The sequence below is a fragment of the Xiphias gladius genome, chromosome 21, assembly GCF_016859285.1.
Source record: "Xiphias gladius isolate SHS-SW01 ecotype Sanya breed wild chromosome 21, ASM1685928v1, whole genome shotgun sequence".
Taxonomy (NCBI): domain Eukaryota; kingdom Metazoa; phylum Chordata; class Actinopteri; order Istiophoriformes; family Xiphiidae; genus Xiphias; species Xiphias gladius.
The window spans coordinates 23,444,983-23,515,125 of NC_053420.1; the positions used below are offsets into that span (position 1 = coordinate 23,444,983).

Consider the following 70,143-nt stretch of genomic DNA (forward strand, 5'->3'; position numbering starts at 1 on the left):
ACTTCTGTTCATTGATTTCTCAGCCACAGGGTAAGTCCAAGAAACTATAGACACCAAAGTGACATATTATCACCTTATAGAGTTGTTGTAGCAAACGTGTTAGTAAATAGTTGCCTATTCAAGCATCCAACAGACACAGAGCAAAATTAACATTCATTTGAAGTCGTGTTTCTGGCCACTTGATGAATTTAAGTCTGATATTCACTCTCAACTCTTGAGTCAAATTTCCCGGCTCTTTAGCTGCTAAATGGTCCACTAAGTTCAACAGGTAGTCAATAACTTTGACTGCCTTTTTTTTAGTGCAGAGCTGGTAGTGTACAGCGAGTTTATCAGAGCTTTTCCCTAAAAACAGCTTCTAGCTCTGTCTTGAAAAAAGACTGATGAGAGCGATGAGGCTGAACCAAAACAGTTGTGGGCCATTAAATCAAAACAATGACCTGAAAGGCACTAAAACACTCCGTAGACCTGAGGGGAACTGAGGAGTCGGGTGATAATGCTCTGTTGGTTTTTCGCTATGAGACACCTGCCACATTACACATAGTTATTTGATCCATTGTTAATAGAAAATATTGATTGGAGCAGCTTTAAAACAACAATCTGCTGCTCTGATAGAAGCTTACAGGAACATTAAGTGGAAATTTCCTGGGTGAACCTGATTTAGATTCACATAAGCATTTTAAGTAGCTGATTGCCATTAAGTAGATTCTTTACACAACATACTTCCATTCTCATCAACAACATCTCATTCAGCATCAACATCTCATGTAATTTAATTGACATTCAATTAACATACTCACCGAAATGTTGCACATTATGAGGAAAACAGCAATGTTCTTCAGGATTTGCCTCTTTACATTTGGAGGCTCCATTATTTTGTTCCCCACAGGCAGTGGCACCTCTGATGGTTTCCTCGGACATCTGTACACCTGACCGCTCTCCTCATGCTCGTGCTCCATGGTGACGCAGGCCCTGTCTGGAGTCTCATAGGCTCGGTTGATGATGCCATTGTACGGTGGGGCTAAAGAGGAAGTCACCGAGAAGATTTCTGGAGCAGAGGGTAGTTCCGGGTCCTCCCTTCCTCCATCTTCCTGCTGGCGGTAAAGAGACTCTATGATAAAGAGGTTCTGCATGTACTTCTCCAAAACAATAAGCAGAGAGTAGATGAAGTTAGTCCAGAGGAAAGGAGGACTGCTGTTGGCACTTAACACCGCCACTATGCTGCACCAGGACATAAGCCAGGAGCCAACAGAGGATCCAAACAGCAGCTCTGTGTCCAGCTGTCTTGACGGGTTCTTGGAGGTGTCCAGTGGCATGTGGTCCACTCGGTATATGAGTAGACCTGAAGCACCGGCAAAGCACATGAACACCAGCATGACAATGCCGTAAATGTAGAACATAATAATGGCTGACTGACGTGTTTGAAGGGACTCCACATGCGTGATGTAGACTACCAAGATCCCGATAGTGCTGGCCAGGGCAAGTAGACCCAGAATAGGGCCTAGAGACAGGCCCTGGGTTTTGGTAGCCAGCCTTTTCCGGTTCGAAGAAAGGTCAATGGTCCGTCCAATGTTCTTCCACATGACGAAGAGCATGGCAGAGACAAAGATGTGGTACTCGATGTTGAAGGGATAGAGATAGTATAGGCTGCTAGTGAACATCGAGCAAGTGCTGGTGGTGCAGTTACAGAGAGGCTCTGAGTGCACTGCAAAACAAATAAAAACAGATGCAAATGCATGAGAGCTATGAAAAATACAAAAAAAAACATATCTATGCTGCCCTACATTAACACTGTTTTTCTGTCTTGAAGGACAATATTAACAAAACCATATCCATCTGTCAGGACATAATACTGTTCTGACAGAGTGAGAAACCAAAAGCATAAACATTCGTGTAAACATACATATAAAAATAGAATAAATTAATAGTAAATATTTAATAGACTGGTTTAGTTTATCTAAATCTAAATGAAAATGATGTCAGCACTTCATTATGCAGAGGTCAAAGAGTAATATACTGCCCTTTACAAAAAGGCAGTGCTGGCCAAGCTGAATGAATGAAAAAAGTGACTTACATTTGTGTATAATTTCATTTTTTGCAGATTTTAAACTGTCAAATATAAATGCTATGAAAGCATTGAGGCAAAATTATAACTGGTAAACCTTTGCTCTAATCCAGTCCAATCTTAAATGTTTCAAGAAAACCATTTTGAAATGCGGATTAGGTGTGACATCCTTATACACAATCTCTTCTGAAAATTAACTTACTACAGCGAACATTAGAGCAAGCATCAGATGCAGACACTTATATCCACTAACGTAGTGTTTCCCAACTTTTTTGGCTTGTTACAAAGCAGTGTCTCCTGGGAAACCCTTGTTAATACATACTGTATAACTACTAGTTGTGACCAGTTCAACCAAAAAGTGATTTTTTTGCTTGCCTTATCTGAATATTTTAAAAAGAAAAAAAAGAAAAAAAAAAAACAAGATTAGAAGGTGGTCTGAAAAAATAAACATAAATATGTGTAGTAGTTATGGTGGTTCCGACCCCCATGTTGGACACCACTGCTCTACACCACTCCAATAATTTGGATCACCACAGCAATGAAGCACTACATTTTTAAGGTCACACTAAAATCAAAGCAAAGGATGGCCCTTCAAGCCCCTTCTTGTAAGAATGTTTTTTGGTATTTATTGTATGTCTCTCCACTACTGGGCACCCAGGATCCCCCTTTTATCTGCTTCTTGGTTAACTTTGTTTTAAATGTTTTTAGATTTGTGATGAAACCTAAATTTGACACAACTACAAAGCCCAGTATTTTTTTTTTTAGTACAGTGCAACTTTAAAGTTTCAATCGTGTTTTGTTTTTTAATAAAGTTATAGACCATCTTTTGCAACAAAAAACTCCGCAATAACTTTCTATCTAAGCCCTTGATGGTCAGTATTGATTAGCCCTATATTACTGGATTGAATTTGAAATTTCACTCATTAGCTGAACTCATGAGCATCTTAGACGTTGATGACCAAACACTTTTTGTACTTACGCACTCCTTGTAAAGCCCACCCCAAGATACGATAGTAATGCTGTTGCCCTCAAGGGATCTTCTCAACTAAACCCTGCCATGTGCCCCCCCTCACCCACCTCTACCCTTCACCTCCCAAAAGCCACTACTATGGTCCTGCACCCTTTAATTAAAACAGGAACAACAGTCAGGGTGCAGCCAGCCTCACAGTCAGCCGGATATGAGGGGGAGCAGCCGAACCCCCCAACCCTAGGCTTAGATGTATCAGTTACTGTAATTGCAGCACCCTTGGGAGTAAGCAGCCTGGGGACAAAGCCGTCTGAGGTCAAGTGGGGGGTTGCCAAGGAGGGTGGTGGTGGCTGAAGTGTGGGGAAAGGGCCGGGGAGGGGGCCTCAGCGTTAGCAACACTGTGTGTCTCTACTGAAACCTAATAGAGAGACGTTCGACACAAACAAGACTGAGTGGGCCTGCTGGGCTAACCTCCCTTCCCCTCACAAACCCTCCTCTCCTTACTTTTTCTTTCATCCATTGAAGTGAGATCTCAAGTGGACTATTGTACTTTTCTTCTAGGTACAAGCCAGCAATCGACCCCTTGGCCCCTTACCGATGGAGAGGTTTCCGTAGCCCAGGGCCGAGAGTCTTCTCATATGGTTGTTCAAGAAGTGCTCGGCCTCTGACATCACACCGTTGCACCACAGGAGGAGGTTGGTAAACACTGCATGGATTACACCGAATCTGAGGAGACATTTGAAAACAAGGTTGATGACCCATCATCTGTTAGCATGTGGCAGTGTTGTGATACACTTTTGTCTTGATGTGCATGCATGTCGATTTCAGATTTAGCTCTTTCTTTAGTCGCTGGTGACATGTTTCATGACTCTGATATGATGAGATTTATGGGTATAACAAAAATGGATATGACAAGAACTAAAGTGTTGTTAAATTACAATATCACATATTTCACAAACCTCTCAAATGTTTCAAAGCTCTTGATGACATCCTTGATGTGAAACCAAAGAAAATGCACCTAAACACCAAAAAAAACCAAAAACAAGACACAGAACCTTAATTTAACTGACAAGACATAACACATTTCTTTAACAGCAAAGTCAACTTAAGAAGTATTTAGTTCCCTTTACCAGAAGGATTTCCCTTGTCATATGCAGTTACACTCACATAACATGGACAATGATAGGATTATATTGTTGCAGCAACTCTGTGCTTGCCTCAACAACAAAGAGCACATTATTCAAAGACCTACCTGGTTAAGTGGTGCACAGAAAAAAAAAAGACACGGTGTCTAACACTGCTGAAAGATTATCGCTGTATTGAAATTAAAGTGGGGCGGTAAACTTGCCTGTGCTATGGTGTGAGTTGCATGGATGACAGGATATACCCCGAGCACAGCCGACACACAAGACTGATAGCCAACATAATACCCGATTCGGAAAGCGTCCATAATGAGTGAAAGGAGCGCGAGGAGAGTCAAACCACCTACCGAGAAAAGAAAGATACCAAGTTATTATTAGCACGGATGACCAAAAAAATTCAAGGTTTCTTTTGGCTATAGGGAGAATTTTCAAGTTTTCCTTCATTTGTCAAACCACAAACACTCAGAGCTAGTTAGGATTCTGAATGATGCATACTGAACAGCACTTCTCTAATCTCCAAACACGGGGACAAGAATCAAACTCATTTGCCATGTTGCGCATCGACTGCTGTAAATCCCGCGCGTAATCGTGCAAACTCACCTCTTATCCAGCATGTGGTGGCGTGGACATCTTTCTCGGTCCGCGTGTTCTTCTGTCTGTCCCGCACCAGGATGTACCACATCATCCAGATCAGCTGGAGGATCATGAGGCAGGTGACGAAGGACAGCAGGTGCTCTTCCTTGACAAAGGGGTCGTGGTGCGCGATGGCCAGCATCAGCGCCGCCCCGATCAGAAGCAGATTGGTCCCGTACTGACCGCTGAGGATCTCCGCGTTCTTCCTCGGATAGTCCCCTGACAGGTTGAGTTTCAATTTGGTGAAAATCTTCTTGTCGTGCTCGGAGCTGGACGACGAGGAGGAGCTGTGACAGTACTTGTTCAGACACATAATATCCAGGCCGCTGTGTTCCACCATGGTGGGAGACATGTATAAAACAAAAACAAACAAACAAACAAAAAAAAATCGCAGAACCGAGAGAAGAGGAAAGTCAAAGTCGCGCGCTATAAGTGCATTTGAGGGAGGCCAGGTGCACAACCTGTTGCTACAAGGTGGGGATTCAGACGGAGAGGTGCCGTGCCAAACATGCTCATTCAGTCTTCAAGGTCCGGCTCAGTGGCCACGCACAGTTTCAGTGTCCAGCCTCGCCGGGGATGGACTTGATAGATGCCACTGTCATCTTGAAATCCTGAAGCTGAACTATCTGGTCGTGTAGCAGTCCCGCCGAGTCACTGAAAATGGGGGGTTGCGTTTCAGTCTTTGGTGATCCCAGACCCCCGTCCTCTTGAACCCCCCATATGTTTCAGAGAAACCACGGGGCTCGCTGTGCCAACCATTCACCGCCTAAAGAAGCGAAAAAGCACTAAGCACGGAATGATCCACAATAACAGAAGAAGAAAAAAAAAGAAAAGAAAAAACTAGCTTCGTCCAAATCCACCTTTTCAGAGAAGCTGCCAGCCGGTCTTACCGAGTCTGCTGAAATCCCCTCAGGGTGGCTATCGAGTGTTAAGGCCCTAGATGAGAGGAAAAGGGAGATGAAATTTCACGAACCTGCGATTTTTACAGGCTGGACGCAAGTGACCTGTCCCGACTGAATGCGCGTCAAATCCAGGTGCCACCTCCTCAAATCCTTACGTCCAATGGTTGGGATGCGGTGGTCTGCTTGTGGCGGTGGTTTTGAAGAATCGGATTTCAGCTGGTCCACTTCACAATGGCTTTTTGTGAGGAGGGGAACACCGACGCCACTCGCGCAGAGAGCTCTTCTGGCTATGACCGTGTAACCCCTGGTTCAATATAAATAGCCTGGGACGGATGCACGCAATCAGCGTAACAATAGACTGACAGGTGATTTGTGTGATGGGAATTTTTTTTTGGGGGGGGCGGGGGGGTTATAGAGAGGCTTTTAATCATGCATTTACTTCAAAGACAAATATGGCTCATTTCAATTCAATCTAAAAAAGTAAAGCGCAATTAGTGAAACTGATGGGCTACATTTAGCATAGTGGCTCCACAAGAGCGCCTTTATTCTGCTTCAGGAGTCTTTTCAGTCCCCCAGGACTAAAAAAAAAAAAACAACAAACAAACAAACCCATTTTAAAAACCTTGACAGGCCGTCGAAGAAGGCGGTTGTTGGATGCTTGAAATAGGGCGATGGTCCTCACGCAGACCTTTGGGGGGTAAATCAGGCTAGATAAATGGATAAGATAAATGAATGGTAACTTGTGAAGCTCTTAATGTGAAGAACTTCTTACTCATATCGCTGCCCGCTACCGTCCGTTTCGAACAAACCTGCAGCTCACGCGAGGTCAAGTTATGTTCAAACGGCGCAAACAACAAACAGTCTGATCCCGTGTTTTTCAGACGTACTTCCCGAAGCAGGGTCTGGCGGGGTTTTGGCGAAGGCGGCCGTGTCGCCGTGTCGCCGGCAGGACTGACTCTCAAGGACAAGATCGATGGCGGCCAACGGCGCGCCAGTAAGCCAGGCGCACGAGCGCATCCGTGCCGCATGACGTTGCCGCACGCGCGCTCTTACAACTCAAAGCAGCGACTCGGTGTGTTTCCCCATCAGCAGCGCGTGGAGGGGAAACAACCGCGAAACGGGAGGACAAGTGACCTATCTTTCAACTTGTGCTCTTTTTTTTTGTTTGTTTGTTTTTTTTTCTCCCAAGCTTGGGCCCCCTCTGTCTCCCACTAGCCCAGGACGCCTTTCGCGAGCATCACGAGGGCAGGACACATGATCAAGTTATGCTCGTCTGCCGCCGAGTATCGACTTCTTGATCACCGGGAATCAGCGCGATAAAGAAAAGAGTAGTCCGAGATCTATTTGCTATCGGGCAGCTTTAACGGGCGACTGATTAAGTCTGAGCGTTTTTGATTGAATTTGGAAGCCTGTCATTAGCTCCCCGTTGTTCGCACATCGCCACATCAACCCCCTGCAAATAATCCAACTGAATTTGAGTAGAGGTTTAGGGCAAATCATTAACAGCCCGACTCATTGTCCTCTTTAAAAACAAAGGTTTGAATAAACTGGCGATCAATGTGCTATTTCCATTTTATGGTCGCCCCTTTACAGTTCAGAGCCCTGCTTTAATCAGATACGAGATTAAAATCCTGCATACTGATGCAGTACTGATAATAATCCAACAACATAGAACACGGGCCCCTTTAATAAAACAACTATATATGATAGTATTGTTATATTTAGTAAGAATATGAATACCTCATCCATCACTTAAGTCTACCATATGTTGAACACCAATTATCAACGCACTGGAGACGTAAGTCAAACTGAATAGAACATCGTAAGAAGCTGACCTTTATAATATATCCTAAATACATACTTCTGTTTGCTATGTGTACTGAGGATTAAACAAATAGATAAAAAACTCTGTCACAGAGAGGCCTTCAAAAATCCAGTAAAAAAGCTCTGCAAAGTTCAGACAGTAATAATATTATATTGAGCAAAGGCATTTGCCTCATTAGGATGTCCTTTACTACATACAGTTTCACTGTTTTATTGGTGCAATGTCATCCGGCGGCTGTAGTGAGTATTGTTGTTTTGCATTACTTCATATTGAGAGGTTCTTCTGCCATGTGTGTAAACGTGGGTGGACAAAAAATTTGAAACACAACCCAAACCTATAATTCACGAAGAGCTGTTGTATTGGATTGCGTTAGATTTGATAGGTGTATAAATTTGTAAGAGAGTCTTACTTAGGTTATATGTGGTGTTAACAGTATGTGTAATAGGTCAGAAAGGGAAAAAGAAGATTAAAATCAATTTTGAATTGTCCTCTTAGTCACTTATAAGCTTTCAATCAAGTTGGGCCAGGGTTCTGGATTTAGGAGAGATTTTAGTTGCAATCACAGTTCAAACTTTGTATCTTGCACTGTTGTAGTTATAAAGAACGTTTTTTTCCCCCACTGTTGTGCTTCGTCAATTAACAGCAACAATTTTACAGTTATTGAAATGAGTTATAAAAATTTATTAAATAAAAAAACATTTTACCGATATAAGCAGACATCTTTACATACTTCACTACAAACTGCTTAATAAAAATCAAATATTTTCAAACTTTGTTGGTTTTATTAATACAGTTATAAATATTGGAACACTTTTTCTTGAAGTTATCTCCACTGGTTTTACACTTTTTTTTGTACAGATAAGCACAATATGCAAGTTTTACAGAAGAGATTTTGATGTCAGAGTAGGAAAAGCGCAGGTAATAGATGCTTAAATTAATAATGGCTGAATTCCATTTAGCTGCTTCGGTTTCAGGGTCCCTGTATTGTGCACGTTGGCTCACTGGGACACCTGAATAGAACAGGGCCATAGTTAATGTTATTACTTACACCTGTGCCTTCTCTACTATGACAAGTCAACATGTCTGCTGTGAAAAAGGCCTGTTCTCAACATCTTTATTACAGGTGTGTTTCCTGTGTTTGCATCGGTTTCATTCAAGAGAGAAAGTGTGAGGTTTAGTGAAATGGAAGAGTACACTGGGGAAACAGGGTGACATGCGGAAACAATAGAGAAAAACTATAAAAACAAAACCCAACATTGTGGTCAACAATGCATCGTTCTGGAGCTGCAAAACAAAAGATTATGTAAAGTTGAGATTCTAGCATGACACCCAATTATGTAACATTTAATTTCTCTCCACATATATGGTCAACAATTTATGGCCAACTACAATGTTGTTCATTTAACAATAGACATTTTGTGGAGATTAAAAAACATCACGGCAGAGTTAAAAAAACAAAAAAAAACAAAAAACAAAACAAAACTCTCATCCTCACCTGTCACATTCATCCAAGCAAAGAGATGAACATGACCACACCCATGAACTGTGTGAAGAGGATGAGTGGAGTGAAGAAGGACCACACTGGCCACAGTGCTATGTTAAAGCTGAAAGAGAAGGACAAATATCACTTACATTTATGCACATTTATCGAATTTAATGAAAAAAAGAAAATGTTTGATAAGAAACTGCTGCAAACAGGTGCATCCTACACTGTCATGTTTTACACATAATGTGTAAAAGCATTATAGAAGCAGTGATCCGAAGCTTATTATGTATCCACTTGATAAGAAAGCGGAAATAACGGCTTCCCAGCAGGCCAGGAAGAATTAAACAGGAGAATGTGGGGAGCTATTCAATGACAGAGAATCTTTATTTACTAGTGCTAACACAGCAAAACTCAGAACCAGCAAGAACATACAAGACAAGCTTACACACTCAGGCTTACTCCACTCAAACATGTTCAAGCTCCGCACTCCTTGCACCCTAAGGCATTTGCATTTGACAGCGTTTCACTATCATCTAATCACTGACTCCAATTAACCATGTGAATGACACAAATTCACATGAAAATGGGCTCATGATTGACGGGCTCAAGGTAGATTAGCTAATCAAAGGACAAAGAAAGCTAAGTGGCCCACTGATTAAAGTATCGTTGGGACTTGAGATGTCAGTGATCAAATAAATAACACCAGCCAGGAATAAAATGTTATAAAAGGTCCCATATTGTGAAGATGTGTTTTTTATTAACTCGGAGGTGTAAATAAAACTTTGTGAAAATAGTAAGTTGCTTACTACTCCCATTCCTCTAGCTCCCCCACAACAAGATGACCCCCAGCTTTTACACTCCAGTAAGAATTTGATCTGGTTTCTATGTCGAAACAGGATAACCAATAGGCGGCCAGCAGCTGAGTCGTCTGTGGGGGGGTAAGACAGTGTAAACAAACTTGTCCTGGTATCTGTAAGTTAAGGACAGTTTTGCTAGCAGTTATGTTGAAGAGCATGGACTTTGCTGTTTGGGCCGTCTTGAGAGTTTTAGGTACCACTAGTGTTTTAGCTGCAGTGTGCAGGCTAACGGCTAACAGTAAAGTTGCGAAGTGTGTGAGTGAGTGGGCGGCGGTGTGGCCGCTGTTAGGGCAGACAGAGGCGTGCTGATCGGTGTAGAGCTTGGTGAACTGTGAATGTAACAGTACGTATATATTATGATCCACATTTTGTGTCTTACCGATCCTGCAGCCATGTTTACCACAGCCCTCTACCTAATATGATCCCAGGCCGCCTCGTGAGTAGATCTGTGCTTAGCCAATGAGAGTGTTTGCTGATGAATAGTGGGCGGTTACTTCCGCCTAGAAACAAAATCTGATTGTGTGTGGCTGGGACAGAAAGAGGACCTCAGAAAAGCGGGGGAAAAAAAAATCAAATCAGCGCTATTTTTTTGTTAACACCATCACAGAAGTCTTTAATACACACACATAAACAGTACAGATATAACTATAAGTGTTAAAATAAAGGACCTTTAATGCATTAGCTGACAGGGCAATTTCAATTCACATTTAGCCATTAATAGTCATGATTATTTCTAACTATTATGGCTAAGTAATCAAAAAGTTGGGATTCGTCTGTACATTTCTGCACAGTCCTGAGGTCTAATCAGGCAAACTAAGTGAAAACACCTATGTTGAATGTACAGGGGTATGTAAGGGCTATTAAACAACATTAAGAAATATTTATGATATTAACATTTAATGGCTGAATGGATGATTATGGACCAGGTTGCTAGTATTGTAGAACCAACTGGGAGTCAACACCAGCAAATTCCAGCAAAGAGCTACCTGCTACCTGTCCAGCAGGAAACAGCAGAGAGCCAAAGTAAAGTCACTGACATAAAAAGTCGAGCTTTTAGAAAGCCAAAGGCCCAAAGCTAGAAGGCAAACCAAAAGCTGTCTAAAAGGCTGGCGAATACACCACAGCGCTGCCCACATACTTTTGATCTAGGCCTATTTTTCCATTGTTTGGGCTAGGCACCTTAGTTCAATTCAATGAAATTCTTAATGTTACGGCATACGATGATATTTTAAAAAACAGTGTGCTTCCAACTTTGTGGAAACAGTTTGGGGTGTGCCCTTTTGGGTTTCAAACATGACAGCTAAAAGCCTGACGGGTATTCGATTTTTGAGGCTGATACCAATAACCCAAATTTGTCTCCCCTTTAATCATGTGCCCAAAAAAATTGAAAATGTTAAATTAGGCACGTTTGAAAAGGAGAGGGACAGTATGTCAGATGTTGTAACAGTTGGTATGGTTGAGCTGTTATTATGAAATTGAAAGGATTACAGCTTGTTGAAGCAGTTTGCAGTTTCACCTTTTTCTGCCTGTTTTACCTGCATGATGCAGCAATAAAGGCTGCAGTGGTGAGGGGAGGAATGGCGGGATACTCTTGGTCATAGTGCTGGATGCCTTTGAACCACTCCAGGTACACAATGCAGAACATGGCCAGAGACAGGCAGATCCCAAGGAGTACCAGACCGACATTGAACCACCAACTGGAAAAAAGGCGTTATAATAAGACTTATTGAAGCTATTCAAATACAAAAGACAGTCTCATTAACAATAGCACAAAAAGCTTCCCAGTGGTATCAGATACCAGTGGTTTCATCCGTATCATTTACCAAGGGTACCACTGAAAAAGAAAACAAAAAAATATATATCTTTGATGTTTTCCATGAGCAACCACCCTCCATAACAATAGAGGCTTTCCTAGAGCAAGGCTTACTGCGTGTACACTGTAGGTCATTTATAGAAAACAAAAAACTTGGTGTGTTATTACTGGAAACTGAAAATAAGTCACACTGGAATAATGATCTCATACTTATCTACATAACATTACCGGTTACCTATCGCACTTGATTTACTTTTGAGTGTTTATAATGTAAGAAATATAGAACGTGTGAATAAGATGTGTAGGGAATTTTTGTGTCTTCCCCATAGCTCAGTCACCTCTTAATATCATCGTTCTCCATGATGTTGCGGAGGAAATCCACGTAGTAGGTCACACCTATAGACGCCACGATCCAGAAAATGGAGTGTCTGTTAATGCGAGGGAGAGGTCTGGCATCTTTTTCCTCCTGATCTGAAAGGTAGTAGAAAAGGAAACAACTATGTCTAAAATTCTACGAATGGGAGTTTCAATCCCTGCATCCACTTTAAGAGCAGGATTCATTATATTAGGACTTTGAAAGTAGAGATCTAAGTACAGATTATAACAAACTGATTCACAGCAATCACACTTAATCCTTACCCAACAACTCACACGCCCACAAAAGCTATGCTACACTCAAAGTGTTTTACCATTAGGTCAGAAATATAAAGACATTTAACACAGTAGTGGTACCATTCAACAGTAGCACACTGCATAACTCAAAGTAAACTAAATTCTAAGAGGCACTGAAAGCGTTACAGTATGCTATACGATTTACTACCAAAAACGAGATTTGTCTTGTTTTAACAGAATGTGCCAAATCCCCAGCCCTTGGGTTTAAAGAGCTTTTGAGGTGAAACTGATAGTTTTGTTTGAGATAATCCTACTTCTCAGAGAGCTATTAATCTCTATAATTTACTGCTTGATTAAACCTATTGGAGCCTGTTGTTGGCTGCTGAAGTGCTTTAGCATACTGGTCTACTCCGTGCAGAGTTCACAATGAACCCCCTGCCCCAGGACAACAGTTCACCTACATCTTTAACCAAAGTTACGCCTAGTGGTCCTTCTTGCTCACAAGATACACTATAGCAAGTCGCCTTGCCAGAGGGACAACTGTGGGTACGTAAACTGGAATATTCACAGTCATTAATATGAAAGGGATGACCACATGACAAATGTTTGGTCTGTTGCTTGTATTAAAGTTATCAGTTTACACTGGCAAAGAGATCACCCTTGGACTGGGGACAGCGTAGGAGTACAGTTTCCCTGTACTATGTTGCTGAGCTGACACAGCGTTCGCTCACAGTCAAAACAATCAAGAATTGCTGGATTTGTGCCGCCGGGGGCCTCGAAGTTGGACAATTGTCCTCTGTACAAGCTGGCTACAAACCCCCCTTAGAATAAAAAAAAAAAAATGTTGCAGTCACAATTAGTACTGCATATACACTCAGCTACTAGTATTAGGTACACCAAGCTAAAACTATTGCAGTCTAAAATAACAGGCCTGCAGTAAACCATACTGTCACAAAGGCAGTTCAGTGTTTCTTGAAACTGTTTTAGAGAGGTGTTGATTCAGCTTAATGGTATTTTGGAGGCTGTAGTTTGTGGTGCTGTTGAACTGTATTACATTATACTGATAGGTGTTTCTTTTACTTTGTCCACCCCATTTATACCAATGAGGGTAGGCTAAATTACAGGAACACCACTCTGTATAAAATACAGATCAACAGCACTATAAAACACATCCTCCAAAATGGGCACAGTTGGATCAACACTTCTCTAAAACAGTTTCAAGAAAACTTGAGTACTTCAGACTTCATTGAAGTATGGTTTACTGCAGGACTGCTGTATTAGACTGCATTAGTTTTAGCTAAGTGTTCCTTATAAACTGCCAACTGAGTGTGTCTTTTCTAATATACTTTAAAGGGTCTTGTATCTAGCCATACCGGTAGTTTCGTGAAAGCAACACGTCAAGTTGCTTAAAGACTATGCCGACTACAGAATGGCCATTCAATAGATTTAACCAGAAAAAGTAAGCTACTTTTTTAACAGTAATGTTTGCTCAGGTTAGCTGCGCAAGCTGTGTTTATTTGACACTCTGCCACTAGCACTTAGCTACAGGAAGTATACCCCAACCATCAGAAATCTGGTTAAAGTTGGCTAGTTTTGTGAGCCAACATAATTTTCCTGAGGCTTACTCCTTTCATCTTCGTCACCCGCTGTCGTTGTTTGCATAAGAAACTCCGCATCTCTCTTAAATCTATTCCGCAACGTTGCCAGCTCGCTGTCGTTAAGCATTATGTTGACGCTATCATCAACTCGGATAAGCTCTGAAAGCTAACTACTGAGTGCTCAGAGTCGCTTTTTTATGACGCACTTGAAAGCGACAGTTGTAGTTTTTTGTTATAGAAATAACAGAATTTAGTAAATGGCAAGGTATGGCTACAGAAAAAGAATGGATACATATCAAGTAAGTGAACAAACACATTACACGTATAACATATTATTAATTGTATTAAGATTAAAGTTTAAAAACTATCACGAAGATAACTTAAAATTTTAGTGAGGTTGTGAGGTTGTAAAATGTGAATTGATGTTTTAAAGACACGTAAACTGGAATATTGTTGTTGTTATTTTAATCCTTTAAAGTAATCTACTTTTTGTTTTTGTTACCTGTGAAAATTAATAAACTAAACTAAATGTACATGGTCCACAGGGTCCCTTTTGAATATGGAAAAAAATGTTTAGTTTTCCTCCATTAACATGTAAGAATACAAAACTTGGCATAGAGCAGCAGGTTATTCAATATCAAACTTGTATAGAAGTATAGAACTAGAAAAGCAAACACTTTTATCATTACATTTACAGTATAACAAATTATTGCTACAACTATTATGCAGAAAACCATACCCTGATGAAGTCACTTGAGATAAACAACAAGGGTTAACCAGTAAGAGTGTTTTGTGTACATCTTCCTTAAGAACCATCTTGATACAAATAGCATTAGACAAACTGGACCACTGAGCTGGAAAAAAATACCCTCACAGGGTAACTGAGGATGTTTGCACAAAAAAAGTCTGACCAGGCACATTTGCTCCCATCCCTCATAAACTTTGCAGAATGCATAGTAGCTGGCTGTATTCCAAAGTTTATCTTGAATGTCTACCTTTACATAGTGCTGGCAAGAATCTGACACTGCTGATACCTTTGTCGTATTTCATTCTCAATTAAAAACTTTCAACGAGGCAAAGCCAGGGCATGTGCAGTGAAGAAGAGTGAATAATACTTTACTGCTGGCTGCTACCACTCTTCCGGTATGTCAGCAGCAAAACAGTCACAACTGCCCACTTTTGTGCCAGTTTATTAGGTATGTATCTGAAACTAATGTAGACTATTACAACAGTCCTGTAATAAATCCTACCATTGTGAAGGTTAGAATGTTCAGCTTTTGTTGAAACAGTGCTTTATTTTTGGAGCCTGTAATCTGTGGTGTTGTTGTTAAGTATTGAATTATACTAAGAGTTGTCACTAATATTTAACCATCCTTGCTTATATTAAAAGGGTAAATGGCCCTCGCTAGCATGTAGTCACCTTTAGGGAAACATGTGACTTCTGCCCACTATCAAGTAAAGGCAACTGGTTCATCAGTTACTTTGCATCCATGGACAGTTCTTGTTCCTGAGCAGATGCACCAGGTAAGAGATTTGCCTCACACTCTGTGGTGCCACCCTTGCAAGTTTGGTGCTTACTCTGAGGATAAGTACTTGGTCATGTTTACCATCCCCCTATCCCAGCACAAGAAGAACATTAAGGTGAGACTGTGTAACTTTTGCTGGATAGTCGCCACATGTGACAAATACAGGATAATGACAAATGCTAAAATGTAGTGTAATTATAAGACAAGCAGAAGAAGACTATAGAGCTAGCTAAATAATGTTGGTACAGTAATATCTATCTAAGGCTTGCTAACATTAGCCACTTTAAGCTGCCGATCATACCAGACACAGTAAGGGCAGTAACAGCAAAAGCCCTCAAGCAGGCTATTGCATTACGCAAGGGTGTGTTTTATCACTTCAGTGACAAATAAACAATAATTGTAAATAGTAACAAATAATGGAACAGTAGCACAAGTAGAGAAGGCTCATTAGGTCAGACAACTTACTAAATAATGTCAGATACACAGCAATATCAAACAAAAGTTTCCAAACATTAGCTAACGTTAGCTACTATAAGATAATGGTCATACCAGCTACCAAGGCTGAAGAAGAGAGAGAAAAAAAAGGGTGTGTTTCATATCCTATGAATTCAACTTTTCATTTGTGAGACAAATAGTGTTGTTTCTTCTTTCAGAAATTGCATAGTCTCACTTTGATGTCCGAAGTACCCATTTACTTGAACGTGTAATTGTTCAGATAGCTTTGGCTGCCATTAAGATCAGAGCTCAGTGATGAAACTGCCGCATGCAAAACATACTGGCCCCACAGTTCATCCTGCAACATTTAATGGCTGAAAGGAAATGTTGATCTGGCCATCCAGATTTGTTTTGCAACAGGAAATATGGGCTTACTTTCTGTTTTTCTGGTTATCCTCTGGGGTCTGGATTAAAACAAAAGCATTAAGCAATATTGAGTCCCACTGACTCCATTTTAATACTAGCAAACTTTAGTAAAAGCTTGACTAATACCCAAAGTATGCAATATACAATTACAGGTGAGCAGTGTGAATGTGAATCAGTGTTAAACCTGCTGGGATAAGCAGAGCTTCATAAAGATGGGCAGATTTCCTCCTGAAGCTCTTCCTGTGTGTGTGTGTGTGTGTGTGTGTGTGTGTGTGTGTGTGTACACAGGGTAAAGAGGCTGCTCATTCTAGCGGTGGAAAATCAGACAGCATTAAAACTTCACCTGAGGCTGACACCAAGCATCTTGCTTCTATGGAGCTTCTGTGTCCCTGGCCAAGTGAACCCCGTTCGGGGTGCCGAGGAATGTGCATTAGCTTCGTCCCGTGTGAGAGTCAAATTCACCTCAGGTGCACCTCTCCTGTTTCCCTTCCCCCACTCCAACATCCAATCCCACAGATAAAGTGCCATTTCCCAGTCTTACCGTGGGCTTGGAATGTAGGAGAGCAACCGTATATCACAATTGTCATTTTATACATTAAACAACACTGACACGTTCTGGGGTAATTTGTAAAACTCATGCTGACCAGGCCTACTGCAATCCAAGACAGGACACATAATTCAGTTATAAAATGATTTAATCTTCGAGATTATGTCATCTGTATAAAAACATCCAAAAGAGAATGGCAGACAACAATGGCTTTTAAATTTAAAAGTCTATGAACATACATTTCATGTCAGAGGGGTGAGATGAAAAAGTCTACTTTACAAGTCTAACTCTGTCTTTCAAAACTCTAAATTTGGGATTGTTGTTGATCTTCTTGTTGAATAGTGCTAGAACCTCCTCCTCCGTTTTAAAATTTCCATCACCAGTGAAAGAATAGTATGCTGCCACAACCTGTGAAAGAGGAACAAGCTCTTAAAATCATATCAAACCAAAGACAAGTCTCATTTTCAAAAAATACTTTTTAGAAGAACACGCTGAGTTTAGAAATCAGATGGGTTGCTATGCAAACAACAAACTATAGCCTCATGTACAAGGACTAATTACAATACCCCATGCCTCACCTTCTTCCTAATTTTCTTCAACGACAGTTCCTGGTCAGGTGAGTCTCTCAGTACTGCTTTGATATTCCCCTTCCAGTTGAATTTGCCTGTAAATTGATCAGAAGCAAAAAAAAAAAAAAAAAGCTTCTAGTATTGAGAATATCCTGCTGAGGGTCATTTTCTCATGGTCAACAAAAGAAACAACACTGACCCCTGGTGGCTTCATTATTTAAAACCGCCGTTTATCAAAGTAATGTACTAAACCGTGTTACCTTTGGAAGCAGTTTGATCCTCAGTCTCCTCTGACATGTCTACATCAGCAGCCTCTGCTGTTTTGTCAACTGGGAAAGGGAAAGTAAAAGTTATATAGGAAAGTAAATCCTGAAATACACTGGTCTACACGTTACCATCAAAAAATAAACAGATGGATGGAGAGGAGGACAATGGGTCTTATTTATAAAGAGTACACCATTAAATACATGAACATATGTGCATAATGTTCACAGGTGGACATTAGTTTGAGTGTTTCCTCAAAATCTTAATTATTTACCTACATTTTGAGGCTAAACAAACTTCACAAAGCTGCTGATATGCAAACATATGGCCATTACACATTGTGTAATGAGAAGCATGAAAATTTTATTTATATGTTACATTACTACTATTGACAACATACTAACAGATTAACTCCACATTGGCTGAGTATAAAAGGAACAAACCATGTGTGGACCTTTCAATAAATGTCTGACTTACTCTTCGTTTTCTTGCTTAATGTCTCATTTTCAGCACTGTGCCCATTCTGCTCTTCATCTCCGTCCTCTTCACAGCTGTGCTTTCTCTTTCTGTCCCTCTGTTTCTTTTTGCCTGCCTTGTCTTCCTCTGGCTCTTGTGAGAGTGTTTTTTCTGCACCTTTCTTAGCTTTTCCGTTCTTCTGCTGACGGGCCTCTTTACGCTCCCGTTTGTTCAGCTTCTTCTTCTCAACATCTGGCTGGCCATTCTGCTTTTCATTGCCATTAGTATGCACTTTGACTTCAGCCACTGTCTGTTCATCTTTTGTAGTCTGCTGGGGGACCTCCGGAGCCTGTAAGATTTTAGGTGGCGAAGGAAAATCAGTTTAGATATTGAAAACATTGCAAACTTTTTTTTTTCTTTCCTTGACAGTATTTGTTAAAACCAACCAGCAGAGGGTAAACCATATAAAAGGAGCATATTGCTGCCATGTCGTCTATTTGTGACATGTTTTCAATGTATTTTGGAGCCAATAGTTGCATTTCAATTGGATTTGACCGGTGAACTAAAGTAACTAATACCTTTGAGCAGACGAACTTACATTGTCAGCTGCAGCGAGGATGTTCCAGACTTCATCATGAAGACTGGTGTTGGCTATTTTAAGACTGTTTCTCATCCAGTTCTGACAAAGAGTCACAACATGAAAATAATTAGTTAAGACATGAAAGGTCGAGGTCCCACTACACACACACTCATGCTTTCAGGGAGATGCAGGTGATTACCAAACTGTCTGCTCAATAAAGAATAAAGTTATTGCTACAATTTGAAGACACACCAACCTGAAACTTGGCCTTCTTTCTAGGGACGTTATCATACGCACTGACTTGTATGAGAACATCCTTTAGCTTTGCACTGACCCCAGGTTTGTTCATGGCTTCGTGGATTCTCTTCAGTAGGAGAAATATCAAGTTAGTTAGAAACACTAAGAAAAAACACTTTCCTGGCTGACGCATTAAGAACGTTTTCAGAGACATGCGCATCATTTCTCTGCATTTCACCTGGATCCACTGCTGCTGCTTCACATCTCCTTTGTTTGCCTTAGCCTCGTAGCCTTTGCCTCCGTACTTCTGATCTTCACTGATACATTTATTGTGGTTCTTGTAGTCACCCCCCCTGTTCAACACGTACAGAGAAACACCATTGCACACATGCAAGTTCCTTTTGGGATTTAATTAAGTAGTCTTTCTATCCATTATCCATGTAGCACTGTGAGATTGGGGGCTAAGTGGTTGCATCTACCTTCAGTACACAGAAAAAGAGAAGACAGTAAACACTCGACCGTTACCAAAAGTCTTTTCCACAGTCGATGCAGGACAGCACCTGGCAGCCCCGGCACATGTTCACGTGTTTATCAACCTGAGCTTTTTTCAGTGATTCACCGCACGCGTTGCAGGTGAAAAACACCATTTTTGGACGAGACCTCTAAACCTGGATAACCTAAACTCAACCGAGTCTGCTGAAACGCAGTCTAACTGAAGCTATAGGCACCAGCGTTTAAAACGGAACAGGTATAATTCCCCTTGAGACAGCGAGACCCGACTGTCCACAGCGCTGCTATAAGCTAATGTTAGCCAAAGACAGGCAGGTAACGTTATCTAAAGCTAGCGAGTGTTAAAGTAAAACAGCTGCTGGGACAATAGCGGCAGGTTTGTCAAAAGGTATAAATGCGGTGAGTCGCGATGTTAGACTTGTTTTGCTTCAAAATAGCATTTGAAAGCAACGAAGCTCCTGCTCTTTTCCATCCGTTAAAACTTTTCAAAACACACGTGACCACATTGACAATCGGCAGCTACGTTATCAGTCTTCCGTGTGCAAAAGCAGCCGAAGAGGAGTTCCTACCCGAGTAGAGCCGAATATTGTCCAAACCTTTTTTTTTTTTTTTTTACATTGAAAAGCTACATACAGCGACTTTCAGCATGTAAAGCTACACAATCTTGTCACGTTAAAATATGTTATTCAATCACGCGACGACACGCGAGTCCCACAATGCTATTATCACGTTACCTGTTTCACGTTTATGCAGGCCGAAATTCGAGCCGCACCAGGATGTGATGCAGCGTTACCGCACTCAAAAAGTGACCCGTCATCCAAATAAAAGGTGGAAACCTTTAATGCAGGTCTGGACGTATCTTTATCACTAAGGTCGCTGAACTTAAGACATTTAGGACTCTCAGTTTCGGCCGAAATTGTTACTCTTTTGACGCAGGACCGATTCACACCAGTTATCGCGGTGGTTGGTTAGCATAGCCCTGTAGTTCGCTCGATGGTAATTTTTGTCCAATTTTTGCATGGGTGGTCTCGTAGCACTGACACACAGGATTCTGCGCGGTTGTTGAATTATATATATGAATATTACCACCTGAAAGATGTTCCCAGCACTCGCTTGAGTCATTTTTAATCGGGGTGCATTTCAAGGATTAGCTTCCCAGAGGGATAATAAATAACTTCTAAGTGAGTTGTCCTTTTTTTTGAATGTGTCCCCTTGGCCAGCTTCTTGATGGAGAAGTTGGAGGTGAGTGGTCCAGCAGCTGAGTGACCATGGACAGCCTGTCCAGCCACAGCTCCTACCTCCTGCAGCAGCTCCAGGAGCAGAGGATTCAGGGGCTGCTGTGTGACTGCATGCTGGTGGTCAAAGGTGTCTGCTTCAAAGCTCACAAAAATGTCCTGGCTGCTTTCAGCTCCTATTTCAGGTGCCTTTATGTCTTCATATATTTAATGTAGTGGCACATCAGTGAATGTGTTTGAATTTCCACTCGTTTCTCTTTGATCTTTCCAGGTCTTTGTTCCAAAATTCCCCTAGTCAGAAGAACGAAGTGTTCAACTTGGTTATCCAGGATGTCAGTGGTATCGGCCAAATATTGGACTACATGTACACCTCCCACCTGGACATCAACCAGGATAATGTGCAAGCTCTCCTGGACATCGCTCAGTGCCTGCAGGTTCCAAACGTGCAGAGCATGTGTAATGCTTTCCTCAAGCCTTGTCCTCCCCCAGTGGAAATCCCATCATTTTCTCTCCCAGGCATGCTGAGCTCTGAGCACGACTGCCTCTTGGGGAGCGGTCTTCCTCATGATGTTGACCTCCACTGTCCATCTGAAGCCCAGAGGCCGAGCCTCAGCAATGACGTGGACCAGACCAAAAGGGTGCCAGTTTCTGTGCCGAATAGCAGCTCAAACTGTGACACAGCTAGCAGCACTCAGGCACCTGTAGAAAAGCAGTTAGTCCATGGCTACAAGCTCCGTAACTTCTACAGCAAGCAGTACTTCAAACAAAGCGCAATTCAGACTAATAGTGCAGCTTCAAATCAAGGCCCGGGTCCTTTGGTGGTGGTGGAAGAGCAACAGTGTCAGCTCAGGGTCAGCCAGGGAGGCAGCAACACACCTGGATCCTCAGGAAAGACTGTTCAGCCCAATCCTCCCAGCACATCTGTGGCAGTGGAAAATAACTCTGTCTCCTCTTTAACACCTTCAGAAAATTTAAACAATCCTAACTCTGACCCAGCAGACTCCATGCTCAACAGGCCCGTGCGCCCAAAGAAGGCTGTGTACCTGAAAAAATACAACTACCTGAGGTCTCAGAAGGCTTTGGAGGAGATGTGTGCTGAATCTGTCAGTGAACCCATCCTCAGCTGTCCCAAGGAGAGTCATCAAGAAGAGTCTGTAGTCCAGTCTGAAACTCCAGAAGCTCCTGTTGAGAGCATTGCTGGGGGTGGAGAGAAGGTTCCTGAGACGGCGACAGATGCACAACTTCCCAGTCCTCCACCTGTGACCCAAGAGGAGCAAAATCTGAAGACGGTGCCAGAGCCACAGCAGCAGACAGGACACAAGCAGTATTGTTGTGATGTGTGTGGGAAGATTTTCAAACACCCTAGCAACCTAGAGCTGCACAAGCGCTCACATACCGGTATTTACAGTTTATAATTCCCTTATAAGCACCCAATGATAAACAATAATACATTTCAGATTTTAAAAAAAAAAAGGATTTTGTAGGATTAATTGCATGAATATTTTCAAACCCAAATCTGCCTTTCTTGTTGCAGGTGAGAAGCCCTTTCAGTGTAACATTTGTGGGAGAAACTTCTCACAGGTACGGTCTGGTGGAATATTCTGATTTGGCGCAGTTGCTCTTAGGTGGTCAGATTATATGGAGATATATAAGTGATTTTGTTTTACAGGCTGGAAATTTACAGACACATTTGCGGCGACATTCTGGAGAGAAACCGTACATCTGTGAGTTATGTGGTAAAAGGTTAAGTATCTCCTATTTATCCTTTGTCCTCATGTATATTTTCATTTTGGAATTATTTTGGTCCGTTTTCTGCTTATTGCATGTGTCTGTGGCTGCTGAACAGAATTAGTTCCTACAGTGCCCCCTTTATATAATATTAATCTGTGGTTTCCAGTTTTACAGCCTCAGGGGATGTCCACCGTCACAAAGTGGTCCACACAGGAGAGAAGCCACATCTGTGTGATATATGTGGTCGAGGTATGTGACATCTCTCAAAACAACACCTAATAATCTCCTTGTATTGTTGTTGTAATGATCTCATTTTTTTCAAAGAGAACCTCGTCAAACAATTAATATTAGCTTGCACAATTTACAGAGACCCATCTGGGAAATTGTGACACATTTTGTGTTTATGAGATTGGTGTCTTACTCACTGTACATGTTTATTGCTCAGGATTTAACAACTTGAGCAATCTCAAGGAGCACAAGAGGACTCACGCCACAGACAAGACGTTCACCTGTGATCAGTGTGGAAAATCCTTCAACACGCACAGAAAGCTTCTGAAGCACAAGGCTCGACACGCTGGAGAAAAACCACACAGCTGTGCCACCTGTGGTAAGGAGCAGTCTGTATCTAGTTTGAAAGTATTATTCATGTTAAGGTTTTTCAGATTCTACTGGAGACATATTTAATTTGAAAGAAATCATTCATATTTAGAAATAAAAAAAATCGAACTTGGTGCAAAAGAATCTACTTTCAGTGGCAGCAGCTTTAGATAAGCATGATGGACCTTCTGTTTGCCATGATTTATATATTTTTTTGTGTCCACACTTATACATGACAAAGCATAAGTGTACCAGTGCCTTGAGTTAATGTTTTTTAATTTGGCTTTCCAAGCAGTATGAATAACTGCTGGCCATCAGACATGAATTTGGGTTATTTAGTAATAACCTCTAGTAGGGTCAATCTTTTTTTGATTCTTAATGACTCAATTTCTCAGGAAAGGCTAATTGGCGCCACCTGATGTTGAATGGTATTGTTTTCCCTGCAAAGATGAACAAAACAGAAGGCATAAAGCTGTGTGAGAGCATGTTTTAAACTCATCCTGTAAGGTTCATCTCATAGTTTTTCCTAAAAACTTTACTTTCTAACTCTGTATGGACTGTAGCTAGTGTCTGCACAGTTTTTCACTTTCAGTTTTTTATCCTTAATTAACGCAGGGAAGTGCTTTATTGGCTCAGGGGACCTGCAGCGTCACATACGTTCTCACACCGGTGAGAAACCCTACATCTGTAACGCCTGCGGTAAGAGCTTCACCCGCTCTGCCATGTTGAGGAGACACAGCAACATGCACTGCAAGGGGGCCCCAGCCGACAGCCCAGTCACCGACAACTCCGAGCAGACTTGTAGCTCAGATGGAGCAGCCTCATTCCCCAAACCCGTCATCCACAGTAGACCTCCTGCCTCTAACAGTGAGCAGAATTTCTCCACTATGATGCCGCACACAGAGTTAGAGAAACCCTCACCACCTACTCCTTCACCACCACAGCCAACACCACATATAGATACACCTTCTCCCAGCATGCACCTCAGCCCAGCCTCCACCCCCACTCCCCTTCCGGAGCTGCGGTCCCTGGTACCACATCACCTCCTCTCCTCCAACCACCAGGAGAGAAGTGCAGCCCTGGCTGCTCCAGACCACATGAAGCTGGCCAAACCCCACCTGTCTCAGGAGGCTGTGTATGGTCCGTATGCGGAGAATGGGAATATGTCAGTGGAGGTGGGCAGAGGTCCGGTGGGGAGGCCCTACCCACCTCCCACAGACAATCACTGCAGTTCACTTACATCTTCTAGCAGGCCCAATAGTGGCTCCTACAGGTCCAGCGAGGGGCAGTTTATTTCTAGTGTAACTCTGTGGGGCCTGGCAATGAAAACTCTGCAAAATGACAATGACTTGGAGCAGTAAAAGGCTTCTTCAGATAAGCACAGTATAGCAAGTTCAGGGGATGCATACTTTTCACAGATGTCTACTTAGCGGATTTTGATTGTTTCTGCCTGGCTCTTGATCAGTTAAAACGAGCTTGTATCATACAATGGCAGCTATTATGATGAGGCAAACAAATATGAATTATTCCTAACTGGAAATGTTTTAGAGTTGCCATTACTCAAAATCAAAGTAAGCATTTCCTAGTTTTTCTTAAAAATTATGAAACGGTTCACTTGCTCATAGGGATGAAAACTTGACGTGACGTCAACAGCGGGTGTTTAGCCTTTGACAGCTGATGGAGGACTGCTATTGTGACATCACCGATGAGGGTCTGGCCTGAAGTGCAACATGCTTGAATATTACAGCCCATAAAGAGCAGCGCAGCCGCAATTTTTTGCCCTCTGTGATTCTGTGTGGATCTGCCCTTTAAGGTTCCAACTATAATCATCCAAGGATGCATCACAGCTAGCCAAGATGTTAGTGCACTTTTTCAGTGTGGATATTCAGCACTGCACTTTAAAATGTTAAAATGCAAACCTATTTTTAATTATCAGTCTCAAATGTTGATTAGTACTATATTCATATAAGAATAAATTATGTACATTCTATTTAATGTGTGTGTCATTGTTTTTTGATAGAAAACATTTTTAGATTTTCCACGTGCTCACGATGTAGTATAGGATATCTTAAATCCAAGATATTTTTAACTCAAATGTTTAAAGACTTAACTGTTTTGTGTGTTTAAAAAAAAAAAAAATTTAAAAATTCAAACACTCGCTGTGTCTTTAGCACATGAGGTAGAATTTACTCCTTTTTTGAATACTTAATCACTACAATAATGCATGAGATGAGAAGTAAGTGTCCATCATTACCTCAAAATCAAGGTGGGATTATCATACAGGTGATTATAGGCAGCTTTACTCACATAAATATACATTGAAATGAAAATAGATATTGATATATTGATTATTTTAAAACTAGGTGTATTTTATGTGTCGTGATGACAATTTTACATCAGCATATTTTCACTTTTGTGTTGATTAAAAAATAGTCATTCACCAGATTAACCACGTATTCAAGCGTTTGTAATTTTCATAATGAGTTCATAATGTTCACCGCATAATCTCTGTCTCAGGTAGGTTCCTCCAGGTGCCTTTTAATTTGTTACTTACGGTGCATTGTGGGCGCCATAAAACGGAGATGCTACTGTACATCAACATAAGGGCTGTGCTGAGCAACTAAAGTGTCATACTGGTAAAAAGACTACAGAGGGAGCTAGAAATCACATGCTGCAGTTCAAGGTGGACTTCGCAAAGAAAATTGTCAGAAAGCTTCAGATACTGTAATGTCACAGGTTTGATTGTGGTAGGTATTCTTCAAATCCAATGATGCAAAGTATCTCGTGCAGAACACAACATCTATCAATGACAACATTTATAGCAACACACATGGTTGCATGGTACGTAATGTCTGTCCCCTCTGGTCAAGTGCCTGAAAGTATGAGAATTGCTCTTGGGATGGATTTGGTCTTTACGGAGACTGAGTAAGTGTGATTCGCTTTCACCGCACATCCAGTGCACACGGTGCACCAGTTCACATTGTGCAACACCACTGCAGCATGCGAGACTAGTGAACAGTGCACTGAGTGGAACGCATTCACTAAAAGACAGGCAGTTGATAATTGGCCTTCATTGTCACATCATACCGGCCCTGACACCCCATGCCTGCTGGATTAGTTGCCTAGCAACACATTGGATAAGTCTGTTGTCATGGTGTTCATTCTCCTTCGTTTTCCTTTGCATCCGAACTCCAGCCACTGACGGACGAGCTGGGACTCAGGGCGGGAAAGTGTATCTGACCACAGACGCTTCACACTCTGAGAAGAGTGTCAAGTGTGTGTGTGTGGCAGATACAGTATGCGAAGGTCACTATGTACCTGCATTCCTGTGCTCCTTTTACAGTATATTACTCACTACACCTGCATATCAAATTTGTAGTTTTTTATTCGCACTCTTTTGTTTAACAGTTTTTGCTGGAAAGGTGTGAACGTTTCACACAGCATAGAGAAGTAATTCAAACCGCGGTGAACTTGAACACGCTCTCACTTTAAAACAGACACCAAAGTGTGAGAGCCTTGAGGAAAACCCTCCTGTCCTTCACAACATGGAGGAAGAATACTTCAGCACAGTAATGCCAACCCTGGTTCCCAGTCCTCATCATCGCAAATCTCCCAGTTCTCAATCGGCGTGAGCTACTTCACAGGTTTTCACTGTGTCCACTGAAAATGTCCAGGAAGTGATATTCTTACACGGATCTCCAGAGCAGAAACCCCCAGAGTCTTCTCTGTACAGGCTCCTTTGGCCACTTAAAGGGGTTTCCATCGATTTAATATTATACTTCAACAAAGTCAGGGGGACTTGAAGGAAATGGGTTAAAACAAGACCAAGACCCTCCAGCCAGGCTGTACTAAAGCAGTGCTTTGAGCTAAATGCTAACATCAGCACGCTAAAATGCTCACAGTAACAACGCTTGCGTGCAGATGTTGAAAAAAAAAAATGGCCAGATGGTTGCAGCAGAGATGTCCTGACCATGACAGGGCAATGTATACATCCCAAAGTACACCTCAATAATCCCCCTTAAAACAACTGTGGTCTCCAAGGCCAAGATCACCAGGGGTTATTCGATGGTGCAAACCTTCCAACCTTTCAAGAAACGGGCAGAGAGAATCGTTACGTGTGCGTAAAATTGGTGGAGTGCCCCTTTAATGATGTGCGAGCGCTCAACAGTAGCAACCCAGTCCATGAAAAACGTTTTTTTTTGTCACATGAAAAAGATAAAAAATCATACAAAAATCAAGCAGTCGTCAACAACAAAGACTATTGTGTGTTCTTTATAATGGTGAGAGATGAGGTGACACAACTCTGTATGTCAATAACACATACAGTAAAATAAAATACAAGGTTAACTATATTTTATAGCATACATTTGACAGCTAGCATGTCTGCAGCAGCTTAAAATAAATCTTTGGATATTTTTTTAGATTATATTTGGGTATTTTTATTTATACCAGGTGTGTTTGACTTAAGGAAACACTGCTGGTGTCGATAGACCTAAACCAGTTCCATTTGGTATGGACAGAAAAATGCTTCCTGTGTATTCATTACAGGATAATAACCACGCCATCGTCGCTATCTGTCGCCAGGATGAGCGACTTTGAGGGTGAATCCTCCCTTCCCACTCGGTCTCTCTTGGGCCCCGTCGCTCCCACTCTCTCTCCCCATCATGCTCAAGTTAATCCTGATTATGTACGCTGCCTAACTGCTGCAGAATGAGACCAGGCCCAAAGCCGTTTTGCCCAGAAACATTTCCAGAGCTCGTCTTTTGTTCCGCCATCTAATCGTGTTTCATTGCTTTGTGTTGTCACAGGCGTATGAGGATAGGTTTAATTAACAAGCGAGTGTGAAATACACGAATCCACCCAAATTCGGCCAACTGTGACATTTAACTTAATGAATGAATGACCGGAGCGGTTTGCCTTTTGCTGCTTTTCGCCTAAATGTGCGTCTTTGACACAGATAGTCCTTACTCATCTCAACATTTAATTTTTTTCTTCTATGACGAATCCGTCCGTCTCTTCGTGCTCCCATGACTAACATAACAAAAACTCTCCATTTCTGTTTGAATTCCATTAGGGTTTTTAAATATTCTACCTCTTCTGCAAGCGAGTATTCGCTGTTATTATTGCATTTGAAACCGCATTTGCTCTGGCAGCGGCTCCAGCTGTGCAGTAGTTGCTGTGGAGTTGCGGCGTGTTGCATTGTTGGATCAGATGGATGAGTGGCCGACCCAGTCTCTGCGCTATAATTCCTCTGTGTGTCGCAATCTGAAAGAGGCTTAACCAGAGAAGAAGAAGGACAATTGTTCCCACTGTTGCTCTGCTCTGCCTCTTATTGTTTTTCTCTTCTTCTCAGACGGCACCTGCTCACCTCCATCTGCTCAGGTTGCAGTCCGTACCTGCACAGGTGCTATTATGGCGTAGATCCATTCACACTGTGTTGGCGGGTTCACTTGAAGTCGTCGTCAGGTTCACTTGTAATAAGGTGTTTTAATGCACTGATCCGTCTGATGAGGCTTGGAGCAAAAATTCATGCATGTCCTGCAGAAATACAAGAGAATCTGCATACTCAATCATGCCCTGCATCTTTCCCCCTGCTCATTGTCTGCTGCTCTACTTCCTCTTGTGCTCTCCCTGTCTTTTCTGCGCACACAGGTGAGCACACGCACACTGGCCTTTAGCTACTGTACCCAGGTGTGTTCCTCTCTCGGTCTGCAGTACACTTTCAGTTTCTTGAACGCATTTTGACACCTGTCAGTCTGTGCGACAGGTTATTCTCTGTTTCCCCCCTCGAGCAAAGAAATGAGGCAGCTTCTGCACATACACATAGAGTAACAGGGTCGGGACCGGGAGGAACAGGGAGTTGGTTTTGCAGCCAAGTACCAGTCGTGTTTTGAAAGTCTGTTCCAAATATTACAGTAACCCACTGTGGGCAAACGGGAGAGATGATTGGCTACATCTGGGATTGCCTCAGGCGCTTTGTGTCTATTCGTAGGTTCTTATTTCCCAGCATGCATAAAGATGCGGTGGCAGCTTTCCACCATGGGTGCGTTTACAGTGACTTGAGGTTCAAACAGTCAAATAGTCACAGGCACTGAGCCAAAGCTATGAGATAAGTATAGAGGAGAATTAGAAAATTCAGATATTGCTGTGCAGCATTACCTGATATTGCTGCGTCAATTCGCTGACTTTGTGACTCTTCTCTGCTTGTGCTACAGATGCACTACATTTTGTCACAGATTCATTTTTTAAATCTTTTTTCTTCCCCCACAAAAGTAAAGCAAGAAGTAAGCATATTGCACCTCATCAGAGAGCAGCTGACTCAAAAGAATCTTGGGAAGTGAAGGGAGGTTTGATGTAACTGGTCCTTTGTAGCCATAGTGGCAGCTGTTCTGTTCTGCTAAAGGTGACGTACTCTCACTTTAAAGCATGAATTTACACATTTCTGCTCATTGCTGATTTAGGTGTTTTTGCGCTGCACTTTCCAGTATGTCCAATACTATGACCTTTTTTTTTTTTTTTGTCATGCATTTTCGACTTGTCACTTTCCAGTGAATCTTGTCTTTGTTCGGGTAGGGTACGTGGCTATCGCTTAAATGCTATCATGTCATATCAGTTTGGTGAAACACACAAAAGCAAAATTTTTGCTTTCTTTATATGGAAAAAAAGTTCTAGGTCAATTTGATTAAATCATACCAGAAGAACTGTCCCTATATAGCTCAGTTTTTCAACTACATTATACTGTCTGCACAATATTTCCATGATCTCACACCCAGCAATCAGGTCAAACGACAGGCCTCCATGAAAAGCCAGTAGAAGTGTTTTAGCTCATGATCTGAAACAGATCCTAATTTAAAAGATGAAGTAGACATGAGCGACTCCGTTCTTCTTGATCAGATCCTTTTGATTTCCTATGGTGAAAATATTAGCCAATCAGATTCAGTGATTCCCTAATCGCAGAGACAGAGCCCTTCAGGCAGGGAGTGAGTGAGTGTGTGTGTGTGTGTGTGTGTGTGTGTGTGTGTGTGTGTGTGCGTGAGAGGGAGAGGGGGAAAGAGACAGTGGAGGGAGAAAATGAGAGAGTAAAAGCAAAGGAGCGATAGTAGAGATGTGGTAAAATTAGCCACGCTGTCAGAGCAGTTTGCAATCGGCTTTACAGGAATTGTCATCAGTGTAGCAGACTCAGGGAAGCCCCCCTCACTCTCTATCATCTTGCCTGCAGTGAGATTCTGTCTCTCTCTCTTTCTCTCTCTCTCTCTCTGCCTGGGCAAACTCATTAGATGACAAACTGCCCTAGCTCCTACAGAGAAACCAGACAAAAACATTCCAGGATCATCACACAAAGTTACCTGCGCGCGCGCGTGTGTGTGTGTGTGTGTGTGTGTGTGTGTGTGCGTGTGTTTGCGTGCACGCACAAGTGGGTTTGTTTCCAGTTGTCAAAGATTGCATAATGTTAGTCTCCACACACAGTCTTCACGTTTTCAGTGCGGTAGATGCTGTGATTTATTTGCTGCTTTGGAGCTGTGATTCCAAAGTTTGGCAGGTAACAAGTGGGCCTGTCAGTCTACTCTGAACTCAGCTCTGCAAATGAACTCTGTTTAAAGGAACAGTTCGCCATTTTTGGTAATATGCGTATTTGCATTCTTGCTGAGACGTAGATGAAAACATACAGTAGATACCACTCTCATGTCTGTGCGTTAAGTATAGAGCGAGGGCAAGGATTTTCTCATCTCGCCCTTGGTAAAAAAGTGAATCAGTGTATTTCCCAAAATGTCAAACTATGAAATTAAGGCCAAAATGACACCTTCTCAGCATAAACATGAATTTTCTTACAGAGGTGTGGGCTTTTTCCAAACCTGTCATGGGTATTTTGCAACATTAGTTTTTTCCATTTGGTCAAGTTTGATTAAATAAAGTTGATCAGGATACTATAGGCTATTTTATTCTGGTATTACAGAGGAACGGCCTGGCCATCATAAAACACACAAAAAGAATATAATTTTAGAGAATATGTGGGTTCCCGATGGCTGCTGCTATCGTAGCCTGTAGCAGTCGAATTTACTTAAAATAATGCAAATGTAATTTCTTTTCCCGAGTTACTCTTGGCTTAAGCCCAAACAAATATGGACACCAGAGGATTTCACTAGATTTCAAAATGAAAATAAGTTTTTTTAAAAATGAAGTTATAAAAATAAAAACCCAAATAGATTTAAAAAAAAAAGAAGAAAAATCTGTTCCCTCCAATTGCAAAAAATGAAGGCGTCACTCCTCTTTGCTGAGTCCAATCCCTGCCTGTCTCCATGGCAAATTTCATCCCTCAGGAAAAAAAACAAAAAAAACAAAAAAAAACGAAGATGGCTCGGCTTTTTCCGGTCGGAGGCGGAATCACAGCCCGAGAGCCCCCTGACTGTTACGCGCGACGGACACATCAATCGGCTCTTGGCTTGTGCTTTGAGATTGTTTACACACCGCCAGAGAAGTGAGAAAGAAAGTGGCCTCCTGCTGAAATGGACACCGCTAACCAGGTGCGTACATAAGCGCAGAGAGAGATGCTTTTGACGCAGAGATGTGAGTAATTATGGGCTAAATTGGCCGAAGTGTCGTTAATTGGTGGTAGAAATGAGAACGCTGTTATCCCCCCCCCCCTCTGTGCCTTGTGCAGCTTGCATCTGCGGGGACGTTTCACGTGCTAAAATTGCCCCTGGGATTTATCCGCGTTTTGGAGTGGGTGAGTTGGAACTTTGGTGTGTTCTGCATGCAAGAACTTCACTGTGCAGTGTAAGTACATACATGAATTATATAACACAGGGTGTGATGAGCGTGTGTGTGTGTGGTGTTAGTATTCCTGCTCTGAGTAAACATCTGGTTTTGTCTTGATAAACTGGTGAAACTTAAAGTTTATCCACATGTGTTGGGTTTTGCACCTTGATGATGATGGTGTGTATGTGTGTGTGTGTGTGTGTGTGTGTGTGTGCGTGTGTGTGTGAGGGACCGTATCCGCAATCAGCCTGACTGTGATCCGTTTCACCGTGACTAAATGGCTCAAGTTGATGTCAGGATTTACAGCTCCGTGGGAACTAGATGACACCGGAAACCGCTGTGACGCTTTTCAATTATGCGTATTTTGGATGCGTTGTGCCAACCCTGTGCGTTTTGCGCTCGTCCGCAAAAATTGCCCCATTTTACCCCAATTGAAATGATATAACAGGAATGAACAATAAGAACGGGGTGTCCTAGCTCTACACACACACACACACACACACACACACACACACACACACACACACACACACACACACACACACACACACACACACACACACACACACACACACACACACACACACACACACACACACACACACACACACACACACACACACACACACACACACACACACACACACACACACACACACACACACACACACACACACACACACACACACACACACACACACACACACACACACACACACACACACACACACACACACACACACACACACACACACACACACACACACACACACACACACACACACACACACACACACACACACACACACACACACACACACACACACACACACACACACACACACACACACACACACACACACACACACACACACACACACACACACACACACACACACACACACACACACACACACACACACACACACACACACACACACACACACACACACACACACACACACACACACACACACACACACACACACACACACACACACACACACACACACACACACACACACACACACACACACACACACACACACACACACACACACACACACACACACACACACACACACACACACACACACACACACACACACACACACACACACACACACACACACACACACACACACACACACACACACACACACACACACACACACACACACACACACACACACACACACACACACACACACACACACACACACACACACACACACACACACACACACACACACACACACACACACACACACACACACACACACACACACACACACACACACACACACACACACACACACACACACACACACACACACACACACACACACACACACACACACACACACACACACACACACACACACACACACACACACACACACACACACACACACACACACACACACACACACACACACACACACACACACACACACACACACACACACACACACACACACACACACACACACACACACACACACACACACACACACACACACACACACACACACACACACACACACACACACACACACACACACACACACACACACACACACACACACACACACACACACACACACACACACACACACACACACACACACACACACACACACACACACACACACACACACACACACACACACACACACACACACACACACACACACACACACACACACACACACACACACACACACACACACACACACACACACACACACACACACACACACACACACACACACACACACACACACACACACACACACACACACACACACACACACACACACACACACACACACACACACACACACACACACACACACACACACACACACACACACACACACACACACACACACACACACACACACACACACACACACACACACACACACACACACACACACACACACACACACACACACACACACACACACACACACACACACACACACACACACACACACACACACACACACACACACACACACACACACACACACACACACACACACACACACACACACACACACACACACACACACACACACACACACACACACACACACACACACACACACACACACACACACACACACACACACACACACACACACACACACACACACACACACACACACACACACACACACACACACACACACACACACACACACACACACACACACGCCTGACTGTGATCCGTTTCACCGTGACTAAATGGCTCAAGTTGATGTCAGGATTTACAGCTCCGTGGGAACTAGATGACACCGGAAACCGCTGTGACGCTTTTCAATTATGCGTATTTTGGATGCGTTGTGCCAACCCTGTGCGTTTTGCGCTCGTCCGCAAAAATTGCCCCATTTTACCCCAATTGAAATGATATAACAGGAATGAACAATAAGAACGGGGTGTCCTAGCTCTGACTGAATCACAGCTTTACCACGTCTTTTTCTTTCTGGGTGCCGTTCGTAGACTCTCGTGTTTATTGTACATTGCAGAGAAGCCTAGAGGCAAAAAGAGATAAGTGATTTACTTTGATGTGAGTTTAGAGAAATTACTGTAGCCATGAGGGTATTCAGCTTGTGCGCAGATAGCATGTGTGTGTGTGTGTGTGTGTGTGTGTGAGAGAGAGAGAGAGAGAGAGAGAATGCTCGTCTCTCTCACTTTTATAAATTCCATCAAATGTGCAGAGCTCTTTGCTCCAGGAAAATCAAATAAAAGCAGGGTTTTTAAAAATGTATCTTTTTGGACATGCAAAGGGCATGAACCTCACTCAAACTCACTCTCATCAGACACGTGACATTTTAGCTGAGATAGGGCAGATGTCTATCAGTGAGGTGAGTTCCCGAGTGCATCTGTTTTTTGCTGTTTGTGTGTGTGTTCACACAGATATTTGTGGGCCAGAAAAGCAGATGATCCAAAGTGCCATCTGTATGATGAAGATAACACTCTGTCATAGCTCCCTCTGTGTGTCTTCATCTTGTGCGTGTTTGTGTGTTTGGTGGAGGGTAGCATGTGTGATTGTGTGAGCATGACTGCACACCGTCCTGTGACACCCAGTGACAAATACCAATCACCTGGCAGAGCTCACTTAGATGTGATCATACACGATCTTATGCAAGCGCCAATTAATTTTACAATTTCCCCTACACACACACACACACACAGAGATACACACGCACGCGCGCACACACACACAAACAAACAAACACGCAAACATCACGAGGTCAGGCTACCTCCGCATCTTCACGGCACTGTTATAAAAGTGACCTTTTCTTTTTTTTCTCCCTCACCCTTAAAAGGAGGGACATTTTTCCAACGTCTCTGCCGGCCAGTGGGCTCATAAACATGCAAACAATTCAAATTATGACCCAGGTATTCTGATTTATTCTGCAGCACCTACAGTGGTGTAGTTGTGGCCAGGCTGTTCCTCTGTAATACCAGAGAGGAAAAGGATCTCTCACTTTTTCTGCCTCCATCTGGAATCTAAATAATGTAAGTCTACTATTTGCCCTCATTTGGCCCCACATCAGTCCTGACTCCGGCTCAGCTCTGACTCTCGGGATGCCTCCGGAGACTCTGGCAGGTACAGATGTAGCATCTGATGTCTTTTTTTCAAACTACACTGGAGTTTTAGGACTGTTGTTCTTTTTTAACTCATCAGAGTATTTTATCTTACTACAAGGAGTCTTTCTGAATGGTATTAAAAATTCACATCAAAGAGTCTCCTCTTCCTATTCACGTAGCTACTTTACAAACAAATCAAGAGAATTCCTAGGATAAAAGTAACAGGGATCATTCCTGATTCAGTGGATGACACAGTCAATATTTTTTAAAAAGGAAACAGACAAATATAACCATAAATTTAAAAAGAAAACAAACCCAAAACAAGCTTTACATGTTGTCCCAGTCTTAGGTCCCGGTTGGATGTGAGGAGTGAGGAGCCTGCAGGGACAGTCTCCCACTGTCCCCCACCAACTGACATCCAGCTGGGACACAACGCCTCTCAAACGGCAGCGTCAGACACCGGAGGATACAGAAATTATGAGCTGAGTATTAACACATGGCGAAAATAACAAGTAAATCGTAGCTGCCGTGGAAACCACCTGTGTGTTGATGCTACAGTAGGATATCCCTCTGGTTGACACACATTTTCCTGCTTGAAAGTTGTAGTTATTTGGACATAGACAACAATGGTCATGAAGAAAGATTTATACTGTCTGTATGTGTGCATATGTGCGTTGTCATGCATGCATATACAGTATGTATGTAATTATGCATGTCTGTTAAGTCATTAATTCATTAATTCATTTTCGTAGCTAGCTAAAACCTTGACCACTGGCCTCATGCAGCCCTAAAATGTATATGTATATATGTACCTAAAGTTTAAATGTGGCCCCTGTTTATTTTTAGACCATCATTCTCCCAGCCTGAAATGCTACATGCAACTGACCTTAGACTGACATGGCAGTCACTTGTGAAGAGTCTGTAAAACCATGAAAACAATATTTTCTGTGTTTATAGAAATCATGCTTCATTAAGCAAAGGCCTGCAGTGAATTTCTTTGCACATTACAACACCAGCGAAAAGACACGTCAGTCAGTTCGGTTTGTTCACCTGCCTCCAGGCATTAAAGGCAGTTCTGTTCAGGCAGCGATTCGACATTTACTTTGCTAATGATAACGAACCCTCAACTGTATGGCTAACTGGTCATGTGGACAAACAGAAGGTTGTTTAAAGGTTGTTGTAACTTTAGTCAAGACGTTGCAGTGGACTAGTAGGTTTCCCACAGCTTCAGTCACGACTGGGTCGGCACCAGGATAAGGCAAATGCATAATCAGCCGTGTCTGCAGGAGATTCTAGAGGAGGGTATTATGGCTCAGTCTGTGTGTGTGTGTGTGTGTGTGTGTGTGTGTGTGTGTGTGTGTGTGTGTGTGTGCGTGTGTGTATGCATGCAGCTCTTGGCCTGTTTGGCACACTGTCAGCGGCCGGCATATTCTGCTCCAAACAGCTGTAAGGTCCCCTCCTCTCCAGCATGGACCAACTCATGCAGAAGCTGTCCTTTGAGATGTGCCCAAACTCTTCACTGCATGTGTGTGTGTGTGTGTGTGTGTATGTGTGTGTGTGTGTGTGTCTTCATGTATATGTGTGTTTCAGAGAGAGATGGAAGGAGAAAGAGAGCAAAACTGTTCAGTTGATTGAGCACATGATGCAAATGATATACATGTATTTGTTATGCGCCAAAGCATTGTCGTGGCTGTTGTATCATCTCACACAGTGCAGATTTACATGTACTGTATCAGCTCAGTGGTTTCCTGTACTGTAGCAAAACTCGGGCTGATGACTCACAAAGAACGAGTCCATCATGAGTGTAATTTATGAGTAAGGGTCCTCCTCTCGTCCAAAACCCAGGACTGACCCACTGTCCTATGATGTCATCCTCGGTACCTTACTGTGTGCCAGTTTATTGCGCCTTGGGGTGGGCAGAGCACCGTGTGTGTTTATGTGTGTGCCAGATAAACCTGTGCCACAACAGGAGATGGTTGGTCACAAGGGTTTCAGCTGCTGCCTGGACCTGTCTGGAGAATTTACTCAAGCATAAAATAAATATATTTATATTCTCCTTCCTTATTGTTGCTATGCCTGTCGAGCTTTTCATTCTCGCGCAGTGGTTTACGATGATAACGGCAGCAGATTTACCACTTGAAATTCTCAGCAGTCTTTGAAACAATGGGTCCTTGATTTCAGACAGTAAAAAAAAAAATTGTATGCTAATGCTAACGCTAAAATTCCGTGAATTGGTTGAAAACGCTTCTACAGTGGATTTTTATGTTTCCAGATGATTTGTTTTCACATGTAAAAACTCCTGTAAAGGGCTTTTATGTTTATACTTTTTAAAAAATGTAAGTAATTGCTATGTATATGATACCATGTCAAAAAACTTGGGCTGAAGTAGGGTTGGGTTCCTGTAGCCTCCATTTTGGATCCAGTTCCTGGTTACCAAAGCACCTGGATTCGTTAAGCTCGGACGCTAACAAATCTCCAATCAAACCCTTTTTTCTCTCCTCATTATTGTTATTAGCAAAGTCCATGTTGAAAACATGCTGGTAACATTGGCAGGATTTAAGTTTCTAGCTTTCTCTGGTTAAAATGGCCGATGTCACTTGCAATAGATTATATCGACTGTTGCTAATTAAAGTTAAATCGGTAATAGCTTCACTGAAACGTTGGTCTGTTGGTTAATGTGCTCTCTCCAAGCTGCTGACTGTACTCTGCCAAAGACTGTTCGTGGGTGAAAAGACACATTGCTCCATCACATCACTCTACGACTGCCAGTGAACTGTGTTTTTGTAGTTCAACAGAGTCGCAACTCTTTAGAGAAATGATCAGCTGATCACGGCACGTTAAATCCAGGAGAGTCAGTTAAACGTTTTATGCATTTGATAAGTGCTTTTGATTTGATACCTATTATTAAATTCGTCTTACGAAAGCATGAAATCAAAAATGTTTCTCTGATTAATGCCAACATCTTTTGTATTACAAAGCAATTACATTTTGGAATTGGAACCCTAATTCCCAAAAATGACACTAAATGAATACAACTGCAAAATTAAGTGAGACAGGCCAGAATTGCTATGTAGTTATGCAAATACAGCAAAGCCTCACATGAGTAAAACACACCACAGATTAAACGGATTTTGAATGCAGTGGAATTGGCTAAATTAAATGCATCTCTTCTTTGCAAAAGCCATCTCAGTTTTTTCTCTCCCTCTTTCTCTTTCTCCATGTTTTTTTTTTTCTTTTAGTCTGTCACATTTTGTATTATTTCTCAATTGACCTATCACCTTGTGTTATAGTTTGGGTTTTGACAGATTTCTGCACAATATTTATGATAAACATTTGGACAGGGGAATAAGCACGCGCGCACACCCACACACACACACACACACACACACACACACAGACACACACACACACACACACTAAAGGGAAACCAATGAAAGGAGGGAGATGCAGAGAGATTGGCAAAAGCTGTTGACAGATATCGCAAGAGACTTGCCAAGTCAAAGATCTGTTTTTCAGTTCTGAAATCCCTCATTTCCTCCTGATGAGGGGGCATGAGGCTGGGGGGAAAAATACACTTCTTGAATGCTTCAAGACATTGCACCAAGCTTGGACTATGTATTTTAACATCTCGGTGTCCTGCATCCGCTTGTTATGTCTGATGTTCCTTCCTCAGTCAACTCTGCAAAACATCTGCAAAACCATTGATTCATACAGAATTAGATGCTTTTTTATCAACACAATTTTTACTACACTTCAAAGCAGGGAACCTTAAGCTTCTATGGAGTTTTTTTATACTCGGTCCAAAGCGCTTGTTGGACAATTGGATGTCATCCGAAGCCCCCCCCCCAAACACACCAACACACACACACACACACCCACACTTTTCCAACATCAGATTAGTGGCCAGCTGCTCGGAGGTGAGAAAGTACACTGGGTTTGAACTGTTCGCTCTAGTGCTCATTTTCATTTTGTACACAATTATTTGTGGCACTTTTCATGTGCACAACTGAGCAAAACACTGTGAATGTCTTCCAGGAGACACTGAAGAGTCTGAAGTTCAACAAAGGCCTGATAGACACAGTGTAGTTTAATACTGACTTGAGCACATGTAGATAGTTGCTTGTATTTGTAGCAATTAGAGTGGATATTTGTTGACCTCCATTGTCTAGCATCACGGATTGTCTCTCTCTCTCTCTCACTTCTTTTTCCGTCCACAGATGAAATCATATCTGTCAGTACAAAGTCACTAGGCGGAGGTTTTGCTAGCTCGTAGAGTCACGGAATTAACCTAAACACAGTATACAATTTGTAGCTTGGATCTGGAATACAGAATTCAAAGTTGTTGATTCACTTTAATTTATGTGCTGACAAAGTGCTCAAATTAAAAGAAAAATATATTTTTTTACACAAAAAATTGGTTACTTTTGTTGAAGTGTCTATAATCTCACCATTTCCAGTAATGATGTGATCTTAAAATAAGTGTGGTGGGCTTTTGGGTTGTGGTAGCCGATGAGTTCCCGAAAGTGACGTGGCCTTTCATGACCCACCGGGTCAGAGCTGGACCTCTTTCTCCTTCACAATCCTGGGATGATTGCCCGCCATCTGTGACTTAGACAGGGAAAGGTTAGCCTGTCTTCTCCTGTAGGTGGACATGTCTGTTCAAACACAGGTGTCGAGACAGCATGTACACGGACAAGAGAATATAAAAATGGACTGTGTCGCTCTGTTTTTATATTACCACACACCAAGATTATTATAATTAATTGAGATTAAAACAAGACTAAAACTAAACAAAAAGTAACCTTTAAAAAAGAGAACTATAAGAAAATGTATAAAATGTTCTGTCAATGAATTAAAAACTAATTGATAATGTGAAAGACGGACAAATGGACAAGTTTTAATGTAAAGTTTTATTTGACAAACTTCATCTGTGGAATCACACACTCTAGCTCCTGATTAGTAAAACAGTTTCCTCTGCTGCCCAAAACAGCTCTTGTTCAGATGATGATTTAGCTGCTTGACCTGTTGCACTACCAACAGAGTTATATGTCTGTCAATAATGTTATCTGATGTTACCTGTTCTTGGAAGAAACAGATTTATGAAATAAATTCATCAACAATCCGTCGAGAGTTAGACAAGAGGCAGTGAGAAAACAGCTGCGACAAATACAAAAAAACATGCAGGCAGCACACCAACATTTATAAAAAGCTGCACTAATGTAACTATCAACTGCTGTGGATGTAACATTATCCACAGGTAGCTGCAGTAATGCCAGGTCAACAGCAACATCTGTACTAGATTAGATTAGAGAGATCGGTTCAGTTCCTACTGGGTTTACTGAGGTCAGTCGGTCTGTGTACTACTGCAGAGCAGAGTACCACGGACACCTTACGGGAGACATCTGTAACCATGGTAACTCTGCACAAAGATGGCGACAGCTGTAGATTCAAAAAGCTTACAAGACGTAAAAACTAAAGATGTATGACGAAAGCGAGACGAACAAGTCTCTGACGAAAAACCAGACCAAAATGTCTTTAGTTTTTGTTGACTATAACTAGACTAAAACAAAAATTAATAGACTAAAATTTGACTAAAATTAATACTCATTTTCATGAAAACAGTTCAGCCTAAAACTAAATCAAAACCAGCTGCACTAATTACTGCACTACACTAATTTGGCCCCCAATCCAAATCTGGTCCTTTACATGGACCTCCAATAATCCCTTCCCTTTTCTCCAGATTTAGATTCTTTATAGGAAATTTCATATTTGCATATGTAAACCCACCACCATATAGAAAAACACACATATGCACACACACACACACAGTGCATTGACTCTCCTCGCCGGGCACAGGGGCCGGGTTCCAGCTAGGTCACCTGACTAAGTAGCCATGGAAACCCTATGGGGAGAAGAGGAGCACCAAGAAGGGACACTGTTACAAAAATAAATGGAGATTTTCTGCTTGCTTGTGGTCAGTCAAGCTTACTGAGGGGGAGAGCAGAGAGATAGAGGGAAATATGAATCTAGGCTGTGCAGGGCACAGAATGCTCCCCGTGCAGGGAGGGATTAGCTGCTGCTAAATTAGCTACTGATTTTGTTCTGTGGTGCTGCCACCGAAGCAAAGATCAGACAGCTTTCACATGAAGGCTTGTGGATGTCACATCTTTGCGTAGCTTGTTCCGTGGTCAGTGAAGTAGTTGGGTTTTTCTGACTAACGTGTCAGCCAAGCGCAATATCAGTGAAGTATGACCACATGTATTTGATGAGTAGGAACAACCTTTTGTGAGGATGTAATTGACAAGGTGTCCTCTAATCTTACGTGTTTACTCTGTCCAATTTAACAGTAAGGTATCATCAGTGTTCACTGAAAAGTCTAAAATTTATCTTCTCATGGGGAACAAGGGTTTTTTTTTTTTTAAAGTAAATTAAAAACAAAAAATTAACCAAAACTAGATTTCACATTAAGCTTTTTTCCAAATCTCAACCAGCATTACAGCTGGGGTGGTATCCCTCATCACTGTTATGTCGCAGTTCAGTTCAAACGTGCATCTGACTGCTCATCCCGCTCTGCTTTTATTTCTGATGTGCGTTTGTTGTTTTGTTTTGTGCTTAAGTAGCTGGCATAAAATTGCTCATGTTTGCACACTGGCAGCCCAAAGCAGCGAGAGCAAGTGTGTGTGTGTGTGTGTGTGTGTGTGTGTGTGTGTGTGTGTGTGTGTGTGTGTGTGTGTGTGTGTGTGGACTGCGGCTACTGCTTCTGCCTGAGTGGAGAGAGTGAGATATTTTTATTCTATGTTCACATACATACTCGTTGCATGCTCACATCTAGGTCCTTAAACACTCAAACACACACATGTACAGAGAGGGTGCACACACTCTGAGGCACACATGCAGCCATGCACACACAAACATGGGCATGTAAAAGAATATGAATACTGTATGAATACACAGGCATGAATACACATGACGAATGCAAACAGATTGGAGATGTAATGTTTAGCAATACATTCAGGTTCCACTTTGCCGGCATTTGTTTAATCCATTATTTCCTCTTAAGTCTTCACATCCAATGTTATCCTATTATTCTCACTAACCCGGCCTCTGCCTCCCTTTCCCCAATTGCCTGACCTAAAATTTTAAAGTGAAAAGGAAGAGGAAAATTCCAGTATTTTTTTACATGAGTCTCATAATTGTGGCCATTCTTACTAGAGGTCATCCTAACTTTGCACGTGCAAACTACATCATAGAGATTCGGAAAATGCATAACCTGGAAAAAACATAAATAAAACATACTAACGTTTTCCAAAAGAACTGCAGTTTTACATTAATTATTTCAACAGTTGTCTCTGATTCCCACCAAAAGTAAACGCAGGAATTAGCCTCCGGAACTAACTACTGTAGCTACGTGCATTGGGATTTACTTTTGGGGAAACTTGTCGGCTAACCAAACTAGCTACCTATTCATCTGCATTAATAAACATTCATTACTTATAATTTTGGTGATATAGTATGATTTTATTTCAGAGATAAACAGATATTACAGAAGTGTCCTGAAAGACTTTTATTGCTTTGTATGGACTGTTATTGCCGTTGCTTACGGCATTGGGGAGCTCAGCTGACCGCTTGGTCTAGCTGGCCTGGGTCTTTTCGTCTCCGGCATGGTAATGTTGATCAGAGCCACAAATTTGTTGATGATACACAGCTGTGATCACTTTCATCTGTGTCTAGGTTTTTACAGATTTTAACAACTTGTGCTCTTTGCAGCAAAGCTTCGCCCTCGGTCAGCTTCGGAGAAGGGGAACACCATCTTTTCCTGCGGAATGATCCTCTGCCTCTGTTCTTCATCTTTCTATGTGATTTAGCTCCTCACTTGTGTACTCAGCTTTTAATAAATATGGTTGATAATCAGAGTGAAATGATTCACGGTCAGCCTCACAGTAGTCCACTGTATAATCAGCCATTGCACTTACAGTAGTTTCTTGGATTTCCTTAGAAGACAATAACATTTTAAAGAAAGACCTTTCCTGTGAGCTACTACTTCTCTAGCATGTACACGTGCTAAAATATATTGCCATCCACAGCCTCACAGATGAAAACAAACTGGAGTGTGCAGATGAACAGGCAGCTAGCAGATCCCTGTGCAGTTAGCCATATAAACTAGGTGACTTTTTTCTATGTTTACCTTTGGTTAGACACAGAGACGAGCGTTTGAAATTATTTTTGAAAAATTTTAACCTGCAATAGCTGATTTGTTTTTGGCCACTTGGGGGCAGTGCAGACAAGTTGTAAACGCAACACTGACATATCATCACCTTTCAAGTTGATATGACAAACTTGTCGGCAAAAAGCTGTTTATTTACACATCGGGAAGTTATGGAGCACATTAGTATTAATTTGGAGTCAATTTTCTAGCCACTTGATAATGTAAGACCAATAATCACTGTCTTTTAGCTCAGTTTTTGGTCTCTACCAGTCTTTGATGGAAATATCTGTTTCTTTAGCTCTCTTCAGCTTGTTGCTACTGTGTATGTCTGTGGCTGGTGCTGAGCAGGTAGTGTTAGGTGGTTTTTTTAGAGGTTTTTCACCCAAAACATCTACCTGTTGCGGCCATAAACAACGCTGGGAGAGTAGTGAAAGTGAACCGGTACAGCCGGACAGCATAAACATGAGCTGCAACTTGCTAAGGACTCATTTTTGATACCTGATACCTGATACCTGACACACAAGTAGCTTTTGCTATGCCTCCCTTTCTCAATCTCTGTCTCACTGTTTCATCCATCTCTTTCTTTCTGTCTTCATAAAGAGTGTCCTAGATTTTTTTTTTCCTCTCCCAGTCAGACAGAGAGAGGGGCTGAACATCTGAGCCTTTTTTCTCCTCCTGAGGCAGCCACTTGACACTGCATTGATTCCTATTGACTTGAATAGAGCAGGTGGACATTGTGTGTGTGTGTGTGTGTGTGTGTGTGTGTGTGTGTGTGTGTGTGTGTGTGTGTGTGTGTGTGTGTGTGTGTGTGTGTGTGTGTAGCATCTGCAAGGAGGTTTTGCAGAAATGTCAAGTGCAGCTCATCGCGTGCCACTTAATGTGATCCTCACCTCCCTACTTGGCGCTGCCTCCGTCGCTCTCTCTGCCACTCTTATCATGTCCTCTTGTTTAAGCATCCCCTCTGTTTTCACTTGTTATTTTATTTATTTTACAGTCAAATTTTCCCAATTTTACTGGGCCACCATTCCTTAAATATTCTGCCTTTGTGTCCACCTCACTTTCTCAATTGTTTCTTTCCCTAGTTCATCATTTTCACTACACCCTATCTGTTTTCCTGTTTTTCCATAGTGGAGGCTGTTTGTACTGGACAGTAGGTCTGATTGCTGGTGGTCAAGCCTGAAGCTTAAGGATCAGTTTCATAATCCTCAGCCAGCCTCCGCTCTTCCACAGTGTTCATCCATTTGAGCCTCGAACCTCGCCTGTGGTGCATCAAGTTCTTTTCAGACACAATCCTTGCGCTCTTATCCACATCCACGCATTTAAATGTGTAGATAATATCAGAAGTTTTATTTTTTATCTTTGATGGAAGTGCAGATATATCTTATGTTGGTTTGAAAGCAAATTATGATCTTCACATTAGTACTGGGCTCCTCAGTTCCATGTACTGTAGGTCAGTGGAGAAGAAGGAAAACAGGGAGATGTTTCAGAGCTTTGTTTGCACTGCAGACGGTTTTCATTCCTGTACTCCTTTTTTTTCTCTGGCTCTCTCCATATTGGTCTCTCTCTCTCTCTCTTTTGCTTTCCCTCCTCTGCCTCTCTATCTCTTGTTCCCTGAGGCGCCCAGCTGGGAGAGGCAGATAAACACACGGGGGCTTAGCACCCACCCTCCTTCCACAATGCCACGCTCTCCTGTTCAAAGGCCCCAGCCAGAAATGAGAGGGGCTAAACCCGAGCTGAAAATCACAGGGAGAGGAGACAGCTGCAGGAGAGAGAGAGAGAGAGAGAGAGAGGGATAGAGAAAGCGAGAGATGTTTATCTGAGGCAGTTCGTGATAATTAGAGGGGAGTATTTATTCTGGTCACTTTTCTTCTACAATTTGTTCAGATAAACACATGCTACAGTCTGCCTGTACAGTATTTATGAGATCCTTAAGCTGCATATGATTTAGGTGCATATTTGAATTTGTTGAAAGTGTGTGTGTACACGTATGAGCGCATTTCTGTGTGTTTCCGTGTGGCCTATCACGTCTCAGAACCAACCAAAGCTAAAGAAAGTGGATCACTTATAAAAAAAAAAAAACCTTTGAGTAGAGGAATTCCCTGCAGAGGTTCCAGCTGTGCACCTTGACTGCCAGGTAAGCAGCATTCAGAAATCCCACTGCAGCCTGCAGCTGCAGAAAACAGGTGCAGATTGGAGTCTTTGGCTTATCATACAGCATTAGGCTTTGATCTGAGCTGACCTTATCCATGCAGCTGAACTTGAAGACAAGAACTATATAAAAGGTAGGATAATAGACACTTATCCCTTTTCATATCTACTGAAACTTATTTGGTTGTGTGCATATGGGTCTGGATTTATCATCTGTGACAATCAGAGTTATGATGTAACAATCAAATTTTCAGCCAGTTCTCTTTAACAACTCAGTTGTGATAAAAATCCCATTTTGATTCAGTCATCGCCCTTCACGGTGCTATGCCACTGCACTTGAATCTACCCTACATGGAGATATGATGGATGGTTTGTCCTAACCTCAGTGCACGCATTCAGCCACAAAATGGCATAAAGCGTCTGATAATGTCTTTCAGATAGTTCACCGAGGTTTCATGAGATGAGTTTAATGGCTAACATGTCTTGGACTGTTAAGTTCTTAGCTATGTAAAATATGTCATACCAGTGCCTTTTCACTGCTAATAGAAGTTTGGACACATCAATAATCAGTAGGGCTGGATCTTCCCCTGTCTATTTCTTTGTCATCAGGCCTAATGTAGTTTTTAATGAGGTCATTATGTAACAGAGAAGCAGTTGATTCTACATAACATGCCAATGAGCAGAAAGAGGTGACAGAGCCAAGGGAATTAAATCAGTCCAACTGAACTTGGCAGAGTTGAAAATGTCTTCTCTTTTGAAACACAAACCAAATGACAAGATAAAAGTCTTCTTACTACATGCTGTGTTTTCCTGTGTTGTACATGCTGTGTGATGTACAACTAGGTGTTGTCCGCATAGCAGCGGAGTTGTATCTCATGTTCATCAGTAATATGACCCAGAGAATGCAACACTGATACAAGATCTGCGGTGTATCAGTGTTACATTCTCTATGCTGACATGTTGGTTGTGTGTGTCTGTATATTTATTCTGTCGGATTCTGTTAAATTCATATGTAGACACGTGCATGAGACAAGCGTGCACACACTTAATTTAGACGTACTTCATGAACATGCTCATATTCTCGAGATGATTGTGGGTAGCTGAACGATCTCATTGCGCCCTCGAGAGGCTGAGGGGCTTTGGAACTAAATAGATATGTCCTCCGCAGCTGCTGGCAAGCTGCACGTCCAGCTGCCTGTAATATGGGAGAGAGGAGGTACATGCTAACCAAGCGACAGGTCTGATTATGGTGATCATGGTTGTGAGAAGTCTTGAGGCTATAGGAACTCTATATGGAAAACTGGGCTGAGAGAGAAAGCGATAGGGAGAGCATACTAAGGGAAGACGTTGTGTGTGTTTGGAGTTTGGATGTGTGTGTGTGATTATATGTTTGCTGCATGTTCATGTTTGTGGATTATAAGTAGAGGCATGTTTATCAATATGATCCTGACTTTGGCTCCAGTCAATTTTAACTTCCCGGACACCAAAGCCTGTTGACCAGCTGCTGAAAAGCCGGTGCTGTGTCAACTACTGTTTCCCCATTGATTTGTGTTTCCTCTAACGTTAACTTTAACCCAGCCATAGCCCTAACCCCAACTATGGATGGCATAGCTATGGGGAAACACCATTGGAAGGGGGAACAGAATTTGAGACAGGAGCAGCAAGTCGAAGAAATTAGTATTTCAAGGCGAGATAAGGTGAGCGGGCCCCTCAAGTTAAAATCAAGGTGAAATTTTGTGCCATCGTTTTCCTTAAACATAGAATCCTCACTCCAAACATCAGTTTGATTTTCATCACTGTACGACCCATAAAACTACCAATGTGGCTTAAGGTTGAACATTTACATTGTATATTGTATTGTACATCGTCTGCCACAACCTCATATTTCCCATTCTGCCAGCACTTGCAGCTTGAGGTGGAGAATTTAAGGTTGTAAGGGCTCCATACCAATTAGGGATTGTGCACCCCACTGTGTACTGAAGAGTTGAGGAAATGCACACTCCTCCGTTCTCCAAATAATAATTTGACACCTACAAATACATTATTTCTGCTGTGTTTTCCTTACATTGCCTTTTCCTGGTGGATTCAGACAAAATCAGAAATCCAGTGGGGTTAAAATTAAAAGGGGAAACCATCACTTTGTCTCTAAGATCACTTGCATTGTACCAAGCTTCGCTTTCAACATTTGCATGCAACAGTTTAAAGAAATAATGTACCTAATAATCTCATCTCATTGTAGGGTAAGGGTGTACTGTGTGTAATGAAATCATATATTTATAATTAAATTATATTAAATTATATTTTATGTATATATTGTTCCAATTTTAGAATTTTTCACCTCCATAATGATACCTCCCTGGTAGGGACTGTACGTGTAGAAAGTGAGAGCATGCCAATGTACTTTAACTAACTCACACAATAAAATGCATTTTCTCAGTTGTTTTTAAAGAACGTCGCTATGATGCCCTCGGCATATGATGGTTAGTATAGAAGTTCATATTGAAAGTGACAATGTGAAGACTTAATTTACTGTTTTAGCATCCGACGTGTGAAGGCGAACAAACACCAAGTTTCTGAGTGTGTGTGAGGAAACTAGATCTGCTTCAGTTAGTCTTAAAACAGATGCCTTAATTATCCTATTGTAGGTGTTATCAGGTTCAGCTGGATTTGCCTGCTGTCAGTGATGTGCTTTGTAAAACTGTCTTGAGCTTCTTGTTAAGGTGCTGTTTTTTTTCTGCTTTTCACAATATATCCCTTTATTGGATTCATGATTCCTTTTCTTAATCTTTTTCATCATGTTATATCATTTATAATGCTTATCAGTGGTACTTTATCTTTCCTTTTCCATTTTCGGCTATTTTATACTTCAATTCCACTACATTTTGGAAAGCAATGCTGAACTTTTTACTCCACTGCATTCTGTTGACAGGTATACTTACTAGTTACGGTGGGGGTCAAGCTCTTACAGACAAAACATGTAATGATCGTATAAAATATGATCCAATGTTGTAAACTAGACCACCAAACAATTTATATAGAATTTAAAATCAGCTTTGCCTCAACCTGAAACAACATTAAAATGCTGAATGCCAAATTAACCCTCTTGGAGGCCCCAGGGGGAAAAAAGGGGCCCGTGCCCCCCCTCCCGTTTTACTCCAGGGTCATCTGCATTATTCCGAAGAAAGTTTTTTTTTTAGTTTTTCTATCGCTCTTTGTGGTGGCTTATACTGCAAAGCTTGCAAACTATGCACGAAATATTAACCTTTAGAGTTTCATACGCTACACACCTACTGCATGCCAGCCATAGTCCTGTCTAATAGTCCACACTGTGATTCATTTCTTTTTGTCTCTTCAGATACATTTAAGTAATTGTTATAAGTCAGGTATAAGTATATGCCCTACTTGTCTCTATCCTCATGATCCTCCCTCTTCACCTCTCTCTCTATTTCTTTCATTCTTTCTTTCTTACCTCAGGATAATCCCAGAAATGGTGGAGGGTAGAATGGTAGAGGAATGAAAAGACGTGAGATAGGGTGAAATAAACATTTAAATTCAGCCACACAAACACACACACACACACACACACACACACACACACACACACGGTTCCTCAGGCAGCGTCTTCCAGCTTCTGTTTCATTATCAGAACATTTCTGGGAGCCCTGTAGCACAATAAAGCTGGATTATACTGTATCTTCCCCTCTTCAATGTGTATGGTTATCTTTGCTCCGGTAAGTTCTTCTTTTTTTTATTTTTTATTTTTTTTATTGGGGATATAGAATTTCAACAAACATCGTGGCTAGTTTTTCAACATGTGATATTCTGTTTGTCATCAAGCTGTTATAATGGCATTAAAATGAGTTACTGCATTTCAAAGTTTTACAGTCTGTAATAGAAGCTGAACTGTGAAGTCTGTATTCACTAGTTTTAAGACTGCACTCTGTCTTTGATTCATTGTAATCACCTAGTCATTCTCTCTTCTCTACTACATTCCTAATGCAGTTCTATTTGCCAGATTAATTGTTATTATTCTTATTCTTAGCCTCTCTTTTTTTTTGCTGCTGCTGTACTGATGTGTATATGCATACAGTATAAATTTTCAGAGAATAGATTTTGTCCTAGGGGAGTCAGGGCTTAATATTATTAGTATTATTAGGCCAATTTTAAATGAAGCAAATGCTCAAGGGAGAATCTGTTTTTGAAAAAGGCGTGGTGGTGAAGTCATCATCGGGTGACAGTGGAGGGAGCACAAACAGGGATCTCTTCCTCCAGACTCCAAGACTCTGTCTGTCCTAATTCAGCTCAGCCCACTCACTCACTGCAGCTATTGTAGTCCATGTGCTGATGTGGCATAATGCTATCAGCTGGTGTTGAATTCGATTCATGGCAGAGAAGTTGTTGAGAGTAAGCCAAGTATTTAAAGGGTGGGACTGCTGATCCTCACTGTTTGCCACCGGGGCTTGGAAGTAGAAATTCACTCCACTTACGATTTTTATGTTTCCTGTGACTCCATTTTGAGGTGTAAAATTCTTCATACAATATTTGAAACTCTTAAAGTTATTGTATTTGTCAGTTAATATATTGTTAAAGCTGAACTTGTCGATATTTTTACATTAATAATGGATCAAATTATTATGTGCAAACTGAGAGGTGTTGCTCATAGTGACAAACCCACAGATAATTATTACTCAACTTTGCAGTTCACCTCAGCTATACAAAGTGTTTTAGCCTCTCCCAGCTCATTGTTTTAGTTTTTGGTCTAGCAACTTTACTGTTTTGGCTCACTCCCACTGTTCTAATCATTGTTGTTTGCCGAAGCAGCAGGCTGCTGTTTTCAGCAAGCGAGCTCTGATAAACCCCAACTGTCCCAATCTCAAAACAACAGACATACACAGTTAGCGGCTAGGTGGTGAACATGGGGAAACATATAGCAACTACAGAGCTAGGTATTTCCCTTAGGGAGTTGGGGAAGAGCAAAACAGTGCTAAAAGGAGAGTAAATATTGAGTTAACGTTTGTCAGGTGGACAGAAGCACGAATCCAAATGAATGCTAATGTTGCTCTGTAACTGCTGGATGTGTAAATAAGCAACTGCTTGCTAACATGCCATAAACTTTTACAGTGATAATATGTCAGTGTTGTGTTTACAGCATATTCTGCTGCCCCCGAGTGGCCAAAAGCCAGTTAATACAACTGTGATATATTAATCGCTGTAATGAAAAACTGCTAAATAAACCAGCACATTTACCATGGTTAGACACATTCTCTATTATCCACTTTAGAGAGATGTAGATTGGCTGATCAGGTGTTACCTCTCCTGGTTGACAGTGTTAGTATGGTCTGTTCGAAATGGAGCCAACGCACTCTTCAAGGGACTTAATTCATACCACACTTGTATTGTCACACACCAGCATAAACCTTGTGTTATCATACTAAACAGCCCATTGTATATGTGGCTGATTCACATGAACTACAGGCTTCGACAGCAACTCCACCATCTTTACTGGAGTCCAGATATCATTTCACTTACCTCTCACTAGTGCATATTGATAATCTGCTAAACGCTACAGATTTCAGAAGGGAATAAAGTGTCTAAACAGCATGCAAAGTAAAAAAATAAATAAATAAATCAGTGGGATTAATACTCTGCCCGCACATCAGTGTACTACAAAGTAATGCACTGTCTCCTGACTCAAGGCCTGGGTGGTAATAATAACATTGAAATCTCATTCCCAGTAGTTTGTAGGCCCTGTCTCCTCCTTGCTTATCAGCCAGCTCAATATCTGATAATGTTTTTCAACAGAGTCGATGCCTCTGTTCTCACAGTGGTCCTCTTCGTAACAGCATGTTGAAACAGATACAGAGGGGATGAGAGAGAAAACTGTGAGTCCGATGACATTTTGACAGTATCAACTTGTCGCGAGTGGCTGTGTGTGACTGTGTGTACATGCAAGTACGGTGTTTGGTCTGGATAATGGGGCAATATAAATGTGCTTTGTTCAAATCAGTTGTACTGTAGAGCCATTTTCATAGCAGGCATCTGATTTTTGTCTTTTATTTCTTTGTGTAGCTCTTTGCCATTTTTGCTTTCGCGACATGTGGGGGCTACTCTGGGCAGCTGCGGGTTAGTGTGGACTGCATGGAGAAAGCCAGCAGCAACCTCAGCATTGGCATCGACTTTGCTTATCCTTTCAGGTAAGTGGGCTTCATTCATAGTGTTGAAGCTGCGTTTACTCTGACGCTAACACGGTACATGATGATGCCAATCACACTGGGTCTTCCAGTGCTCCCAGTGTTTCCTGTCGGTGTTCGGTGTCTTTTTGCCTGCATGGCATTCTTTTCCTGGTTACGCACACAGGCAGAGTGTGTAGAGCTTTTGAAATTTGAATTTTGAAAGAACAGACATAGTTTTACAGATCATTACAATTAGAATTATTAAAGCATCACTGGGACCTGTCTGTACTCTGACGAATAGAAAGCCGAACTATTTGTTTTATGTGCCTTGAGCAGCAAATATAACAACATATTTTTTTATTATTATACATTGAAATGTTCTTATAGCTTTACAATACATTAGAGTTATGGGCCTCGCGATGTGGACCGTAAATCGTCATAGAGATTTTTCTTTTTTTTTTAAAGTGGTGCCATCATAGTACATATATATATATATATATATGAAAGCAATATCATTAGTTCCAGATCGGTAGCCTGATGCCTGCAGGTATCTGTGACACCATGTTACTGAATTCAAAAATAATTTGTGTAGGTGTACGTGGGACCATTTCTTTAAAAGCAAGAAGTTCTAATTAAGTAATTTGTTAAGGCTGTGAACACGGCAAAATAAATTGAATTTACCTTCACCATGTTGAAGTAGACACGGATAATTCAAAACCCCAGCAGATAAAACTGAAACTGTATTTCTAGACACCACCAACTTAACATTTGGGTTTTCAGGCATTCACTTCCATAAATTTAAGTTATACAACTAAATGGATGTAATTCCTTTCAGCTGCAATCTGTAAAGAATTCAATTGTCAACTTAACTGATATCGTCTGCAAACATGTTGTCACTTTACTTGCTTACCAGTCTTTGCCAGCTGCTACATATGCTAGGTCAGCAGATATCACAGAATCCCGTCTTAGTGCTGCAACACAGAAAAACCACCTGATTATGTTTTGCAATACCTACTTGGGTAAAACATATAGTCGTCCAGACACCATTCTGAGTAAAGAGTCGGATTTGATTTGCGTTTGATTTGTGTGCCAGGTTGTACCAGGTGTCCTTTGAAGCGCCCCTGTGTGAGGGCATGAGGAGGGAGCGCGTGTTCCTCATTGGAGACTATTCATCCTCCGCAGAGTTCTTCGTCACCATTGCGGTCTTTGCCTTCCTGTACTCCCTGATGGCCACCATCGTCTACATCTTCTTCCAGAACAAGTACCATGAAAATAGCCGGGGACCGCTCATTGTGAGTATAGCGGCCTCTGACCTGGAACCTTTTTATAACATTACTATTAAATTCTCTTATTTTTCTGTTTGACATCTTGTGCTGACTCTACATATAAAGCCACATTATCAGATATCTGTACAAAAGAAGCCCCAACATAGAGACAAACATATTTTTCTTTCATGCTTCTATTTATGTCTGAACTTTTTCTCTCGTCTATGCCATCAGGACTTTGTAGTGACTGTGGTGTTCTCCTTCATGTGGCTGGTCAGTTCCTCGGCTTGGGCAAAGGCTCTGTCTGATGTGAAAGTGGCCACTGATCCAGATGAGGTGCAGATGCTCATCTCTGCCTGCAAAGTCCAGACCAACAAGTGCGGCTCTGTGCACGGATCGCGCTGGTCCGGACTCAACACCTCAGTGGTAGGTTTCCGGGATGTCTGTCCCAGACAGTGAGATTGAATGAATGAATAAATGAGAAAAGGCTACACTTATCTGAAGAAACTGTGTGTGTGCTTGAAATTTTGCGGCTGAAACATTTGAAATAGTTGAAATACTGATCATTGATTTTGAAATCCTGAAAGAATTTAGCGCCAGTTTGGGTGTATAAACTAAAAAAAAAAAAGGTATCAGCTGCAGAGTCAGTTGAAGTGTAAGCACTGAGAGCAGCTGGAGTAAACTGTGTGTGAACAGTGGAAGTTGTGTGTGTTTGAAGAGATGAAGATTTTTTGCAGTTGAGCAAAGATGAAGACCGGGGACCTGAAAGAATTGGGAGAGAAAGTCAATTGTATGAGCACTGAAAGGAGCTGAAATGTCATTTGAGTGGTAAAAGATGAAAGCAGTTGAATTATAAGTTGAACGAGTATGAAGAAACTGAAGTGGAGTTGAATAGGTTAAAGATTGATGTGAAACAAAAATACATGCCAAAAAAGTTAAGTATTAAAAAAATTATGAATATGACAACTTTGAAAAGAAGCACACCATTCCTAGAGAAGCATAATATTTTGACATTTGCATTAAGTTTGTATGTGAAAGTATGGTGAAGTAATTGAAGAGTAAAATAGAAAATCAGAAGAATAAAAAAGATATATAAATACGAGAATATGAGCATGCATTGCTGACTAAAATTCTGCTCGGCCCGTGTTTAATATTGTGCTTTCCTGTTCTCTGTCTCTGCAGGTTTTTGGGTTTCTCAACTTTGTTCTGTGGGCTGGAAACATCTGGTTTGTCTTTAAGGAGACCGTTTGGCACAAGGGTGCTTCAAGGTTGGCAGGCGGGGGGTCTGAGAAACAGGCCGACACCTTCAACCAGCAGCCCTACAACCAGGGAGGCTTCGACCAGTCAGGGAGCTACAACACCCAGGGAAACCTCGGCCAGCTGTCTGAGTACAGCCCGGTGGGAGGGCCCACCACATACTCCAATCAGATGTAGCCGTGCCTTTTCCTTTCCCGATCGGCACTTCTGCATTTCAAACCAGGGCAATCAGGGGTGATAGGAGAGGAGGAAAGTATAGTTAACTTTTGTCCTCTGCTCAGTTTGTCATCAATCTGTCTGTGCAAAAAAACAAAAAAGGTGACAAAGGTGTCCAAGTACACCCATTGTAGATACAAGTATTGTTGGGTAGTGTACAAAATTATTAGAGATCGTCTTTTACTCCTTCTCTTTCAGAGGTGTTGTTTGTTGAATGTTGTATTTTTTGTAGTTTGAAACACATTAGTGACAGTTTCTCTCTCTGTGCTTGGTAACTGACATTCACTGTTTAGACTGGATGTCTTTTTCAGACTGGTTTGCATTCTGTGGTGGAAGGAAAAACTGCTCTATGTTTGTATAATTCTTCAAGTTTTCAAGTGCATGATGTTGTATATGTGCGTGTTAATATGCTCTCTGTGACACTAGTAAAAAAAAAAACATGCATTTTACCTCTAAAAGTTTACAAATTCACACTGCCCTGAGCCATTACTGAAAGTTTATTTTGGTCAGTATTATTACTTTTTTTTAATCTAACAGGAACTATATTTGGTAATGGGTATTTCTAATTCAGATATAGATTCAGAACATAATTTAGGGGGAGTTCTCTGTTACATTTGTTACAAAAAAATTCCAGCACATGACATGGGACATTGATAATGTCAGTAAGACTAAAAAACCCAAAGCAATAACTGCATACTGAAAAAATGCACTATCCAGGGTTTGTTCAAGAAAAAAGTACAGTATGCAACCATTGCAGCATGTTGTTTCTGATTCCATGGGTTTTGGTTTTTTTTAGTCACGTTTGCTATCACATTGTCATTTATGTGAATAATGTAAAGAGGGCAATTGTCTCCCTCGTTGTTTACAAGTTGCCCCTCTCGCTACAAATTGCTGTGACTGTTTGCAGTGCTATCCTCAGAATACTGGAAAATGAGAAACATAAGTTATACCTCTCTAAAGCATGTCCAAAGTATCCATTTACATTTTTAAAGCCCAACAAAAAAGGACATCAGTACCACAGTGATAACAGAAGAACAGTGAATAGTGGGCATATGTGTACATAGCTATTACTAAGCTTTTGTTTACTTCAAAATAACTATTCAGGTTTGTACAACTTTAAAAAAAATATGTGCAATTCATGTAAAGTAATAGTCAAAGGATAATGCTCGGTTGCTGTTTGTTTACATTAATATGACTTGTGCAACCCTGTTTTTTGACCTCCTAAGCATGTGGCTTGCATCAGTGTAATAAAGCAGATTGAACATCCAGGTATGTATCATAGTCTGACGTCCATGATAAATGTGTACAGGTCCATATACTGAGCGTGGATCATATTTTACAGGAATCCATGCGAGTAAAGATGCACAAATTTGTCCATAAATGACACAATCTCACGTATTTTCTCTGAGCTCTTTTTCTGGTCTTCTGACCTTTGACCTGTGTCCTTGGTTTCCACAGAAACAGGGATGCTTCAGAGTCTGTCAGGTACGATGTGAAGCAGCGAGTGAACGGTTGAATTGGTTGCTCTTTCTGTTGGTCATCACAAAACAGCGATGTACAGTATTTTCCAGACAAGATGAGCCTTTATGTGCAAAACCTCCGTGTCCTACTAATTCATGCAGTTAAGAGGCATTGTTACTGCATGTCCTCTCCCTGAAGCCATGAAGCCATATCCTTGTCGCAGTTTTGTCAGATTAGCTTGTCAGTATAACATGGGTATGATGAGCGACCTTGAGATTCAAGAGGGATGCTCTCACAGGAAAATAAAATTTCGTTTGTTGTGGGAAAGAACAACATGCGAAGGGAAAATATTACATGAAATATTGAAGGAATTGAATGTGCAATGAAACTCCCGAATCTATCAAACAATGATGTAGCCCATTGCAGCATAATTTCTCAAGTAGACACCAGCACTAGGAGCAGTGACACCACATGTGATGGAACTTCTGTCAAACAAGACGGGGGCTTCTAAGTACACTGCACCTCCACACAGATAAACCGTACTAAGCTGTACGAAATCAAACATACTGTGTAGAGACGCAGAGGCCCAAAGATCTGCACAGTGTTTCCCTTATATTGAATTAATTTGTAGTTTATATGCAGCACAAAGATCTAAACATATGAAAGTTATCATTATTTTTATTAGTGGTAGTGGTTATAATAATAGTGGCATACTGTACAAAATAACTGCCTAGAGAAAGCAGAAACAAAATGACTGTTATAATGAGGCCATCTTGTGGCTGCAGTGCATCAGTGCCATGATCATTTCCTACAGTCTGTAGTGGCTGATCCCTTTAGAGTAAGACAGCTGGGCTCAGGCAAGATGAGCTCCTTCAAAGAGTCACCAGAAAAAGGCAAGCTCGAACCAAAGCCCACATAGACTGCCTGGACCTGCTCGCTCAAAAAGATGAAGAGCTAAAGGGCAGCGAGGAACAGTGGAAGACCAGGTGTGAGGCACTGGAGGCAAGCCTGCAACGAGAGCTGGCTCGGAGAGATGAAAGCTGGAGCAGGAAAGTGCAGGAGGTGGAAAATGAGAGGAACCTGCACAGTGAAAAATAGCTGAGGAAGGAGGACGAATGGAGGAAGAGGAAAAACAAGACTGAGGAGCAGATCAGCCTCCTGACCTCCAAGAACAAACAACTTCAGGTACGATGCCTCAGCTGATCTTTATACCTCAGAATAATGGCCGGCTTGTTTAAAGTGCTTCAGAATTTGTTTCTGGATGTTAAAAAACAAAGACTGTTTTTCTCTTTTCAAAGACTTGTCAGGAATACAAAGGAACAGGAGGAGAATAAGCTTCAAAAAGAAGAAAAGATGGAGAACAAAGACATGAAGAAGGTGGAGGAGGAGACAAAGAGGAGTGAAGATAATCAAATGAATGAGAAAAAAGAAAAGAAGCAGAAAAAGAGGGGGAAGAAAAAGAAGAACAGGGGTTAGCTACAGGAGAACATCCCTCCTCCGAACTCCCTACCTTACCCGAACCCCACTCCCCCCTTCCCCATTCCTTCCCTTTATCCATCCCCTACCCCTCTGTCCCACACCCATCCCTGCTTGTGCATGTATTACATACAGTAACCATGTAAACTGTTCAACAGAGTTGTTTTGAAGTGAATTACATCTCCCTGTGTTTGCCTTTCTAAACATAGATGGAGGAGTCATGGCTATTATCAAGCACCACAGTATTACAGCGTTTTCTTTGGAGGAACAGGTCAGATATGATAATGTTCTCTCTGTATCTTTACTTCACTTATTTTCGACTTCAAGTCGGGGTTAACTTGTCATTGTGAATCTTGGATTTATGGAAAAAGAGTCAAGTTTTCTCTGGGAATTTCTCCTTCAAGTCTGTTTGTGACTAATTTTGCTGATCAAATTAGTCTTAATGCCCTAAAAGAGCACTGGGTCGACACGGTTTACTCTGACAACAGAGAGGGTTAAAAATCAAATATCATATGGATGATCTGATTAAAACCGCCCTTTCACTAATGTTATCACCCTCAACTGCGTTCACCGTTCTAGAAAAGCTTCCACCTCTGGCCATCCAAGCTCCCCAAAGCAATATACCATATTATAATACACTCATGTCCACATACTTATGTCTACTTTTGAGGGTTGGGGTTTTTTATGGTTTGGGCTATATGCCCTTTAGTTCTAACTAACTGAAATATTAATGCTGTATTATACAATATATTTTAGACAATAGTGTGCTTCCAAGTTTCTGTTTTTCCTAGTTTGGTGCAGAGGGAACTGGACAGGACTAAAAATGTAATGATAATAACAAATGCAATTTGCCATAATGTCCTCACAGACTGATCTGCACTTGTAAAACTCCTTCCCAGTGCATCTGCCTTTTATCAAGAACTAATCAGTCCCCTCCCAGGCCAGATTATCAACTTCCCAGAATAAACAGGAGGCATCGCCATAACATCTGCTGGGCAAAATCACGCTGCCCAGACGACTTATCCTTGTGATTCAGTTGACAAGTTTCCCTTTAATGTAGCGCCACTCAAAGGCTGACGATTGCATTTGTATAAGATGGCCCAAAATATAACGAGGGAATTACTGCAAATTTGTTTAAGCACTTGAGGATGGACCTTATGTCTTGTCACTATATGAACTTTCCAGACCAAACAACTGTCCTGTAACTCTCTGAACACTGTTGCACTCATCAGAGGATAACTCTTTGTGTTAGGTTACAACTTGGACTTTTCTCTGACATCTCCTTCAGGACACACTTCACACTTTTTGCCCCACCTCTGCAGGGGTTGTCTCTTCATTTTTCATCCATCCAAGTTTTCTGGTGTGTATTTATTATTACAGCTTCAGGGGCTGCTATTGTGCCTATACACTTGTAGTCTTTTAGTTTTGTTGAAGGAAGATGGCAGAGGAAAGAGCAAAGTGTGTGATAGGACACGAGAGGCCTGTTGTTAGAACATATTAAAGTATCTTCAAACAAAAGTTGTTTTTACCTTGATGGATAGTACACAGTTACAGCCTCGGCTAATTATAAGGAGTCAGACACAAACACCGAAACATACGGTTGTATCTCGCGTCATAAATGCTCACATCCTACTGTAAAATATGACACAACAGCATTTGCACCGTAATGCATTTCAAGAATAAAACAAGAAATGCAAGTGGGTGGTCAAACAGTCCATTGAGGTCTCCCTAACGAATTAGAGAACTCAATTTAAAAACAAACAAACAAACAAAAAAACTGGCAAAGTGACATGCTGGAGGACAATTTTCCAACCCAAAAGCTGTTGTTATTGATGGCTATTAACTGATCTATAAAGCATTAGGGAATGATGTATTTAACAATTAATAAAGCCATTAATTACAGTTCATAAACCCTTCATAAATGATGCCTTATTGGAAAGTGATAGAGCCCTGGATATATTGTATTACTTTCTAATAAGCTACCTTTTATACAGGGTTTATAAGTTCTAAATGATGGCTTTTTTAGAGATTAATACATCATTTACTAATGCTTTGTAGATCAGTTATTAATAAGAAGAATTGTTGGGTTGCCAGGTTGCCACTGACACTTGTTTATCCTCCTCCGGCAGGGCACCTGCTTTGTCTTTTTAGCTCTTCAGTTCTGGGACAGTGCGTCAGGGCATCTGGATCAAAAATCCACTTCTTAACAACGTATAACCATTTAAATAAAAGGTTTTGATGCATTGTTATAAAACCTCTATTACTCACTCATTAACTCTGATCATCGTGTACAGATGACTTACAACTTGCTCTTGGATTCTTGAACAGTGAGAAACGTGTGGCCCTCGTCGCTGACGATTTACTTACATTTACAACTGTAGACTCGATGGAATATTAGAAAGTGAGACACTTATGACCTGATGTAAATGACTTTATTAATGGCCAAATTATTCACGACCGGCCACAAAGATTTTTCACAACCTGACAGTCCAAAAGTTGCTGTAATGATTGGTTTATAACAGATCTATAAAGTATTAGTACATTAATTATTAGCATTAATACATTCATTAGTTAATATATAAACCCTTCATAAATGGTACCGTGCTACAAAGAGGTGCCTGTTTAATTTTTGTGTTTGCTTTGCTTAATGTCATTATTATTATTATTATTATTATTATTATTGGCAGTAGTAGTAGTAGTAGTAACAATTACAGCAAGGTTGGCCAACTCATTTTACATTTTCAAAAGAATGTGCGTAAGTGGAAGGTCTAGATGGGCTGGATGCAGGCTTGGTCATGTGAAGCACTTGTCACGCGAAAAAACTGTTTTGGTTTTCGTTCCCCACGAAATGACATCCGCAACACACGCAGAAGAAATGAAAGTCAAGGAAAGGAAACTTAGCCTAGATAAAGTTTCGCTTTCTCTCGCCGTGTCTTCCTGGTTTCATTTCTGCGGCGCCCTGTACTTCGAACCCGTCGCACTGAGCTCCCTGAAACGTGCCTGTCACCGGCCGTGGCGGGAGTCCTCAGGTACTTTTGTTATTTTTGCTCTTTGCAGGCTGACGAACACCCTGAATCAACAGTACGAGGAGAAGGTGCGTCCCTGCATTGACCTCATAGACTCCCTTCGCTCTCTGGGTGTGGAGAAGGACTTGGCGCTGCCTGCTTTCGCCGTGATAGGAGACCAAAGCTCGGGGAAGAGCTCCGTGTTGGAGGCGCTGTCAGGGGTGGCGCTGCCGAGAGGAAGCGCTAGGTCATTTAAAGAAACACTCTTTGCTTTTGATCCGAGAGCCCAAAAGTACCTCACTCACAGTGACGGTGGTTTAACGGGTACTCCATTAAATCCATCTAAACACGTCTGCCTCTAGTGTTTTCGTGGACCTTTGTGCCAGTCCTCATCTCTATCCCTCTCTCTTTTGGGCTCCTTGTGTTATTCTCAGCGCTCTACCTATCACAGTGACTTGATGCTGTGTGGTGTGAAGTCAGGAAAGGGTTTGCAGCAGTCAGTGTGTCCATAGAGGATTAAATAGTAAAGAGTAAAGGAATTGGAGCAGGCAATGAAAAAATGAGAAAATATCATTAATGTAAAAAAAATGCCCTGTCTCCCATTGTCTCCTGAATATGCACCGATAACTTTGTTCCTTGGTCCATCATCTAACCATTATCTACTCATTCTACCATACACACTAGATTTCACTTTTTCCTCGTTGTGGCATCATTCACTCATCGTTAGTTCAGGCATTGTGACAAGATGTCCTCTCAAACTGAAGATGAAGAGAAAGAGAGAAGGAGAGGAGTAATTTGAAGGAGAAATTTGACCTGCCGTGCAGGTCAAAATTTCCACTTGTTGAACATGTCAGTTCATGGCATACATCAGGAACTGATAAGTGGCATGCCATTAAATTTGATGTGGTTATTAATGCAACTCAAATGACAAACCACAGTCATCAGGACTTTGGTCAGGCCCTTACCCTTCCTCGAGTGATTCAGTTAGGTGAAACCAGGGATTTTCAAAGTCGGACACCGTCACAGTGTCCTCCCCCCTCCCATAGACAAACCTGAGACGCCCTTGTTGATGTGGGGCATAATCATAAACAAGAAGTATTACGTTGCCAGTAGTCATTCAGTTAGCAGCAGGCTACAAGTTGAGCATGAATTTTTGCTATATTTGTTACATTTTGGCCAGTTGGAACCATTAAAAGTATGCAGAATTACTTTATTAGCTTTTCATTTTAATTTTAAATGTAATAAATTTAGGTTTCTGTTTGAAATGTTCCCATTTTTGTGATATATGCGGTGTAAGAATAGAATTAAAGTTTGTCATCAATTGTAATTTTTTATGACAATAAGAAAAATGATATATATATCCATATAATTTTTTTAATGTCTGATGTTTCTGTTTCTGTGTTCTTAGACAGCACATGTCTAGTTTACAGTGATAATGGTGGCCATCTAAGGTTGGTTTGTCTCCAGCTGACTTTTTCAGGTTTCTAGCAAACTCACTTTAAAACCAGAACCCTGTAAACGGGTCTTAAACATGGACTTGATGGCTACATACTTGATACAAACCAGGATATAAAGTCTGAGGCTAAAGCTGGATATGAAAATAATGCAGCATTGTTCTCCTATTTCAGTGTAGAATTAATTTGTTCTAGTATTATAGTTTATTGCACCACTAGTGGTAAGAATCTAAGAATTATCTCCATTTCTCTCCATCTGTATAGCAATGTTGTTCTCTTGTGTTTAATGCCTATTACAACATCACAGTGCCGTCAGTGTGGCTTTAGATTTTTAGTCTTGTTCTAATATATTCAATATATTACAATGTGTTCATTATTTGATCAGCACAGTCTCAAACACAATGGTGATTTGACAGTTGTAAAGTTTATAACTTTATACTTATACTTGATATAATTTGAATTTATACTTTCAGATAAAGAGACTGATCCACAAGTTCATCACAAGTTTTTTTGCTTCGCTTTGCATGGTTGAATCAACCTCATCACACCAGAGATGTAACCATCGATATTCTTGCACCTTACAATTTCATTGTAGTGCCTGATGCACAAAAGCTATAACCTCATCCAAATCAGTATGCTGTTTTTTTCTGAATAGGCCCACTTCACAGCAATGTCTCTTCAAAATCTGTATGCTTATGATAATATGGTGATTCTGGGCTACAATACATATCTATATCTGATTACAAAGTATAACTTGAATAGGTCGTCCACTGCAGACATAATACACGGCAAGTGGTGGCGTCTGTATCATATCCCATCCCAGGCTCATCCTGTGCCAACAATGGCCATTAACTCAGAGGGTTTTGAGGCAGCAGCCTTCACTTTAGTTCCTCTATCGCAACAAGAGGAAGAAGTCACCACCGAAGTAAGAGAAATTAATTGATTTTACTTCTAGTAGTGTACGCCCATCAAATTTTGAAAATTTTTTTAAAAGGTATTCTACATTTGCAGCGAATTGGTTAGGCAGCTCTACTGCTTTACAAATTAGTGTTCCAACTGTACCCGACAAGGGTATTGTTGGAACAAAAATACTCCTTGTGTTTAGGAGCTAAGTGTGATAAATATGTACTACTTATAGATATTATTGATCATTACTTTTTTTTACTTGACAAGCAAAGGAAATATCACATGAAAAACCAAGTTTTCAGATACTAGTTTTGTGTGGGAATACAAAAAGTGTACCAACTGTTCTCGGTCTACCCTAGAAGTAAAGCACAAAAGAATTAGCATTAGAACATAGTGCCAAAAGTAAAAGTACACATGAAAGAAACCAGAGCAATGTATATATTATATTATTTGATTGTAATTAGTGATGCACTAATGTGTAGGCTGCGTCACTTCAAGGTTGCAGCTGGTAACAGTGGGGCCCATTTTATTTATACTCATGGGTAGATTGTGAGTTTCACCCTGGTCACAGACGAAGTCTTAACATAACCTACATCAGTAGTGTACAACTTAAGTTTTTGATTTTATTTTGTAGTATTAATATGAATCTGCACGCTAAGCGGCAAGTAAAGATATCAATTAGAGATATAGTGTCTCCCCTGCCTTGACAAACTTAACCCAATGTGTGCAGATACTGGGCTTGTGCTGCTGCATTAATCAGTGCCTTGGTGAAAGGCCTAATTGTACCGTTCGTGTGGTTTAAAGGCAGATGAGAGGACTAATCCTCCCTCCAAGCACATCGCTGTAGGTGCAGCATCCGCCCCGCTGGTGCTTGAGAAATGAAAGTGAAGGAAACGAAACCTACACCTTTCAATTCCACTAACCGGATTCTGCTCTGCCACCACCCGCTGTTCGCATCCTCTGCAGTCACACTTCTGCATGCGACCGGCTGCTGTAGTGGTCTGAGACAAAATCTCATCTCAGCAGACTTTTATCTAGCGGGTTTAATCCTTTTTTCCCCCCCCATCATTCTTTCTTAACGGCTGACAAGGAGTCGTCACCATGAACACCCTGAATCAACAGTACGAGGAGAAGGTGCGTCCCTGCATTGACCTCATAGACTCCCTTCGCTCTCTGGGTGTGGAGAAGGACTTGGCGCTGCCTGCTATCGCCGTGATAGGAGACCAAAGCTCGGGGAAGAGCTCCGTGTTGGAGGCGCTGTCAGGGGTGGCGCTGCCGAGAGGAAGCGGTAGGTTACATTCGCTGGAAAACAACGCAGTTATTTGCTTTCGTGCCAAGTGTGCCACTAAAGTAATTCTATAAAGGTTAACCACGGCCGAAATTATTTTTCAGTACTAGCTCACATAGCCACATAGTTGGGTTTGGCATATGATGTTGTTACAGGCGAGGCTTCCGACACGTTTTACGTTGTGCTTAAATGGCTTTTTCTGCTGAAAGTCTTCTAGTTTCCCATCTGCCTTGACTTCAGCAGAGATCCCTGGACCCTCCCTGACTGTGACACAATAGGCAAGACGACTGGGGACAGTCGTTGCGAACACACAGTATTGAGACAAATGTCCCTGTTTACATTTTGGTCATGGCTTTTGCCATAAAAAAATATTGGCATTGTCGGTGCTAGACTTCTCTTCTCTTCTATTTGTTACTCCTGGAACATATTGCTAAGATGTAATGTTGATCCCACTTTTATCAAGTCAATTTCTGTGTTATCTGAGATGGCCCAGTACTTCTCATTATTTCACCAAGCACACGGGGTTTCACTTTGAAATTTTTTCCCCTCTCTTGTCATTCACTCATTGTTAATTCAGGCATTGTGACAAGATGTCCTCTCGAACTGAAGATGAAGAGAAAGAGAGAAGGAGAGGAGTGGTACGGAAAGATAAGCTACCAGGACCACGAGGAAGAGATAGACGACCCTGCAGATGTGGAGAAAAAGATTCGAGAAGGTACAGTATACATCATTTTTAAATGTCACCAACAAAAGCCAAGCATCGAAGGAGCTGCTGAAATTTTTTTAAGGTTACAGTGATCAGCATGTCCATCCTGTGTTTATCATCACATATCATGTCGCTTCTCTCTCTCCAGCTCAGGATGAAATGGCTGGGGTGGGTGTGGGGATCAGTCATGACCTGATCAGTCTGGAGATCGCCTCTCCTGATGTTCCCGACCTGACGCTCATTGACCTGCCTGGCATCGCCAGGGTGGCTGTAAAGGGACAACCAGAGAACATTGGAGACCAGGTATGCTAGTTCAGTGTCCCCAAAACACCTTGTCAACACTTTGCATAGGGACAGTTTCTCTGGTAGAAAGTTGATTCAAGGAAAAGTGTTGACAGTGTTGTCATCCCTATCACCACATCTCATAAATGATTTCTCATATTGACCTTTCAACTTCAAGACCCTCAGGTCAAAATGCCAGTAAGACTGCCATGCAAATCTCTAAACACTTGCATGCTCTTAAAGCCTGATGCGGCTGCTAGCAGGCCCGTAGACTTTTAGCCCTTTAATATTCATTCATTATGTGATTCGAACAGACTTAACAACAACGGTGATTTGATAGATGTACAACTCATAACTTGATACACAATATGAATTTTTACTTTCAGATAAAGAAATTGATCCACAAGTTCATCACAAAACAAGAAACCATCAGCCTGGTGGTTGTTCCATGCAACGTGGACATAGCGACCACAGAGGCTTTGAAGATGGCACAGGAGGTGGATCCTGATGGAGAGAGGACTTTGGGTACATAGATTTGATTTTAGAAAAGGTCCGACCAGCTCTTGGGTAAGTTACTCAACTCTTACGTAGTTCACTCTCTCCCCTTCAGGTATCTTGACCAAGCCTGATCTGGTGGACAAGGGCACAGAAGAGACGGTGGTTGACATTGTCCATAACGAGATCATCCACCTGAAGAAGGGCTACATGATCGTCAAGTGCAGGGGTCAGAAGGAGATCACTGAGAGGGTGTCTCTTAGTGAAGCAATAGAAAGAGAGAAAGCCTTCTTTACAGATCATGTGCATTTCCAGTAAGTTCTTTTTTTTGGGGGGTAATTATACAAAATATGTATAATGTAAAGTGTCTGACAGGTTGTGTGGCATGTACTCAGTAGCTTTTTGGTCTTGCTGTAGCACTCTCTACAATGATGGCCATGCCACTGTTCCAAAACTGGCTGAGAAACTCACACTTGAGCTGGTGCATCACATTGAGGTGAGTTTTTACTTCACCTTAAAAATTTACCGTACAAATTATGATTAGTCCCTTTAGGTCTCAAAGGTCTGACCCCTGCTGTGTGATTTTCAGAGATCTCTGCCTCGACTGGAAGAGCAGATAGAGGAGAAACTAGCACAGACTCAGGCAGAGCTGGAGAGATATGGCACAGGGCCCCCATCTAACGCAGCTGAGAGACTCTTCTACCTCATTGATGTGAGCTCCCTCACACTAAATAATATTTACCTGGCAATTCTGAATCTGTTTGTCTTGAAATATTTGTTAAATGAACAATAAACCACTTATTTATTAGCTGTTTCTGCTGTCACATGTGTGCTCCAGAAAGTCACAGCATTCACTCAGGATGCCATCAGTCTGGCTACAGGAGAGGAGCTCAAGTGTGGAGAAAAACTCAATGTCTTTTCTACGCTCAGAAGAGAGTTTGGGAAGTGGAACAGTCACCTGCAACACTCAGGACAGAACTGTGAGTGTTTCATTTTGGTCTGGTGTACAGCTGTCCATCAGCAGGACTCTGAAATATATGTTTGTGTGTCGCAGTTAACAAAAGAATAGAGAAAGAGGTAGAGAACTATGAAGAGCAATACCGTGGAAGAGAACTGCCGGGCTTCATCAACTACAAGACCTTCGAGGTCATGGTCAAGGAGCAGATCAAACAGCTGGAAGAACCAGCTGTCAAGAAACTTAAGGATATTGGAGGTATATGATTGAATATATAACAGATTTACTGTGTTTTTTAGTATTGCTCAAGATTCTGAAGGTCTCAGTGGAAATCAAGATGCTGCATTTCGTTGCATTTCTATTTCCTCCAGATGCTGTTAGGAAAGTGTTCATACAGCTGGCCAACAGCAGCTTCACTGGATTTCCTAACCTCATTAAATCAGCAAAGGTCTTCTTTAAGTTTGATGTTGACATACTTATAAATATGTAGTCACCGTCAGTATTTTAGCTCTCAAAATTTAATTTAATTGCATCATTTTTGGCAATGTTCAGACTGACCAAAATCTCATTATCCAGGCAAAGATCGAAGTCATAAAGCAAGAAAAAGAGTCCACTGCAGAGGCCATGTTGAGAACTCAGTTCAAGATGGAGATGATCGTTTACTCCCAGGACAGAACCTATAGCAGCAGTTTGACTGACAGGAAGAGAGAGGAGGATGAGGAGGAAGACAAACGGAAAGGCCCAAAATTTCATAAAGAAAGGAGTATTTTGCACTTCATGGATAATCATGCCACACTCCAGGAGTTGATGTTACACCTCAAATCATACTACAGAGTAAGTTTTAATTTAGAGCAAAGATTGATGAACAAAAACACTCTCAGTAAAGTTTAGACAGAGGGTCTGCTTTTTCTTTTCAATAAGTGCTCTTGTCTGTGCAAACTTTTCTTTCTATTTCCTCCCTCAGATTGCCAGCCAGCGTCTGGCTGACCAGATCCCGCTGGTTATTCGCTACCTGATGTTGCAGGAGTCTGCAGTCCAGCTGCAGAGGGAGATGCTGCAGATGCTCCAGGATAAGGACAATTTGGAGTTCTTGCTGAAGGAGGACTATGACATTGGCAACAAGAGGGCTGCTTTGCAGAGTCGCCTCAGACGCCTCATGAAGGCCCGCGCTTACCTGGTGGACTTCTAGAGGAGGTCAAGGCCTAACAGCATGGGTCTACTGTACCACTTTCATTTGTCAATTACAGTACAATTGTGGCTGTAAGATCGTGATTGATACTTTTTATTTGAACTTTGCCTGGTGTAGAATAGAAAGATTTGCTTTAGATGTAACAGCCAGGTCAGTGGGTAAATGGGTACTTGTTTTAAAAGTATTGCAATTTGCATTCCTATTGTCACTCAAAGAAAGCCTAAGGCATTTACTGCAAAACGTAAAATGCCAGTTATTGATTAGAGTGGCTAACAATGTTCCTTAATGTATACTTGCAGACTTAAAATAGATCCAATGGCAACATGTTAAAATTAATTTAAATGCTATTCCAACCTGCTTTACTCAATCGAACAATCTGTTGTCTTACAATAAATATTGACATTTTTTCCTTAAGAGTTACTCTCAATATGAACAATTTCTGACTTCAGACTTGAATTAACTGATGTTTTGACATTTTGGGGCAGCGAAAAAAAGCTGTGAGCACAATGACATGATTTTTCACATTTTAAGTTTATAAGTTGAAATGAACTTGAACTTGTTAGCTAACAGTTTATTTACACATCCAGCAGTAATGTAGCAACATTATCATTCATTTGGTCTTGTGTTTCAGGCCACCTGGCCTATGAGACCAATATTCACTGTCTGAGAGTTCTGTTTTTGTTTGAGGTTCTGAGCTTTTTCCTGAAAAAAGGTGCTACGGCTGGAAGCGCAATGAGTGAAGCACAACAGTAAAACTGCGGGTCGGTGAGTCATTACAAAGCTCCATACAGCTGAGGGGAGCTGCAGTCAGGTGATAATTCCGTCGGTATGTCACTACCAGCAACCTATTTCACAAGGTTTCCACAGTCTTTTGAGTCATCGTTATGATAAAAATATCGCTAATAGCCACTTTAAAGAAAATGATACAAGATAAACTGACCTACTCATACTAAACGGACCTGCTTCATGTCAGACAGGCTGAGAAATGTTTCTACAATTAGAACAGTATACATCAATTCTTTCCTTTGAATCTAACTAAAATCCAGCCACCCACACATTTTCAGTTTGTCTTGTTGTAGCTGACTGGTACTGTCTTCTACTTTTGGGCTCTTGAAGGATGTGGTTTGACATCAAACTACATAAAAATAATAAAACTATGTATTAGAACTCCCCCTTGTGGTTTTAACAGAAGACATTGTAAAAACAAAACCAGCTTGACAGCAAAACTGTTGTTTTGTAATGTAATCCTTAATCATCATAACAACTTAATACATCTAATAATGTATTCTAACCAAGTACATAAACATTACCCCTCTTACTCCATGGCATCAATAAGCAAATGTGGTCTTCCACTTTCTGCAATGAAGGGTCTGCATCAGTGATATAAATACAAAGTCGATTAAATCCTTCCCAGTAACCATCTACCTGTAGTGGATAGATAAAACATAGGTTTTCTGATAACCATCAATTAATGCCTTTCTCTCCATCAATAACTTGTACCCCTGTGTTATTTATATCAATCTGATGTGTTGCTCTTGCATACATAATGCGTTTCCATCATGAAATCCTTGTCAGCCTGGAAACCTTGGCTAATTATTATAAATAAAAAGGGGAGGAAAAGAATTGAGTTATACATACAGACATTTTGATAAATAAACTGAACGAAACAGACATGGACAAGCCAACTTTATTAGACAATACATACAAAAAGCATTTTTAAACAGCAACAAACTCGTTTAAAAGTGGTTCACTTAATTTATTCTGGTCAGGATCTCTACGCGCTCATTCACCATTCTCTGCAGGGCTCTCCTGACTGTTGTCGTCATTGTCTGATTTTTCGTCATCTAGGAAAGATAAAAATGATTAGCAGGGTATAGTGACCTCTGCTTTTTCTAAAGGTTTCCTCGTATGCTGTACAGTGCAGAAGCTATTGTGAATAAAGAACATGGCACAGTGACATCAAAAACCACAAACAATTTAAACATGGCACCCAAAAATGTCCTTGTTTACTCACTCTCAAGGGTCTGCTGTAGTTCCTGTATGGTACTGAGTAGCACATGGAACTGCTTCTTCCTGAGCTCCAACTGAGTTGGACAAAAGGAGATTAAGTCAATTTAAATAAAATCCTACTCATGATTGAAGACATTGTGGGTTAGAATAGAAGACAGGATAAGTGTGTCTGGTTTTACCTTTGCATCCACATTCTCCTTGATGTGAGACAGTTGCTGAAGTTCTTTGTCAAGCGCCTCCAACTGTCTATAAGTGATCAAAGCAAAATTAAGCACATA

The 70,143-nt window shown here is 41.5% G+C and overlaps 7 protein-coding genes across 12 annotated transcripts in view; 3 read left to right on the forward strand and 4 right to left on the reverse strand.

Annotated features, from left to right (window-relative positions):
• otop1 (otopetrin 1) overlaps positions 1–5,144 on the reverse strand; it is a 5,342-nt gene extending 198 nt beyond the window's left edge. The window contains exons 1-5 of the mRNA XM_040159381.1: positions 4,772–5,144; positions 4,378–4,514; positions 3,989–4,047; positions 3,625–3,755; positions 798–1,702 (exon numbers count right to left, since the gene is read on the reverse strand). Of these exons, the coding sequence (XP_040015315.1) occupies positions 798–1,702; positions 3,625–3,755; positions 3,989–4,047; positions 4,378–4,514; positions 4,772–5,144 (1,605 nt within the window). The remainder of the gene's footprint in view (positions 1–797; positions 1,703–3,624; positions 3,756–3,988; positions 4,048–4,377; positions 4,515–4,771) is intronic.
• Positions 5,145–8,213: 3,069 nt separating this feature from the next.
• Positions 8,214–14,097, reverse strand: tmem128 (transmembrane protein 128). Of its 2 annotated transcripts, none has more exons than XM_040159403.1 (5): positions 13,925–14,097; positions 12,026–12,158; positions 11,410–11,571; positions 9,027–9,135; positions 8,214–8,541 (listed from the first exon to the last, which is right to left on the reverse strand). In XM_040159403.1, exons 1-4 carry the CDS (start codon positions 14,022–14,024, stop codon positions 9,036–9,038), a joined length of 495 nt encoding a protein of 164 aa, XP_040015337.1. In that variant the 5' UTR covers positions 14,025–14,097; the 3' UTR covers positions 8,214–8,541; positions 9,027–9,035. The 2 variants fall into 2 exon arrangements, with proteins under 2 accessions (XP_040015337.1, XP_040015336.1); XM_040159402.1 differs by having other exon boundaries at positions 8,214–8,815.
• A 2,864-nt stretch (positions 14,098–16,961) lies between these two features.
• lyar (Ly1 antibody reactive homolog (mouse)) lies at positions 16,962–20,168 on the reverse strand. The gene is made up of 8 exons (XM_040159398.1): positions 19,463–20,168; positions 19,176–19,290; positions 18,957–19,064; positions 18,719–18,799; positions 18,142–18,469; positions 17,661–17,729; positions 17,410–17,495; positions 16,962–17,239 (listed from the first exon to the last, which is right to left on the reverse strand). Exons 1-8 carry the CDS (start codon positions 19,582–19,584, stop codon positions 17,102–17,104), a joined length of 1,047 nt encoding a protein of 348 aa, XP_040015332.1. The 5' UTR covers positions 19,585–20,168; the 3' UTR covers positions 16,962–17,101.
• A 50-nt stretch (positions 20,169–20,218) lies between these two features.
• On the forward strand, positions 20,219–24,960 carry zbtb49 (zinc finger and BTB domain containing 49). 4 transcript variants are annotated; one of them, XM_040159376.1, is made up of 9 exons: positions 20,258–20,443; positions 20,668–20,867; positions 20,954–22,080; positions 22,217–22,263; positions 22,352–22,425; positions 22,580–22,662; positions 22,859–23,020; positions 23,626–23,877; positions 24,636–24,960. In XM_040159376.1, exons 2-9 carry the CDS (start codon positions 20,716–20,718, stop codon positions 24,647–24,649), a joined length of 1,911 nt encoding a protein of 636 aa, XP_040015310.1. In that variant the 5' UTR covers positions 20,258–20,443; positions 20,668–20,715; the 3' UTR covers positions 24,650–24,960. The 4 variants fall into 4 exon arrangements, with proteins under 4 accessions (XP_040015308.1, XP_040015309.1, XP_040015310.1 ...); XM_040159374.1 differs by having other exon boundaries at positions 20,219–20,294; positions 23,626–24,960; XM_040159375.1 differs by having other exon boundaries at positions 20,230–20,275; positions 23,626–24,960.
• Positions 24,961–31,425: 6,465 nt separating this feature from the next.
• Positions 31,426–55,790, forward strand: LOC120807396 (synaptoporin). The gene is made up of 6 exons (XM_040159399.1): positions 31,426–31,532; positions 31,670–31,735; positions 51,797–51,921; positions 52,994–53,192; positions 53,400–53,591; positions 54,348–55,790. Exons 1-6 carry the CDS (start codon positions 31,515–31,517, stop codon positions 54,597–54,599), a joined length of 852 nt encoding a protein of 283 aa, XP_040015333.1. The 5' UTR covers positions 31,426–31,514; the 3' UTR covers positions 54,600–55,790.
• Positions 55,791–63,610: 7,820 nt separating this feature from the next.
• LOC120807387 (interferon-induced GTP-binding protein Mx) lies at positions 63,611–68,269 on the forward strand. 2 transcript variants are annotated; one of them, XM_040159377.1, is made up of 12 exons: positions 63,611–64,228; positions 64,806–64,943; positions 65,083–65,237; positions 65,603–65,741; positions 65,827–66,025; positions 66,129–66,207; positions 66,301–66,423; positions 66,550–66,691; positions 66,766–66,924; positions 67,038–67,114; positions 67,243–67,500; positions 67,631–68,269. In XM_040159377.1, the coding sequence occupies exons 1-12, from the start codon at positions 64,042–64,044 to the stop codon at positions 67,853–67,855; spliced, it is 1,881 nt and encodes a 626-aa protein (XP_040015311.1). In that variant the 5' UTR covers positions 63,611–64,041; the 3' UTR covers positions 67,856–68,269. The 2 variants fall into 2 exon arrangements, with proteins under 2 accessions (XP_040015311.1, XP_040015312.1); XM_040159378.1 differs by lacking the exon at positions 63,611–64,228 and having other exon boundaries at positions 64,820–64,943; positions 65,088–65,237.
• A 1,255-nt stretch (positions 68,270–69,524) lies between these two features.
• Positions 69,525–70,143, reverse strand: part of thoc7 (THO complex 7) — a 2,350-nt gene continuing 1,731 nt past the window's right edge. Inside the window, exons 6-8 of the mRNA XM_040159401.1 lie at positions 70,045–70,111; positions 69,870–69,939; positions 69,525–69,699 (exon numbers count right to left, since the gene is read on the reverse strand). Coding sequence (XP_040015335.1) covers positions 69,638–69,699; positions 69,870–69,939; positions 70,045–70,111 — 199 coding nt within the window. The 3' untranslated portion in view covers positions 69,525–69,637. The remainder of the gene's footprint in view (positions 69,700–69,869; positions 69,940–70,044; positions 70,112–70,143) is intronic.

Excerpts from the sequence above, each read along its gene's own strand:
- tmem128 (XM_040159403.1), bottom strand. The coding sequence starts at position 14,024 with ATGCTTAACGACAGCGAGCTGGCAACGTTGCGGAATAGATTTAAGAGA. Across the intron at positions 12,159-13,924 it reads GGGTGACGAAGATGAAAGGA|ATCAGGAGGAAAAAGATGCC; the intron begins GTAAGCCTCAGG and ends ACTACCTTTCAG. Across the intron at positions 9,136-11,409 it reads TTTATTGCTGCATCATGCAG|CTTTAACATAGCACTGTGGC; the intron begins GTAAAACAGGCA and ends CTTCTCTTTCAG.
- lyar (XM_040159398.1), bottom strand. The coding sequence starts at position 19,584 with ATGGTGTTTTTCACCTGCAACGCGTGCGGTGAATCACTGAAAAAAGCT. Across the intron at positions 19,291-19,462 it reads GACTGTGGAAAAGACTTTTG|GGGGGGTGACTACAAGAACC; the intron begins GTAACGGTCGAG and ends CGTGTTGAACAG. Across the intron at positions 17,496-17,660 it reads GGATCAAACTGCTTCCAAAG|GCAAATTCAACTGGAAGGGG; the intron begins GTAACACGGTTT and ends ATCAATTTACAG.
- zbtb49 (XM_040159374.1), top strand. The coding sequence starts at position 20,716 with ATGGACAGCCTGTCCAGCCACAGCTCCTACCTCCTGCAGCAGCTCCAG. Across the intron at positions 20,868-20,953 it reads GCTTTCAGCTCCTATTTCAG|GTCTTTGTTCCAAAATTCCC; the intron begins GTGCCTTTATGT and ends TGATCTTTCCAG. Across the intron at positions 22,081-22,216 it reads GCACAAGCGCTCACATACCG|GTGAGAAGCCCTTTCAGTGT; the intron begins GTATTTACAGTT and ends TTCTTGTTGCAG.
- LOC120807396 (XM_040159399.1), top strand. Across the intron at positions 53,193-53,399 it reads ATAGCCGGGGACCGCTCATT|GACTTTGTAGTGACTGTGGT; the intron begins GTGAGTATAGCG and ends CTATGCCATCAG. Across the intron at positions 53,592-54,347 it reads CCGGACTCAACACCTCAGTG|GTTTTTGGGTTTCTCAACTT; the intron begins GTAGGTTTCCGG and ends CTGTCTCTGCAG.
- LOC120807387 (XM_040159377.1), top strand. The coding sequence starts at position 64,042 with ATGAACACCCTGAATCAACAGTACGAGGAGAAGGTGCGTCCCTGCATT. Across the intron at positions 64,944-65,082 it reads GGAGAAAAAGATTCGAGAAG|CTCAGGATGAAATGGCTGGG; the intron begins GTACAGTATACA and ends CTCTCTCTCCAG. Across the intron at positions 66,692-66,765 it reads GCAACACTCAGGACAGAACT|TTAACAAAAGAATAGAGAAA; the intron begins GTGAGTGTTTCA and ends TGTGTGTCGCAG.